This window comes from Balaenoptera physalus, assembly GCF_965194825.1.
Source record: "Balaenoptera physalus genome assembly, chromosome: 2".
NCBI lineage: Eukaryota > Metazoa > Chordata > Mammalia > Artiodactyla > Balaenopteridae > Balaenoptera > Balaenoptera physalus.
In genome coordinates, this window is record NC_138883.1 from 63442264 (window position 1) to 63508391 (window position 66128).

At 45.1% G+C, this 66128-nt stretch overlaps 1 protein-coding gene across 3 annotated transcripts; it reads right to left on the reverse strand.

Moving 5' to 3' along the window:
* Positions 1–39081: 39081 nt before the first annotated feature.
* On the reverse strand, positions 39082–60537 carry PSMA6 (proteasome 20S subunit alpha 6). 3 transcript variants are annotated; one of them, XM_082452274.1, is made up of 8 exons: positions 60363–60510; positions 58277–58336; positions 46689–46783; positions 46147–46228; positions 45262–45417; positions 42493–42671; positions 41125–41219; positions 39082–39306 (listed from the first exon to the last, which is right to left on the reverse strand). In XM_082452274.1, the coding sequence occupies exons 2-8, from the start codon at positions 58305–58307 to the stop codon at positions 39249–39251; spliced, it is 696 nt and encodes a 231-aa protein (XP_082308400.1). In that variant the 5' UTR covers positions 58308–58336; positions 60363–60510; the 3' UTR covers positions 39082–39248. The 3 variants fall into 3 exon arrangements, with proteins under 3 accessions (XP_082308400.1, XP_082308399.1, XP_082308401.1); XM_082452273.1 differs by lacking the exon at positions 58277–58336 and having other exon boundaries at positions 60363–60537; XM_082452275.1 differs by lacking the exons at positions 58277–58336; positions 60363–60510 and adding an exon at positions 60100–60239.
* Positions 60538–66128: the final 5591 nt, after the last annotated feature.

Genomic DNA, 66128 nt, shown 5'->3' on the forward strand with positions numbered 1-66128 from the left:
TGCACAGCAACGAAGACCCAGCACAGCCAAAAATAAATAAATAAATAAATATATTTTTAGAAAAATCTCTGGAGCCAATCAGGGTAGTTTAAATAAATAAATAAATAAACTGGGGGTTCTGGTAGTTCCAACCTATAGGGTTGAAAGAAGCAATCCAAATGTGTGATCATGGTAAGCTCTCAATAATATAATTATTAATATTAGTTGTAGGGTAGAGGGGAGAAGAGGAAGTCTTATCTGCCTTGCTTCAGAAAACAATCCCAATTAGCCCCTGTGAATCTGGCACCAACCTCCATCCCCATCCCCACCCCCATCCCTGTCTGGGCTGTAGAAGGCCCTGTCCCAGGTGGGGTGGCCTGGGCATCGGCACTCAGATCTTCTTTAATCCCAGTCCTTGGATTTCTGTGGTTTCTGTCCTAGGATGACTGTCCATCCAAATTCAACACACTCTCCTCAGGTTAGGTATGAAGGAGGATGGAAAGTGGCCTAGGAATCTGCGTACTGTGCAAGAAGAAGGAGCACTGACATTACCCTGGAAATGGGGGTTGACATAGGTGAATGTTAACTTACAGTCTACTCTGGGAGATCCCGAGAAACAGAGGATTTCAGAAAAGGGAACAAACACTCCAACAGGGGTCATCAGGAAGGGCTTCAGGAGGCAGCATTTACTTTCCTTAATATGCCAGGATCATTCTCTCCCCAGCTTCTGAACAACCAGTTTTCAACAAAGCGTCTTTGACCTGAGCCTCCAGGCCTTCGGCAAGAGGTTTAGAAAAACTGCTCAGAAAAAAACCTCAGTGCCAGAAAACAGGGCTGGATGCAAGGGTGCTGCTGGGAGCTGGCATTCCTGGTTTCCAGCTTGACTCTGCAATCCAGGTCCCTTCCTTGTCTGTGAAACTAGGGTGATTGGGGAGTTGGTCAGAAGTTTACCAATCCCTCCTCCCGCTTACAAAGTCTATGATCCTTTACTCTCCAATCCCTGCCCCACGGCCCCAGCCATACGTCTGTGCACCTGGGGGAGAAACCCCAGCAGGATTCAGCTGACTCGTATTACCGTAACAGGATGCGTTTTATATTGCTTTCTGGACCTGGAAAAAACTGAGAGTGCCAAGGCTAGACCAGCCTGTGAGCGTTTCCTGTTTCTCCGAAAGCTGACAGGCCGTCGGTCAGCATCCCGGGAGCAGCGCATGCCAAAGAGGACAGCATCTCCTGGAGTCCCCCCACCTCCCGGCCTCCCCTGTTTCTTGTAGCGCTGGGCGTGGCCTCCGCGCCGCTCACTGGTGGCTGACGTAGGAGCTGGGAGGCGTCATCCCCGTCCTCGCATTGGTAGACCTGGTGAGGGGAGAGAAGGGGCTAGTTCGAAGCCTGGAAGCTCCTGAAGGTCACGTGCGCTCTGCTGCCCGCAGCACAGGCTCTGACCAAGAGGAGGTCTCAGTTGGATCCGTGGGTGGCCGGACCGACCCCGGTGGCTCCCGCGGCTCTTTCGGGAGGATTGCGCTCCGCACAGCTGTCAGTTTCCTGCGGGACCTCCCCCCAGGATGTAACCAGGCTTCCAGACACCAGGCCCATCAGCTCCTTCACGTACAATGAGCTGGGATCTCCTGGGCTCTGGGCCCCTCAGAATGGAGGGCGGCGTTTGCGGAGGTCACTTTGACAGGATACAGTGGGAGTGAGGACTGGGTCCGAATATCTGTTGTGCACATCAGCACAGGCAGCAACCAGCTGTCACCGCGCAGTGGGTAATTGGAGAGAATTACATAAAGGGGCTGTTTAGAAAGGCGAGGGCCAGGGCCTGGGCCTCGCAGTAGCCTCCGTGTCCCCTGAGGCCTGGTGGGGCAGGAGGACGGGTGGGGTGGTGGGACCTGAGCCCAGAGAGCCTGCAGAGGGGCAAGGGAATAGGCCGGGCCTCGCTCTCTCCCGCCGTGCATCTCCACCGTGTCCCCCTAGGCTGAGCCCAGCCTTGACCTCAACAGAGAAGAGGGCACTGGTGAGAGGAACCACGGGGGCAAATTTCCGGTGCTACAGTTTAGAAATAACTGTTAAAAAGAGCTGCACCCAGATGTCTCAAGAGTCAAACATAGTTACCCTAAAATGCCTGGCCTCATGCTGGGCTTGCATGTCCTCCGGCCATTCACTGAGATCACAGCCCCAAGGTCACCACCGCCCACAGCCCAAGCAGGCCGGGCCCTGTGTCCAGAAAAGCCCTGGATCACGCGTTCCACCGAGACTGCTGCCTAGTCATTGCCCCTTCTCCAGGACACTCTGGTGCAGAGTCCCAGCTGGTGCAAAGCATCAGTGGCTGCAAATTACTGAAAAATGAAAACAAACATACTTATCCCAACAGCATACAATATTAAAAGGAATTTTGCTTTTACAGAATCCAGTAAACTACCCTCAGTTGTACCTGCCAAGCAGAAGTGCGCCTTTGTAAGCAGAGGAATGAGGAAAGAGATTAGGGACACCTGACCTGATGTTCAAGGCACAGCTTTAGGGACCAGTTTCATTTTCTGCCACAAGAGTCCATAGTCTAAAAAGAGCTGAAGGAAAGTGACAGTTATTGGATACTTCCTAGCTGTGTAACCTCAGACATGTTCCTTAACCTCTCTGTGCCTCCGTCCTTTTATCTGTAAAATGGGAATAATCAGACTGCCTTTTAGGGTTTTGTGAGGATTAAATGAGTCCATCTCTGGAAAGTATCTGAAACATGTGTGGGACACTGTAACATGGTCGTGTTACCTCAGTACCTGCTACGATCACGTGCCAGCCCAGAGGCCGTGCACAGTCTCTGTTTCCCACCCCAGAAGACCACAGCTTCCAGGCTTCCTCAACACCCAGAGCGAGCCAGCCATTTAGTGGACCCATGGATCGCCTGGTTTTTGTTCCCCGGGGAGAGATGTCCCAGAACGAGCCCTTCCTCCTCTAGCCCGCATGCCAGGCACCTGCCTCTGGGTACCTGGTGGTAGAAAGTGGCCCTGAGTTGGCATTCAGAAGACACCCAGAGTAGCAGCTGAACGACCTTAATCTCTGGGCCTCAGAGTTCCTATCTGTAAATTAGAGATAATGATTGTCCTCCCCGCGTACCCACATACAGGGTGTTTATAAAGATCAAATGTGGAATAACTACAAGTTTTTCCTCAATGTAAACACCCATGCTTCCAACCCCAAACTGCATTCTAATGCTCCGCTGAGGATGGAATGGATTAAAATAAACCAGCCTCAATGGGTGTGCAAAGGCCCTAGAGTTGCTCCCTAGCCACGTGGAGTCATGGGCTGCCCCCACCGCCAGGCTGCTGCAGGGAGGGGGCCATTAGCCCAAGAGAACCCTTGAACTGCTGGAGACCTGGGATGAAGGGAGATGTCCCATCCCAGTTAGTTCCCAGGTTCCAGGAGGAAACAGGGATTCTGCTGAGATACCCTGAGTGCAGCGCCTAGCTCTGGCCCGGCACATAGCAGGTGCACAATGAATTTGCTCCCCTTACACACGTGTGAGCACATACACAACCGCGTTCGGCCTCACCACCAGACTTTCTGCAAACGCCAAGCACCCACTATGTGCTGGGCACTGCACAAGGTTCAGGGGACCAGGCACAAGAGCTGGCCTCAGCCTCTGGGAGCTCCAAGGCTGGTGGTTGAGGCAGCCCTGAGCGCAGGAGAGAATTGGAGCCCTAACAGGCGTCCTGGGGAGGTGCTTCAGGGCCGGGCGTGTTGGTGGATGGGCCTCTGGGCTGATGGAAGAGGAGGCACAGCAGAAGGGGTCGGGAGCTCCAGGGTGGCTGTGGGAAGCAGGTTAGGAGGAGGCAGGGTCCTCGGGCAGCGTTTTCTTGTGCCACATCTGCTTGATTTATTCCTTTGGTACTTGCAGGAGAGACAAGACCTTGGCTGCCCACCCCTGCAGGTCTCCCCATAACTGGCACATGGTAATCCCAGCATGGGGCCCCTGTCATGGAAAGAGAGGGCAGTGCAGCCCTTGCCCCAGATGACAGCACAGGTGGGCTGGAAGAATCTATAAGAGAGTCCTGCCCTCTGAGTTCCAGGGGAACATTCTAACCCATCAGAGTCCTCATGGGGCTGAAGGTTCTTCCAGAGGTGGCTCCTAGGTCTAACTCCAGGTACGGGGCCTGGGGTGCCGCCCATCACTTCTTCCCTCCTGCTCTCCGGTCACCCTTCTCCTCCAGCTTTGGGGGCAGGCAGCCGGTCCCCCTCCACTCCAGAGCTCCCTGCACGATGGCCCTGGGGTGTCAGATCGGAGTGGACAAGGGGAGGGTGGAAAAGAACCCTCCTCAGTGGTCCGCGCATTAGGGGAGTGTCTCAAGCTAGGCCACCCCTTCACGTTGCCCAGAAGAATCAGCTCCTCACTGATGATGATGAAGCTTCAGTCTCCTCAGGAGCCACACATTTGCATGAAGAGTTGGGAGTCTGGATATGGGGGAGGGGTAGCTCTGAGAGTTGAGCCCTGGGGGTTGGTGCCAATTTGAATTTTGCCTCAGAGCAGGCTTAGAACAAGGAACGTCTATTAGAGCACCAGCTACATGCCTGGCACTGTGCCAGGCCCTTTGCATATATTCTCATCTAATCCTCACCACAACATTAAGAGGTAGGCATTCTAGACCCATTTCACAGATGAGGAAACTGAGATACAGCAAGTTTAGTTACCCAGAGTCACACAGCCACCTGAGGGGAGTGGCCTCTGGTTCTACTGGAGGAACTGTCCTTTTCTGATTGAGGGTCCCTCAGCAAGCTCCTGGGGCCAGTGTAGATTCTGGCTGAATGACTGAGGCTGGACTGGGAGCTGCCACCCCAAGAACTGTGTGTGGAAGGCTGGCTTGGGGAGTGTGGCAGCTCCGTCACAGATGGGCTGGGGCTGTGGGTGTCCCGCCGCCAGTGGGGAGCTATGGAAGGGGTTTGCACTGGCCACCTGATTCCCGTAGTCACCAGGACTAACCTGAAGTTAGTGGGGGTCCCCAAGCCTGAGCTCCCAGCGTGGGTGAAGGCTGCTTCCCAGTTGATGCACTTGGAAAAGCCCCTGCCTCTACCATGGCCACAGAGTGCTGTGTAATTTCCTCTGTGGGTCAGTCCGCCACCAGGCGCTGTGACAGGGCCATGAGTCAGGCTCAGCTTGTCACTGACAAGCCACCAGCTGCCTGGCTTCCAGCTGACTCGGTGAACACAAGCGGCTGCCCCCTGCTTTCTCCCATCTCTGTTCCATCCTGAAGAGGAGAGGCGGGGCCGCTCCAGGGATGGTCAGGCAGCCATCCACTGTGGGTCACACCAGACCCAGAGCATGTCAGGAGCTGGGAGCAGTTCTGGGCTGTGGCTGGCATGGCGGTGACTGAGGCAGACCATCACCAGCTCCCGAACAGGTCAGCCACGAGCTTCCGGGATCAGGAATCGAGGTGCCCCCAGCAAGCTATTTGAACTGGGCCTGATCGCCCCACTCAACTCCCAAGTAAGGACATTCTCTACCTTCCCCTCAAGTTCAGGAGTCACAGTGAGGAATTTACTCCTTTCAGAAAAAGGCACTTAGCCTAGGTAGTTAAAAAAAAATCAGTGCTTACTTCAGCTGCCTTCAAGGAATTCACCATGTCAGGACAAGGCCTTGAAACTCAACAGATGGCTTTTAGAAAACGAGAAGGATAATCTTTGGATCCCTTGTTCTGTGCTGACACTGGCCCAGCCCTTTGGGGTGAGGAGCACAGGCTGGGGTGCCAGTCATTCTCCTGCGTAATTTCAAGCCACGCGTTCTGTGTCACCAAGACTGTGATTCAACCTTGTGCTTGCCAAGGCTCATTCACAGAGGGTTGAAAATGCTCTGCAGGCACTTTTCAAAGTGAGGGCTCTCCGCCTCCTTGAGGGAAAACCAGGATGCACAGGAGGTGGGCCTTTCCAGCTGCCCAGGGGAGGGGCCCTCAGAGCCAGGACTGGGAGGTGTTCGTCTCTGTATCTGTTAGATGACTAAATGAAGAACACAGAAAAATGAGGCGAACCTGATACAAACCCTAAAGCCCATGCTTTCCCACGTAGGTACTCCCTGCTGTCTTGCTTCTTAGCAAAGAGGGGTGATGCCTGTGTGATACTCATGAGGACGCCTGGACCTCCGCAGAGGGATCTGATGGTCAGCCGGTGACAAAGAGGTCCATGCACCCCAGGGGCTTGCCCTCCCTCTGCCTCCTTCCAAGAAGGTAGGGGGTGGCCTGGAACCCTTTGAGGGAATAAGGTCACTCTGTATCTGGGCTATTTCTGGAATGATAAAGTTTATGTTGGCTGAGACCCTCAAAAGAGTTTGTTTGTTTATTTTTAATGCTTTTTTTTAACACCTTTATTGGAGTATAATTGCATTACAATGTTGTGTTAGTTTCTGCTTTATAATAAAGTGAATCAGCTATATGTATACATATAGCCCCATATCCCCTCCCTCTTGCGTCTCCCTCCCACCCCTCTAGGTGGTCACAAAGCACCGAGCTGATCTCCCTGTGCTATACAGCTGCTTCCCACTAGCTATCTTTTTTTTTTTTTAACATCTTTATTGGAATATAATTGCTTTACAATGGTGTGTTAGTTTCTGCTTTATAACAAAGTGAATCAGTTATATATATACATATGTTCCCATATCTCTTCCCTCTTGCGTCTCCCTCCCACCCTCCCTATCCCACCCCTCTAGGTGGTCACAAAGCACCGAGCTGATCTCCCTGTGCTATGCGGCTGCTTCCCACTAGCTATCTATTTTACATTTGGTAGTGTATATATGTCCAAGCCACTCTCTCACTTCGTCACAGCTTACCCTTCCCCCTCCCCATATCCTCAAGTCCATTCTCTAGTAGGTCTGCGTCTTTATTCCCTATTTTTAAATTATTGTGCTCTCTACAAAAAAACGAAAGCCTGCTGACAGGTGCTGAGAGCCCAGGCTAGACGAACATGGTCGTGCCGCCCCGACAGAGCGGGCAGGCGGCTCCCCACACTGCGGGCTCCACCAGAGCCATGGCACCCTCTCCACGGCTCAGAATCTCCACCTTCAGTTGGGCCTGTGGGTCGGAGAGCAGTTGCCGACACAGTTCTTCCCCACTGCAGAGAGAGGACCCAGGCATCATGGCTTGGTTGGCTTTTTTTTTTTTTTTTTTTTTTCCTTTCCTTTTCTCTTCCCTTTTCTTTTTTTGCCTTCTCCTTACTTAATCTAATTATCAGCCTGGCTGGTGGAGACCAGAAGCCAGAGAGGGTGCAGCACTGAACAGAGGCGTCCAATGGGGAGGAGGGCTCAGCAGCGAGGACTGGGCGAGGCCTGGCTCCTGGACCCGCCCACAACGCAGGCAGATCCCGCTTGTCTCCCTGGACACTTGGTTCCCGAGCATCCACCTGGGAGACACCTATAGGGCAGGAGAGAACAGAGGCAGAGGGGAGACACCAAGGGGTGGGTCCGTGAGAGAAAGGAGTAGCAAGAACACCAACAGTGTATTAGACTGACCACATTCACGGCTAAAACCCCAGAGTTTGGTGGATCAGAAATACAGCAGAGCATTGGTGCCCAGCTGGAGGATTCAAGCTTGCTCCGTGCTTGGGGCCAGGACGTCCCCATGGTGGGATTTTTTACTTGCTGGGACCTTCCACAGAAGTGCGTTTTTACCATTCTCTGCACCATAAACAAAAACTCTCATGGCAAACAGCTTTCAAAGACAGTTATCTTTAAAAGGAAATTGGGGCTTTATTTTCCCACAAGAAGTTCAAGGAATTGTGATTACTCAGAACTCCCTCTCGACATTCTTGTGAACATTTGAGAAATTCCCAGCGCCTCCTGTTGCCCCGAGTGCGGGAAGCCAGGGATATGCCGACTCACACACAGCTGCACAAGTGCTTTCGGGCTCACAGCAACTGCATAAACCATTGCATAACTGCAATTGTGTGTGTGTGTGTGTGTGTGTGTGTGTGTGTGTGTGTGTGTGTGTGTGTGTGTATTTACTTTGATAATGAGAGGAAATGCAAAGAAAAAAGTAATGACTTCTGGTAAAATTATACCTAGAAAATGACTTTCTATTCTCTATCCCTCCCATCCCCTCAGAAGTCCTCCTCTCAAGATCTCTCCTCCAGGAGCTTAGTTCCCAGAGCAGTTTTCCAGGATTGCTAAGGGACATGTGACAATCTATGTCATTAGCTCCATGAGACCTCTACTTTGGGGCTCAAAGTTTCCCTCAGGCCCAGAGATGCATGCAGGGACTCTCCAGGCTAGAAGAGCCTCTGGGCACCAGCCAACTTTCAATGCAAAGTGCAACTCCAGTCACGAAAAAGACCTGGGAAGTCTTGCCAAATACTGAAGACTCTGCCAGAAAAGAATAAAGGGTCTGCATAAACCTGCCCCCATCTCCCCACGGAGAGAGCCAGCTCACCTTGGTTACCTACAACCACGGAGGATGAGCTTGTGGGGGCTGGATGTGTCCAGGGGAGTCTAATGAGGGGTCCAGGAGCCTAAAGAAGGTGTCTGCTCACATGTTTGCTACAGCATGCAGGAGGGAACAGCCACTGGACAGCAGAGAATTCCCAGGATTTTCTGCTTAGGTGTATGTTGTAGGCAGGTAGACATATGTCTCAATTTCTTAAAAATGATCTGTTTTCAAAGAGAAAGGAAGGAAGAAAGAAAGAAAGAAAGAAAGAAAGAAAGAAAGAAAGAAAGAAAGAAAGAAAGAAAGAAAGAAAGAAAGAAAGAAAGAAAGAAAGAAAGAAAGAAAGAAAGAAAGAAAGAAAAAGAGAGAAAAGATAGAAAGAAAAGAATGGAAGGAAGGAAGGAAGAAAAGAATGGAAGGAAGGAAGAAAGGAAGGAAGGACCAGAGAAAGGGAGGGGAAGGGGGTGGGGAGGGGGAGGGAGGTAAGGAAGAAAGTGGGGGAAGGGATGGGAGAAGGAAAGAAAAGGAGACACATAAAAGTTCTAGATCTGTGCAGTTTGGTATGGTAACTTCTGCTCACATGTGACTATTGAGCACTTGACATATGGCTGATCCAAATTGAGATATGCTATAAGCTGGATTTCAAAGACTTAATATGAAAAAAGAGTGTAAAATTTTTTAAAAAATGATTTTGATCAATTACATGCTGAAATGATAATATTTTGGAGATTTTGGATTAAGCAAAATATATTAAAATTAACGTCACTTATTTTTTACTCTTTTTTAATGTGGCTCCTAGAACATTTACATCCGTGGCCTGCACTCCACTCAGTTGCTCCCAGGGGGAACCATCCAGCGCAGTGCGGCCACAGCCCCACTCCTAGTTCCCATCAAACTGTCCAGGTCCTTCGCTCCGCCCCTTTCCCGGGACTGAACGTAACTAGCGCAGGTGTGTGGTACCTTGATTCTGAGGTTTTCCAGGCGAGATCCAAGCATCTCCCTGGAAAATCCTTTCGTGTTTTAAGCAGCTGTTTTCTGACCTGCCTGACCTTTTAAAATCCTCTGCTTCATCTGAAGGCGCGCAGGGGCTTTCTCGCACTCTTGTTGGAGAGAGCCGGTAGGTGGCTGTGTGATAGTAATGGAAACTTTGAATAGAATGTGTGAGTCGTGGGTGGTTTTGGTTAGGCCTCAGTGGGGCTGAGGCATTGACAGACACTGTTCAAGTTAGAGTTCATGTTCACCAGTAAATATTTAGGAGAGTTTTTAAAGTGGTACTGGAGAACATCACAGCAATATTAACAAAACATTCTTCCAAAACAAAAACATTCTTCTCTATGCCTGGGAGCTCACTAGGTGAGGAATTCAGCTGGCTGCAGTCGGACCTGAAGGAGGAAGGAAAGGCTGGGTGAGTGATGCAAGTGGGAAGGGTCCAGGTGCCAGCCGTGCAGCTGCTCAGTTTCCCAGGCCTCCGGCCCATGTGTGTGTGCTTCTATAAAGTCATAATTACAGTGGTACAGTTACATGTTTTGCTTTTATACTTCTTTCTCATAAGTGCTCATAAGCATTTTCCATGTTTGTCCTCATATCATACTTTTTAGTAATTAAATAATAGTCCACCAAGTGACTATCATTTTGTAAACTGCTATGGAACATTTAAATAGTTTCAGGTTTGCTCATTTAAATAAGATAGCAGCAAAACTGCTTTTCTCGCTGGTTTTTCTCTTGGATTTATTTTCCTTGTGATTAATTCTCAGAAAAGAAGAAACTACCGCAAGGGTATGAATGTTTTTCTAGTTCTTGATAGATATTGCCAAGGTGCTGTCCAAAAAGCATGTATGAACTTATATTTCTCACAGGGATGGAGGCTTGTGCTAAAGTTTCTTGCAGCTTTGCCAGGATTGAAGTGTTACAGCACATGTATATTTTTTTCAGCATTTACATTTGTAAATGTATATATTATATACATACGTATATATATTTGCAAATGTAAATGCTGTAAAAATGGCACCTCCTTGAGAGTTTTGAAGCTCTTCTAAGCAAAATATTTATAGACAAGTAATATACATATATATATTTACCCCCCTAAAAATGCCAAAGCATTGTCTTCAGCATTTCTGGACTTTACATGCATTTCTGTTTTTAAATTGTTCTGCACAGAAGATACGTCTCTTATCCATTTATGAATTTATGAACTTATTTATTCAATCATTTATTTATATAAATATGGACTTGTTTTAGACTTTGGGTTATAGTCAATACTACTTTATTTATTGTACTGCTCAAAATTTTCCAGTTTAGCCATTGGGAACTCTTTCTGTTGGCTCCTATGCCCCTTTGACACTCCCCTATCCATGTGTTTGTGTTGTGAGCTCGTCCTTATTTTCCAGCACTACAAGATGCTCCAGCTTCATCTTGTACATTTCCCACCTCAGCCCTAGAATCAGACCATTCTCCAAGGAGCCCCGGTTCCTGTTATTAGAGAATGGTTCTAGAAACCAAGATCTGGGCGCTTGGTGTGCTCATTGCTACTAGGGTGTCGTGTCTCAGGTGACAGAGCAAAGACAAACATGTGTCTACTAGCCTGCCTGCCTGTATAGATACACATCTATAACTATTTCTATATGTAACCATCTGTGTCTATATTAAGTTAAACATGAGTTCTTACTGTTGCCTCCAACTCTAATCCAGTACCACATAGATCATTCTAGTCTTGCTTACCTTCCCACTCTGCCTCGGCATGCATTAATAAAGACCTCATTTCAGGGAGGGCTGATCACCCCTTTTGAAGAATTGCCTTTCCAGAAGTGTGCTGTCTGTGAAGGGGGAAAAAAAAGTCGTGCCTAATTTCTATCAACAGAGAGAGGAAAATATCATCAATTGACAAAAAGTTTTAATGTCCTTAAAGTTATCATTGGAATCTGCTGCTGATGGAAACTCAGCAGTCTGCATGGGTCTCCAAAGCACAAGGTCTACGCAAGTGGTTCCTGGTCCGAGGCCCAGCTGACTTTGCTCCCAGCATCTCGCTATCGGCACTGAGTACCAGTGGCTCCTGACCAGAACCCACAGGAGGATCCCAAACACAACTGTGCATCTTCCAAAGTCACGTGCTCCTCAGTGTCTCCCTAGAAGAGCTCATGGGTCTCAGACCAGATGGGCTCCCGCTGCTTTGCTCAGTGACACTGGTCCCCTCAAACTGCATCATGCCAGCATGATGTCCCACAGAAAGCACTGTCCACACCAGCCCGATGCTGCTCAGGGAGCAGGTCTTCTGTGCCTTCTTAGCTTGGCCTCCCGCCCTCCAGGTGAATCTCCTTTCAACACAAACATATACAGCAAGTTTGTCCCTCCCTTCTCAAGCCCTTGATTGGATAAGTTTGGCCTTGTTAGTGAGGGATTCTCCATCCAAGCAGGCACAGCCTACTTGTGAGACAAAGTTTATGTTTAATTACACAAGTAGTAATAGTCGGAACACTTCCCAAGGGTGGGGCTCTGTTCCAAGCATTTTGCTTCTATGAGTTTAATCCTTATAACAAGCCATTATTAGTCCTATTTTCCTTAAAAAAAAAAAAAAAAGTGAGGCTCACTGAGATTTAGTTATGTGCCTCTTATACTCTTACACAGCTAATAACTAATAAAGCCAGTGTCTACAATAACCATGGCCATACATACTGCAGCTAAGCAATCTATTAATGCAGGTTCATTGTCTAAAAATAAATAAATAAACAAAAATCCAAAAACACAGAAATGTCTGTAGTACAACTTATAGTCCCTCTTTGTCACCACCTTCCAATTCTCCTTTCTCAGAGGTAACCACTCTGTGTATGGTATGTGTACATCCTTCTAGATCTGTTTTCCTTCCCCCTTTGGCCACACTGCACAGCTTGTGGGATCTTAGTTCCCTGACCAGAGATCAAATCCCGGCCCCTTGCAGTGGAAGCTTGGAATTCTAACCAGTGGACCACCAGGGAATTCCCTAGACTTGTGTCTATGTATGATATGGTCTTAGGATTTGGGAAGGACTTTAAATACATAAATTACACTATATGTGCCATGCTTTTGACTTGTTAGTTTCACTTGTCAATATGCCTTAGAGGCCATGCCCTGTCAGTATATGTAAATCTGCTTCAGTCTTTCAAAGATTTTAAGGATTCCATGGTGTGGATGTACCATAAATTATTTATCTGGTCTCTGATTGATAGCCATTTAGGTTGTTTCTAACATTTTGCTTGAAAAACCATGGTGTGTTGAACATCCTTGTACATGCCTTTGTGAGAATGGCAGAGGGCAGAGTCCCAGAAGTGGAATTTCTAGATCAGGGTGAATCCACATTTAACTTGTTGCTACTGCCTAATTGTTCTCCAAAAAGATTGGGGTGATTTTCACTGCCCCCCGCAGTGGTGCTTGAGAGCCCCTGTTTTTCCACATCCCCACCAATGCTACTGAATAGTAGCAATCCTTAACATTTTTACTAATCTGATGGATGGAGAGTGAGATCTCCCTGTTTGAATTTGAATTGACTTTGCTTGAATTTATGTGTTTCTAGTTCCCTCATTGCTCATCTATTACTAGGCTTTGGATTTCTTTTACCTTGTGCAAGCAATTGCACCCTTCGCAATAACCGTCTAAAATGACTCTTTAAAACTCTTTGCTGATCTCACCTTTGAGCTTAGGTAGATTCTGCTAAGAATCCTTATCAGTCCTTCCCAGCCCTGCCTGGAGCCACTCCAGGGCTCCTTTCTCAAGGATAAACTGTTCTGGAACACGTCAGCAATGCCTGCCTTAGGAAGGTTGTGGACTTTTGTCACAGTTGTGACTCAGCCCCTGTCCCTGAAGTCTGAGGCCATCCATGTGGAAAACAATAATTCCCTACTCACAAACCCGCCGCCCACTCGGCCCTCAGCCAGCAGAAGGGCTTGCTCTGCCTTCTTCCCACCGCTCCTTTGCTTCTACCCGCCCCTTTACCTCATAATGCTGTTATAAAAATAAAACATCCACAGATGCTAAACCATTCAAACAGTACAAAATTATCCCATGAGAATATATGGATATTTGTTTAACCTTTGTGCCTCTTTAGAAATGTCTATGCATAAACATGCATATATTTGCATATAGATTCTTTTTTATTAATGCAACTGTAAGACAACTATACATAGTGTTCTGCACCTGGCTTTTTTTTTTTTTTTTTTTGATTAACAGTGTATCTCCAAGATTTTTCCATGTCAGCATACACAGATCTTTTTCATTTTGAATGGTCTCTTAGTATTTCATTGATGTGTCATGATTTGTTTATTTATCTAGTCCCCCATTAATAGACATTTGGGTTGTTTCCACTTTTTTGCCACTACAAACAACGTTACTGTGAACAACCTTGAACAAACATCCTCTTGGACATGTGAAGATGTACGTGCAAGGTAAATTCCTAGAACTGTAACTGCAGGGTCAAACAAAAGAAACGTGTACTTGAATTTTGATAGATTTGCCGTGCCAATTTACCCTCCCATCAAGAATCATGGAGAGAGGCTGTTTCCCTGTCCTCTCTCTCACTAGCATCAGGCTTTGTTAAGCTTATAAACCTTCTCCCATCTGATAGGTGAAAAATGGTATCTCATTATAATCTTAATTTGCATTTCTCTAATTATGACTTAGGAATATGTTTCAAATGTTAAGAAGTCATTTGTATTTCTTTTTCTGTAAACTGCCTATTTATACCCTTTATGAACTATCTTATTTGTTTATAGGAGTTCTTCATATATGAAGGAAATTAATATTTTTGTAATACATGGTGTAATAATTTCCCCCAGTTATTGTTTATCTTTTGTCTGTAGGCTTTTATTATATATAGGTTGCCCTTAGATTCTGGGTTTTCTGTCTTATAGCAGGTTAGAATTTCACTACACACATTTAGGTGTGCAAGGATTGATTGTTGTACTTCATCTTCAGTTCTACGTTTCAGTCCCCATTCCCCTGAGGTGGCAGACACTTCATCGTGACAATCCGGAGACTGGCTGGTCCCCTCATCCCCTCAAGGTTCCTGGGGTGGTCCTGAGTCCAGGTGGGCTTACACAGTGGGAGGAGCTCACTGGATCCTCCAGGCCCGCTGTCCATCTGGCATCCACTGGAATTGCCTGCCGGTCACGTCTTGTCCACAAGGCCCTTCCAAGGCTGTGCGCTCCTGCCCGGCCCTGCAGCACAGGCGGAGTGCACAGGACTCCTCTGCCACCCGCAGGGGTGCAGAGGCCCACCTGCCTGACACCCCACTCGGCCCTTCCTAACCTGGACCTTTGCCACCTCCTCTTGGCTCATGCCAGAAAACAGGGTCAGGGCCCCTTCCTCAGGATCCCACCAACATCTACGTACATCTCACGACACCCCAACTCTGCTCCCAAGCCCAGGGGCTCTGACAAGCCTCGCTATTCCTCCTCCAACAGCTCCCCAATCTATTCCTGTGCCTTCCATTCCTCTGAGGAGTTGCAATTCTGGACTTCAGAGATCAGGAAGACTTTTTATATATTTTTCTCCTCCTCTGTCATCACATCCCCAAAGCTCATCAGGAACTCCCAGGTGGAAAGCAGATGGGTGTTAAACCCTGTGCACTGCCCAGACCCGCACCCCTGGCTTCTCCAGACCTGTATCCTCTCAAGCCCCCAGCTGACACAGTCGGGGTTTCTGTGGTCTGTTTGCTGGCGGTGCCCCTTCTCTGGAAGCCCTTTGTGGGCGGGGGTGGCCCGTCTTACTCTCCTTGGTGTCATCCCGCCCCGTGGGCCTCACACACCTGGGCACTTGGTCAGGTGCGCGGCGCTGGGGCACAGTTGTAACAGGCCAGGCTGTTGTTGTCCTGGGGGTTCTCCAAAAAGGCCAGATGGGTGGGGCACCAGTGAGGGGGGGTACTTAGGGTGTACCCCCAGATGGCCTCCTCGGCTTCTGCTTTCTCCCAAAGGCTTTCCTCAGCTGAGCTCCAAGGAACCAGGGGAAACAGGTTTTCTCCAGAGAGCTCTGTCTGCGGATAAGGCCTCCCCACTCGTTTGTCTCCCCAGCCTCCATCCCTGCTATGTTGGGGTTTCTTCAGGCCAGGGGGCTGGACAGTGTAAAGTGACCTCAGACCTGGGGTCCTCAGGAAGGGCAGCTGTAGGGGCGGAGCTGTAGGGAAGGTACCAGGCACCGAGCTTCATTGAACACAATTGACTTCACTCCTCATAGGGTTTTCATCTCATCCCTACCGCACCCCCGGCACCACCTTTCTTTTGCCTCCAGCCAAATCAAAGCTCCATCTATAAGCCTTCTGGTCATAAGGGACAAGGTCCTTTCTGCAAGGTCCCACATTTCCTGAAAGTGGAGATTGCAATAAAATCCAACCACCTGCGCACGAGTGGGTCCTCCCCACCCAGGACCCCCTCTCGCTGCCCCTCCTTCTCTTTCCCGGGCAGGGCCGGCTCTCAGGACAGTGCAAACACGTCCTCAGTTGGTCTCCAGTCCTCGCACCATTTCTACTTGTTCCCTCCAGCATCCTCCATGAGCTCAGCTGCAACCTGACCTAGTTTTGCTGGCTCCCTTACGCCACCTCAGTGCCGGTTACCCACCGAGGCCGAGGTCTTGCTGCCTGTAGATCTTTTATGTTAATTAATCCTCCCCTCAGTAACATCTCTTTTTTTCTTTGGCTGCACCGCGCGGCATGTAGGATCTTAGTTCCCCGACCAGGGATCAAAGCTGCGGCCCCTGCAATGGAAGTGCAGAGTCTTAACCACTGGACCACCAGGGAAGTCCCTTGGTAGCATCTCTGAGCAGCACCATCCACCAGCATGCTTGTCTTAGGGCTGAAGGCCAAACTCAGAGGGAAATGCAGACATTAGTGGAGCCCCACCTCTGGAATTGACTGGATGGTCTCTTGACCTCCCTGGGCCTCTTTCTTCATCAGTAAAGTGGTGAAAAATACAGTACTTATCTCACAGGGTGGTGAGGGCTCCATGGGTGACACATGGGTGTTTATAAAACGCACGCTATTATTCATAGTATTTTGTGAAGAGCATTTTTCATTGTAAGTGATCTTGCCCCATCCATCTAGCATAAATCTTGAGTCATATTTTTTTTGGAGGGGAGGGGGGTTTTCTCTACATTTTCTTTTTCTTTTTCCTACAATTCTTTTTTAAAAATATTTATTTATTTATTTGGCTGCACAGGGTCTTAGTTGTGGCACGTGGGATCTTTGTTGTGGCATGCAGGATCTTTTACTTGCAGAGTGTGGGACCTTTTTTTTTTAGTTGCGGCATGCGGAATCTTTAGTTGCAGCATGTGAACACTTAGCTGCGGCCTGTGGGATCTAGTTCCCTGACCGGGAATGGAACCCGGGCCCCCTGCATTGGGAGTGCGGAGTCTTAGCCACTGGACCATGAGGGAAGTCCCCTACAACTCTTTATTTAATTAGAAGGTGGGGATAGTGGTGGCAGTGTTAGAGAGGAAACACAGTGTAGGGTATGTATGGAAAGATAAAAAGGCTATCGGGCAGCCTCGCCTCCCAAAGTAGATGCCAGCAAATTCAGCTGGGACTGAATAAAGTTTGGAAACCTAGTGCTGAGCTCCTGGCCTCTGAGGACATGGACACGAGCCAGGCCCCCAGCCCCGCAGTGCAGTGTGGGCACTCCCCAGGAGCCTGCAGTAGGAAGGCACCCCCATGGACGCCATGGGGCCATCCATGCCCTCTTCCATTACCTTATGTCCCTGGTTTGTCACATCTGGAAAACAGGCCACCAGGGAGGGTACTGGGCCGAGGAGACATGTGCTGGGGTCACGGCAGAGCCAGGGATGAAGGATCAGGTAGTCTCCTGAGAGGGGACAGCAAGTCGGAAGCCCAGAGGACTGGAAAGCCCTGAAGTCACAGTGGTGGTTGGTTTCCCCGTGGGGAAGCAGAGCAGGAGATGCGAGCTCATGAATTGGGAGAGGAAACGGGAGGTTAGAAGCAAACCATAGCTATCGGTACCTCAAAAGATTGAAAACATCCTCAGTTTCCATCAGTGTGGAGAGGGCTAAACCCACAGGGAATATCCGTACAAGGGAAGGCTGAGCAGAAAGATGAGAAATTGCATCATGTATCGATGGGAAATAATTTCCAAGATATATTATTAAGTGAAAAAAGCAAGATGCAGACAGTGTATAAAATAAGCTACCATTTGTGGTTTTATTTATATTATTTGCTTGACTATGCATAAAATGTCTCCGGAAGGAGTCACAAAAAAACATTTTAGGAAGTTTGTGTTTAATGGTGATGGGGTTCAGGGCAGGCCACCCCCAAATATGATACTTTGGCATATTGATTATTTTGAATTAAAGTTACTTAAGAAATAGTTGGTACAAGAAGGACAGGGGCTCTGACCTTCCTTTGTCCCTCTGAAAGCAGGAAAAAAAATCTCCCATTTTGGAGATTTTATGCCTACTTTGGTCATTTCTTTGGGTCTCATATCTTTGGGGCCCCAGTACGTACAAAATTAAATTAAAGTAGTTTTTCTCCTGTTAATCTCTCTTTCATTAAAGAAGTGTCTCAGGACTTCCCTTGTGGCACAGTGGTTAAGAACCCACCTGCCAATACAAGGGACATGGGTTCGAGCCCTGGTCCGGGAAGATCCCACATGCCGCGGAGCAACTAAGCCCATGCGCCGCAACGACTGAGCCTGTGCTCTAGAGCCCACGAGCCACAACTACTGAGCCTGCAAGCCACAACCACTGAAGCCCGCGAGCCTAGAGCCCGTGCTCCGCAGCAAGAGAAGCCCACGCACTGCAACAAAGAGTAGCCCCCACTCGCCGCAACTAGAGAAAGCCTGCGCGCAGCAACGATGACCCAATGCAGCCAAAAATAAATAAATTTTAAAAAAGAGGTGTCTCAGGCAAGAACCTGGAAGCATAGAGGAAAAAGTTATTTTCCTTCCTTACAATGGGTACAGAGTTTCAGATGCGGAAGATGAAAAAGTTCTGAAGATGCGTGGTGGTGATAATGTGAATGCACTTAATGCCACAGAACTCCAGTTTTAAGTGTACATACTTAAAAATGATTACAATGGTAAATTTTATATTACATTTAACCACAATTTTAAAAACCCCAAACATTTCATTATTTGCCTGTGGGGAGAACTGGAGTGTTCAAGAAAGAGAGGAAGGGAGACTTCACTGTACATCCTTTTGTAACCATAGAAATCTTTTCAAAAAATAAGTAAGAAAGGCACTTCCTTGGCGGTCCAGTGGTTAAGACTCCCCACGTCCACTGCAGGGGACACTGGTTCGATCCCTGGTCCGGGGACTAAGATCCTGCATGCTGCGCGGTGCGGCCAAAAAAAAAAAGAAGAAGAAGAAAAAAATTAAAAATAAAAGAAGCAGCAAACTGGTAGGGCCCAAGGGCAAGCTAAGCCTTGCAGGAGGACTGGCTGAGAGGCAGTGCAGGGTGGTAGCTTGTTCACTGACAACGGAGCTATTTACAAAGATGTAACGGGGGAAGGAGAGCACAGGGGGTGGAGCAGCCCCTGGACTCAATAGCAGTGGTGCTCGGCGCTCGTATTACTTACTGGAATCAAGGAGAAAATCGGTGGAAGAGGCTGCCTGACAGAGGCTGTGACCTTCCTTCCAGGGTCACAGCCAGCGTGGGTGACTTTGCAAGGAGGGCATCAGGGGAATTAATACAGATTTCTCTCTTCTCCCTCCCTTTGATCTCTCCTGGGCTCCCCACTGGCCAACACTGAAAGGCAGCCAGTGGGCAAGGGCGCTGGCCCGGGCAGGATTGGTCACAGGGGTCAGCCTCCTCCAGACACAGACCTGGGTGGAAAAGGGTGGGGAGAGCATCTGGAGGGACAAAGGGACAATCTCAGAGACAGCTTGCAAGCTGAGGAGCCAGCCTGCCTGGGCATGTAGCCCAGCTACGTCATTCACTACCTGGGCATCACGAGGTAATAATCGTAGCGATCCTAGAAGCTGCTATGAGAATTAAATTTGTTAATATTGACGTCAAGGGCTTAGAACAGTGCCGGGCACAGGGTAAGCACTGTACACATGAAGTGACTGTCACTTATTACAGCCTGCTGTGTGAGACCTAAAGCTTTCCCTGGCTCCTACCAAGGAAGGGTGCAATGGAGCAGGGCCGTTCTGGGGGGGCAGGAGGCGGAACCAGCAGTGAGTGTCCGGGTGAGGCCGGCCTCTGGGAGTCACAGTAATACTGATTCATTGAGCACCTCTAACTGTCAGCACTGTGCCGGGCCTGCTGTGTCCACTGTCATGAAACCCTCACCACACGTGCCAGCTGGGTGCCAGCTGGGTGGAATCGTTGCTCCTTACAAAGGGGGGAAACTAAAGCTTGGAGGGGAAGCCCCTGCCGAAGGGCTCACAGCTAATGAAAACCTTCCTCCCAGCTGGGCTCTCAGTGCTACACTCCTCCCAGCTGCTAAGTGTTCCTGTAGCAAATCAGTCCGTGAAAGATTTACAAGTTGTAATATCAGAATTTAGATCAGTGGGACTTCCCTGGCGGTCCAGTGGGTAAGACTCCACGCTCCCAGTGCAGGGGGCCTGGGTTCCATCCCTGGTTGGGGAACTAGATCCCTCATGCATGCCACAACTAGGAGTTTGCATGCCACAACGATGATCCTGCATGCTGCAACTAAGACCCAGCACAGCCAAAATAAATAAATAACTATTTAAAAAAAAAAAAAAAAGAATTTAGAACAGCCACTATTTCCAGAATCTCTCTGAGCTTACCAGGCACTTATACAAAGGGTAAATTCTCGTTCAAAAATATTATGGTCAATTAAAAGAGTCGATGAAAAGTGTCTGAAATGTCAAATTTGTTAACTTTAAAATGAAAATTTAAAGAGGATTACAGGCAAGTTTATGACAAATTAAAAATTATAAGCCCGTGTTGAAAGTAATGCATTTTTTCAGAAAACTACCAGTGGCATGGTATTTAGAGACAGATATAGTTAAAGTACAGGAACAATATTAAAGTGATGAAAGTACCAAGAATAATTTTTCTTTTGTTATTTTAAAATATTGGGATAACCAATATAAATAAGCTTTTTATTTGCTTGAATGTACATGTTATCTTTTAAAATAATTTTATTTTTGAAGTTTTAAAATACATTATTTTATAAAAACACACAAATATAATACACCCAATTTCTCAGTCAATACTTAACAAATTTTTAAAGTCCGAGGCCACCTCACATGTGGATGGGTGTGTGGGTCCCTCCTTGCTCCCTGTCTCCACCACTTCACAAGAGGAAAGATGATTTTCATCCCTGTTCTTGGTAAACATAAATGAACGAATGAGTGGAGGGAAGATTGATATATTTGAAGGACAAACAGACCTAGGTAGAGTGGTGATGAGGTTGGGAAGACAGTTTGGGTTACGTGGGAAAGGCTTTGACGGGAGGCTGAAGAGAGGATTTTACCCAAGAGGCAGTACAGAGGCAGAAAAGTGATGTGACGCCACCAGACTGCAAGGAAGATTTATCTCACAGAGGGATGAGGAGAAGTTAGAGAAGGAACTGGTTTCAGGGTCACTATTTGGGGGCTCGAGGTGACAGAGGCTTTATTTTTTGTTTTTTTTTTGTTTTTTTTGGTTTTTTTTGGCCACACCATGCGGCTGGTGGAATCTTAGTTCCCTGACCAGGGATAGAACCCAGGCCCTCGGCAGTGAGAGTGCAGAGTCCTAACCACTGGACCACCAGGGAATTCCCAACAGCATCTTTAGAAGGGCCTAGAAAGGGAGGCAAGGAAGCCTGAGAGGTGGTAAGAGGACTGACAGGATCTGGTGGGTGCCCAAGTTGGGGGCCTGGGAGAGGGAGGGGTTGGGGGTAAGCTGGCCCCCTTGGCAGTACCAGGGAAGTCAGGATGTGGGGAGGAAGCCTTTTCTCTCTGCATTTCCGTTAAGCCACCTGCTTCCTGAGGGAGGGGGGCGGGTTGCGATTCACCCTCAGGTCACGTCTGAGGCCGTCTGAGGCCTCACCCACGTCTGAGGCCGACGTCTCCCCACTGCCCAGAATGGGGGACACCAAGGCCACAGGACCATCACCTCCTCTGATCCTGGCCCTGTTTCCAGGGTGAGGTTCTGCCTCTCTTGAGATGGGGAGCAATTGAGCCCTTTCTTACAGTCCCAAGACTTCTCCCAAGCAGGCAGTCCCTGGCCAGAACATCCGTCCAGACGTGGTTCTGTGTCCATCAGTGTATTTCCAGGATACCCCGTGGATAACTTCTCAACCACCTGCGACCGTCCTGCTGTGCTGAATCCTCAGGGGCTGAGACAGCACTAGGAATCACCTAGAGATGATTCTAGATCATCTCGATCATCTCTCCCTTGCCCTCTCCAGTCCTGCCTTGAGTGTCAAAGTTCAAATAAAACTGGACATCAGGGAGAAGTAAGACAAACCATAGAGGAAGTGGCCGCCCCTCCCATTTGTGCACACGGAAGGCATGCTGGGAAAGAGGCCAAGGGACCGCACACCAGACACTTCTGTTTCTTGTCTGCAAGGCCAGTGCTGGGCAGATGGGATCTTTATCAGCAAGAATGTAGATCAAGTGGTCGGCAGCCCCTTCCAGCATCACGTGGATGATTTATGATACCTGTGAACATCAGGCTGCTCCTTAGGCCTCGGTAAGAGAAGGAAGGCCCAGGGGTCAAGCCCCTTGCCTGAGGCAGCCTCAGCAGAAATCTCAGGGAGCAGAACAGAAAAGGTCTCTGCCCTTCTGGAACTTACATTCCTGTGGTAGAAGATACATGGTAAACAAATATCTAAGATAATTTGAAACGGTGGTGTGTGCAATGACAGAAACGAAAAGCGTGCAAGGAGTCCTTAGAAATAATGGTCAAGGAGTTAATATTTCACCTGAAGGAGACGGAGGCATCCGCCGTGTAAGAAACTAGGGAAAGTCCTCCAGGCCGGGGGAACAGAGAGGGCAAAGGCCCTGAGGTGGGACGTAGCTTGGCTTGTTCGGGGACTATAACAGAGGCATTTGTGAACTGTGAGAAATACCTAGATTTCTAGCACCAAAGTTCCTAAATGAACCCTTGTAGGAAAGACCATTGTGTTAAGGGTTTATAAGAACATGGGGTCAAGAGTACCCAAAGCTCTGACCCTCCAAAGGGCCTTTGCTTTCAGGCTGGATGTTTGGGGAGGAGAAAGAAAATGGTGGTGGTTCCTCCTACCTCCTACCTGAAAACTCTGCCTGCGTGGGTTGTGGTGCCCTGGCTGTGGGTTAGGGGAGAACCAAGCCAGAACCAAGATGGACCCCGTGACCGCCCCCAGCTGCCCCAACAGCGAGAAGTGTTTGCTCCTCTTCCTTTCTGCATCAGCCCTGAAGTCACAAGCGAGGGGCCAGGGTTTCTCTAAGTAGGGCAGGGTCCTTGGGGGACGCGTGAGGAGACGGCGTACGTTGGGGGCCTCTAGAGGCTTGGGTCATTGCTGGGGAGTGACAGGTTGTTGCTGGAGGCTTGGGCCTCAGAGTAACCCCTGGCTCTGCCCACCTTCCAGAGTTTCGACAGAGCCTGGAATCACTCTAGGGGCAAGGGCCATGCATCTGCCAATGTCCGTCCAGCTCTCCTCGGCCACAGGAGCCCAGGACCAGCAGCGAGGAGGTGGGAGCCAGGGGTGGGGTGGGGAATGGGGCCGTGGCCAGTGGAGGCCTTGGGACATGCATGGGGCAGGGGAGGCCCTTGAAGTCCCGGGAGAAGGTTCCTCAAAAGCAAAACCACTTGAAACACACCAGCTGGGACAGCTGAGGACCCTGAGGCCAGCCCCCGACAGCCCCAGGGGCTTCTGCTGTAGAAACCCGTGGCCAGCGAGGGCAGCTGCCCACCCCTGCACAGGGCCCAGGATGGCTGAGGGCTTAGGGGTCGAGGGATGAGGGGGTGACTCGAGAGACAGCCACTCCAAGGCCTCCCCTGGGCTCTGGGACCAGCCCCGAGCTCAGACCTCCCCATCTGGGCTCTGTTTCCCTCTTCTCCTGTTCGCGGCTCTGACTTTGCCCCCGGGTGAAGGCAGGCCGGGAGGCTCGCCTGCCCTGAGTCGCGGCCAAGCTGTAGAAGGCAGGGCCTTGGCAAGCACACAGTGTCGCCGCTCTGGGAGCGGCGGGGCTAATTATACTCAGCTGGCGGCAGTGGCTTGGAGGTGGCCGGGAGTTTCCCAGCTCACTGGCTCGCCCGGCCTCCTGTGTGGTAAACACTGCAGGGGGGTGTGGGGACAGAGGGCGGGGAGGTGCGGGCAGCAGCCCGAGCCAGGCCTTGAAGGGGAGCCAGGTGGGGCAGCCCGACCAGTCGCTGGCTCCAGTTAGGAATCTCACTTAGAATCCGTGGCCGTGGGGCAGGTCCAGCCCTCTCCAGGGTCCCGGGCCCAAGGTCCTCCTGCGGGGTGGGTGGCCCAAGACCCAGCCGGCTGGGATATGGTGGAGCAAGATGGGATGGAATGCTTGGGGAAGGCCCGGAGAAGGGGCCTGATGGAGAAGGTACTGTCCGCCTTTCCTCTTCCTGCCAATCTTGGGGACTTTCCTGGGGTCAGGGCTGCTGTGTACAGCCATGCAGGTGTGGGCTGATCCAGCCCGTGTTAGCTGTGACCATCTGGACAATGGGTCACCTGTATCCGAAGCCCACAAGGGCCCTATGCAGGCCGGTACCTGGTGCCCACAGGCCAGGGTCAGAGGGGGGTCGAGCATCAGAGAGGAGCCCTGGGCACTGGGGCAGCTGCTGGCCTGGGAGCCCTTCCCCTGAGGCTAGGGTGACACTTTCAGGACTGCACATCTGGCCTGGTCATGAGCGCTTCAGGGGTGAGCTCTCAGCCCAGGAGGTGAGTAGCAGGCTGGCAGAGTAGTCTGAGGGCCCTGGCTGAGGAAGCCCAGACCCCTCGCCTATTCCCCAGGCTGTTTGCTTCCACGTCCTCCCGTGCCTGGGTACTAGCCTCTGCCCCTGTGGCAGGTCACATCCAAACCAATCATATTGCATCCCGAGTGGCCTGAGTCACATAGAATTGGAATGAGGGGTGAGCCTGTGGAAGTGAGATCAGAAGTCAGTGTGGTACCTGCATCTGACCTGAAAAATGTAGACCACGAGGCTAAATTACCTGTCAGATGAGTCCGCTGGGGCAGGACCAATGATTTTATGTCACACCTATCCTTACACAATTCACAAGCATGTTTAGATTTACAAACACGGATCTCGAAGCCCTATTCACTCAGTCAGCAAACATGTAGTGAACACTTCCTGGGTCTCACTCACCATCATGTCTGAAGACTCAGTAGGGAAGCAAATACACCCCGTCCTCACTCACATTCTAGACAAATCAGAAAACCAAGAAAGCAAGCAAAATAATTGCAGAGGGCAGTAAGCATCAGGGAGGAAATAGCCAAAGTGGAGGGCAGTGGGCCTACTTGAAGTGTTGAAGGTGTGACTGAGCTGGTCTTGCTTCACCTCTGAGATGAAATAATAGAAAACCCACCCAAATCCTGTCAGAGGAAAAACAAGCCTTGAACCACCTCCAGACCACAAGCCCAACTGAGAACCCCCTTCCCCGCACACCTACTCCCAGCTGCGGCTGCTCCCAGAGGCGAGGCCTGCAGGGCTGCTCTGCGGGCTGACGGGAGGCCCTGGGCGCGAGGGGCAGGAGGGTCGTGCCACCTCGCCACAGGAAGGGGACATCGGTGCTCCGTCGGGGTAGCACGACGATTCACGGAGAAGGTGAGGGAGCTGAGGCCGGTTTTGAAAGATGGATCCAAATTTTGCGGGCTGGCCAGAGGGAGGCCTCCCTGGCTCGGAGTGCAGAGGAGGAAGCAGGAGGAGGTGGGTGCAATGGGATGGGGCGCCGCGGAAGGGCAGCCCTAGGGGGGAAGGCACCCCCAGGGGAGGACGCGTGCCCAGCCCTCGGGGGCACCTCCCCTCCTCTGCAGCTCGCACGGGGCTTTCCCATGCCGTCAACCTGGCCAGAGGCCCACGGGGCAGGGTCCAGGCAGGGCTGTGAGCGTGGAAGTCTCTGCAGAGGGGCCCCTGCGAGGACAGGCTGCTTCTCGGGCCTGGCCACTCGTTCCTCTGCGGAGAGCTCCAGGAGAAATGCTGCTCTTCCTGAATATCTGGTCGTTAACACAGCCGTCCAGGGGCGGGGAGCTGCTGGGGAAGAGGAAACGGACTCTCTGTACGGAGCCACCCCCGGTCTGGCTCGGCCTGAGCACATAAGGAGATGGTTCCTAAATTGAGGGACAAGAGTCATCTGGGGCAGGGGGGCCTGTTAGCCACACTCCCTTGTCCTTCTTCCTCTCCTAGAACGTCTAGGGTTGGACCCAGGATCGTGCAATTTTAACAAGCACCCAGGCGATTCTGGTGCAGGCAGCCGGTGGGTCCAGAGCCCTGGAAGTTGGGCCTACATGGCACGGCAGCCAGGAGGAGGCTGGGATCCGGTGGCTTGCTGTGGGCCTGGCAGCTCCTGAGACCGCAGGACTTTTCCTTTGATCCATATCAGTTCCACACGCCGCTCTGCCACCAGGTCTCATCTTCTCCCTGGGATCCCCACCGGCCCCATCTGTGCTCCAACAGACAAACAAAGGCTACTCTAGTCTCGAGAGCCCCCCTCCCCCATACTCTCAGTAACGTTTTTTTCCACCAGGAAAAATGCCCCAACAGAGCACACATGAGGATCTGTGGTTCCCTCCGGTCTGAGAAGCCAAGGCTGAAATGCATTTTGCCTACACGTAAGTCCTCGGCCTCTCGGCACTCACAGCTGATGGAGATGTTGTCAGGACAAAGCTGAACATTCCAGAAGACAGGCTTGAAACCACCAGGCAACAGAGAAGGCACACAGCTGCTGAGAATCTGGAGGCATCAGGGCTTAACGCCTCTGCCCACCCCCATATTAGGCCACAGAGACGGCAGGCAGGGGTGAGTGGCACAGGTGGTGAGAAAAGTCAGAAGAGGATGGAGCGGTCCCAAGGGGGACCTCGGGCAGGTCAAGGATGTTGCCTTCAACCAGCCACCCTCTCCAGGGTCAGAGGCATGCAGCTCTTGTCTGGAGGCAGATGCGCCTCCTTTCACAAGCTTTCAGGCCTCAATTAAGATTCATCCCCTCCTGTGGCCTGTCTCCTAGGTCGTGACCTGAAGCCCAGGGGTGGTCTGGGGTATGGGTGTCCCTTCTGTGGGGCTGCCCCAAGGCCCTCACTGAGGGGCTGGGCAGACGAGGCCTGTGTTAGGACTTGCCAAACTGCACCAGTATCTCAGCATCCTTTGTGGGAGACAGAGATTTTGCCCTGATAATTCCCTCCCCTTTCCAGCCCCAGTCCTAGCCCTGGCCTGTAGCCTTCCATCCCCTAAGAGCTGCTGTGGGGAGAGAGGAGGGACCGCACTTCTGAAGGGAGACAGGCCTATGGGCTCAGCCCCAGAGCCCTAAATCCTTCCCTGCTCCCTGGTTGGTGAGAGCCACAGAATGGGCCACATGAGTAAATGTAGCTGGATAATACCACCCAAAATGAGGCCAATTCTTCCTTGCAATCATAAGGCAAAGTTACTTCGGCTTGCCTTCTCATTAGGCCTTATACCTCATTTGGTCTGTGTCCTAATATGGAGGCTTAATGTGAAAACGGGACAGCTTCACCTGCTCTATTATTCTTTTTTTAATGTTTTTGGCCACAACGTGCGGCTTGTGGCATCTTAGTTCTCCGACAAGGGACCGAACCCAGGCCCTCGGCAGTGAGAGCCCTGAGTCTTAACCACTGGACCGCTAGGGAATTCCCACGGCTCTATTATTCTTATCCAGTCAGTCCCAGGCCAATCCAAAAAGCTGAGCTTTCAAAGACCTGTGGTTTCTAGGGGCCTCAAGGGAGTCTCTGGGCTCCCATTTATAGGTGCAAAGACGCTATGGGACTTGGAGTTCGGCGCTGAGTGAGAATGTGGATGTACCGGCTTTCTCAAGGCGAGGGCTGTGTATCCTGGTTGACAGCAGCCCCGTAAATGCGAAAGACCCCACAGCCATTGAATTCCAAACACACCTGGCTTTGAATCACCACCTACCACTTGTGTGACCTCGGGAATCCCTCTGAGCCTCCATTCCTCTCCCGGGCAATCACGGCCCCATCACGGAGGCAGCGGCCGCAAGAGAGGAGGAGAGCCGGGGACGGGTCACGTTCTCCTCAGCCCCTCAGCCCCGGGACCCTGCGTGATGGTGAGGAGAGGGGTGGGGAGAGCTGAGAGGTTTCTGTCGTCACTCCAGCCTGCCTCGGACACTTCACACTGCCCTACCCCACCCCATTCTCCTCTGGAGGTGGCAGCCCTCACCCCAGCCTCCTGCCCTATGCCACTGGGGGTGCAGGGCATCAGGCCGCTGTGACTGAGGGGCGTAGGTCAGGGCCCAGCTCCCAGACGCCGTACAGCCAGGATCAGCTGCCCTCCTCTGTCCCTGCATTCATCACTCCCCAGGACTGTGGGCCTTGGAGGTGTTTGTCCCTGTGTCCTCCCTTTCTGTTCCAGACAGGGCAAGGAGTTTGAATTAGATAAACAGAGATAAACAAATGCTGAACACGAACACAAACTTTATCCAAACCATTTTTATATATTAAACACACACACACACACACACACACACAAAAAGGGTCTGGGAGTGTCTGAGGGTCTTGTGTGGTCTTTCTCCGTGTTGAACTTGGTTCCCTTAGACGACGTGCCAAGGCTTTGTCTGGCCCCGAGGCCCTGCTGTGGCTGCGGCCTGTTGTTGTCGGCTGGAGAGGGGGCACCGAGGGGCGCTGGCTGCCTCTTCCTTCCTCCCCAGGTCTCTGGGAGACAGAGATCGCTGCTGCTCGGGCGGGCAGCCGCAGGAGCACATTTGCATTATTTTGTGGCAACAAGCAAATTTCCTGGAGGGGGTTTTTGGAAGAGCTGGGAGCCGCCCAGAGGGAAAGCTGAAGGAAACAGGAGAGCAGGAGGCCAGGAGGAAACAGGCCTGGGCAGAGGCAGAATCTGAGGCTGCAGGCAGCCGGCGAAAACAAGGCCTTGGCCTGAGGTTGGGCTGAGGGGTATCTGGGGCCCTGACCCCCTCCTCTGTCCTTGCTAGCTGCAGAGGGGAAGCCCGGCCTGAGCACGTCCAGGCAGGGGTGCTACTGCCCGCGTTGACCTGCAGGAAAGCTTGCCCAGCCCAGCAAGCTTGTCGGTGGCAGGATAATGATCTGAGGAGGGGCCAAGCAGGCTGCATAGTCAGATGGAAAATTCCCACAGCGCTCCTGCACCTGAGCTGCAGCCGGGGTAGAGGCACCAGGCACAAGCTCCAGGCAGGCCCCGACTGCATGACGGTTGGCAGGGCAGGCGCTGGGGGCAACGGCAGCTGAACAACTTCAGGGGAGGGGAATGGAGACTCGGTCTCTGACCTCTCTCTTTATTCTTGCATCTTGGGAACTGGCCTGACTATGGGCTTGGTTGGTGTGTTTATTGGGTAGGGATGCGGAGGCCATTAGGAAACGAAAGAAGACAGACCTGCTTTCTGCATATAAAGGAGGTCCCACAACCCTCCAAAATTGGCTGAGAATCGGAAAAAATGGGCCGTGTTTGTTTAAACAAATCAAGCAGCATTCCACAAGCATATCCAGATTTTAAACTTAAGTCACTATTAAAGCTCAGGTGCAAACACTCTCAGGTTGGATTAATACTGATGAATATAAGCCTTTGCTGGGCCCGGGGCCTTGAGGAAGAACGTCCATGGGCGCCTACTGTGGGCTGGCGCCTTCACATAGAGTCTCTTGTTTAGTCCTTGTTGGGAAGAGCCCCGCCAGCAGGACATACTTGATGCGGTACGAAGCCAGACTGTAACATTCCTAACCAGTGTTCTCCCCCAGCTTCTCCCAGAAAGCCAGGCTAGAGCAGGCTGTTTCGAGGCCCTGGAGATGCAGGTGTTTCCCACTTAGTCTCCAGAGAAGGCGCCTCACATTCCCTGTGTCCCAGGAAGATGAGAAGGACCCAGGTGGCAGGAAGGGTATCCTCTGGACACGTGGCTGGGAGCCCAGCAGCCAGGGTGCCAGGTCCAGGAAGACCTCCCCACCCCTGTGGGGCCCAGTCAGAAGGAGGAAGGAAGGAAGCCATGCAAGATAGGATTTCCCCACCCCAGGCCTGCAGTCTTCCTGGCTCCAATCTCCTGATAAGCAAGCTCGTTTGTTAGTTGACCTGTGTCGTTTTCCACAGGTGACAAAAGCCACCGGCAAGTTGCAAAATTCTCCGGCACAGGTAGGTTTCAAGAGGCCACGGTTTTCCAACGAGGATATAAAGAGAAGGTGGAAGAGCCCTGGACGTTCTGTCGGAGCAACTTTCTTCAGGGTCCCCGACTGGGCCCAGAGCTACAGAGAGGAACTGGGCAGCGCAGGTTTCCATCTCTCCACCCCTTTCTGCTGCCCCAGGGCTCCTCCACGTCTGCCCCTCCCTCCCAGCTAGCCTTGACTCACGCTCCCTGGGTGCAGCACCTGCCCGCTGGCTCCCCTCCGTTGACCCCGTCCCGGTCCCCAGGACACCCCGGCTGAGGAGCCTGGGGGAGGGCATGCTCCGGGGGCAGGCCAGGGGCCTCACAGCTCCGTGCCGCAGGGGTGGAGACAGGGTGGTGCAGCCCAGCTGAACCAGAGCACTAGGGCTCTGAGGGCTCTGCAGGCCCCAGGAGGAGAGGGGAGTGGGAGCCCACCCGAGCCCAGGTTCCCCTCAGAGCTCCAGGAGGCTGTTTTGGTTCATGGCAGGGTCAGAAGCGGCTTACTGTCCGATGCCATCTTCTCCAGCAAGAGAAGGCTTGAGCCAGGGCAGCCCTTGTCCTGAAGGCCAGGGACCCCCACGAGGAAAGTTTGCAGCCTGTGTGCGTCATGGGCAAACGAGCAGTGGAGGGCCCAGGAAGGAACCTCTTCACCCAGAGAGAAGCAGGAATTTGGCTCGCAGGCTGAACCGCAAATTTGGTTTTGCAGGTTACCCAAGGCCACACCTGCTCAGCTCTGGCTGAGGAGAGAGGTTTTTTACCTGCAGGCTGGCTTCTGCCTTGCTGACCCCATTACTTGGGTGAAAATATTCTCAGGAAGTCATATTTTGGAAGGTCAGGGTGCTTTCAAAACTTGAAAGCGTTTAAGAGCCATTCTGAAAGAGCTCACCAGCTCCTGCTGAGAGACAGTAATACTGTTCTTTTCTGCACTTTAAATGTGTTATGTCATTTAATTCTCACTGCATCTCTTTGAGATGAATCCTATGATTATATCATTTTACAGAAGAGAAAACTGAGGCTGTAAAGTACTCAGCTGTGGATTGAGAATTGAGAAGAGGCTCTTTGTTGGAGAGTTGAAGTCCCTGGCACTTGAATCAGGGATGGAAGCCTGGGGATGCAGGTGGCCCTTTCCCCACCTCTCTAGTCAATGTCTCTGTCACCTGGGTCTCCTTGAGGCCCAGTCTGAAATGGAGCAAACGCAGAGTTGGGACTCTGGTGCTGGTGTGCAGCCTTTGGGAGCCGTTGGCCGTGACCTTCTCAGCAGGAATATCCCCAATCCTAGTTTTGCTGTATTGTCCAGTGTCCAAGCGCCTGGACAGAGGTTCATGTGACTATTTCTCTCTCTCCCTGGAAGGCCCCTCCCTCCAAGGCCATCAGCCCCGCCCCCTCCCCCCCTACTTTGTGTGTTGGGACTGGGGTTTTTCAGAAATGGGAAATTAGCAGTGAGCACCTGGAGCCCTTCCTGCTTTAGAAGAAGCTGCATTATACCCTGTTTTACAGTGACATTTTGTTTTTTAAGAACACGGAGAAGAAAAGAAAAGAGCAAAGAAAAGAAAAAACCAGAAAGGAACCGCCACGTAGTTTGTGGAAGGAAAGGAGCATACGACATATATTAGAGTTTGGAGCTGTTACAGGCATCCTCTCACTAGTCCTGGGCAGGTGGCTGCCCGTCCCTGGGGGTGCCCCTAACAGAGCTTGTCTGGAAGGAGGCCTGGAGGCTGGTTTTGCACAAGAGGCCTTCATGCCCAATCTGCTTCTGTGAAGGGGCAAACCCTCACCCTGCTGGATGCAGACAGGATGCAAAGCTGCCACAAATCTCTCTCAGCTCACTTGGAGGAGATACTCTGCAAGAGATGCAAAGGCCAAAATTCTTAGTCCCCGGAGAGACTTAGCCCGTGTTGCCTTGTTCATCACTGTGTCCCCAGGCCCCAAGGCAGGGTGTGACTTGTAGGCGGCCCCAAATTTTTGCTGATCAGTCAGAGCTAAGAGGACTTTCCCTACATTGACAGGAGATGGTACAATCACATGGCCCTTGCACAACAGCACTCCTCCCTGAGTCCCTCTTGAAGCACATTTTCTCAGGTGGCTGCTGGACACAGAGGCGCAGAGAAGCTGGTGGCCTCCTCCAGGTCACCCTGCAACAGTGAGTCTCTACAGCCATTCTATCAGGATCAATGAGCTACTTTTTTGGAGGAGGGTGATTTTGTCTGATGTTGTGTTCATTCAAAACTTAGAGCTTGGGCTTCCCTGGTGGTGCAGTGGTTGGGAATCCGCCTGTCAATGCAGGGGACACGGGTTCGAGCCCTGGTCCGGGAAGATCCCACATGCCGCGGAGCAACTAAGCCCGAGCGCCACAACTACTGAGCCTGCGCTCTAGAGCCTGCAGGCCACAACTACTGAAGCCCATGCACCTAGATCCTGTGCTCCGCAACAAGAGAAGCCACCGCAATGAGAAGCCCGCGCACCACAACTAAGAGTAGCCCCTGCTTGCTGCAACTAAAGCCCGCACGCACCAACGAAGACCCAACACAGCCAAAAATTAATTAATTAATTAATTAATTGATTTTTTTTGAAAAAAAGAGTTTGACCCGTATCACTTAAGAGACACCAGCATGGCCATCTTCACAGAATTTTTTTTCCCTTTGGTCTTAGTGGGAACTTATGTAAGCTCCCAGAAACAAGTGTCCACCAGGCCCCTGGAGGCTGACTAAGGATTATGGCCCCAGTTATATGACCTAGGCAAACCCGGCTCTGATGGGAGTTATCAACTAACCAGCTAGATCCAGTTGATAAGCGAGGTGCTGTTCTCAGCCTTATCCCTGGAAAACCCCAGCTTGGGCGGGCACTCTGAGGCTGTTAGCTGGGGCTCCCCCCAGTTCATCCCTACTCTGCCCAGGGAAACCAGATCTTTCCTGTTCTTCTTCTGCTTCTCCTTTTCACCCTCATTCCAGTGGCCAGTGGAGGTTTTATCACTACAATTCTCGGTAAAACCTATATGACTGGGTTAACTCCGAGGTTTGCATGTCGACTCCTGAATAAGTTTAGATGTTGATGTCTGTAATGCAGACTATCTTCTTGTGGTAACTGCTCAAAAGAGGCATCAATAGCTTCAGCAAAGTTTCTGCAACACCATTTGCCATCTGGGACAATGGCACGTTCCCTTCTACGTGCACATTCCCCTGTGTTCCCTCCATGTCCCTCTGGATCTGGAGGAGCGCTCACATTGACGGGGGGCGGGGGGTGGTCTGCAGAAAGCCCTGATGGAGCAGCATCAAGCCTTTGCAAGGGGCCCCCAGGATGAGGTTGCTACAAGCTGGGCTGCCGAGAGATGTTAATTATTGTTGGACATTTGCATTTTTTTGTCCCCTGGACTGGCTTTTGGAGTCAAAGATGAGGTCAGCAAAGACACAGATGCCGAGAACCCAATGCATGGGGGTCAGTTCCTGGAAACCTGCTTGACTCCTCAGCACACTGGAAGCTGCCCACTGACAAAATGAGGGGTAGAGGTGGGATGAGAGCCTCAAATACCCTTGACTATGACCATGCCACCTGCAGTTACCTCTTACAGCAGCGGTCCCCAACCTTTTTGGCACCAGGGATGGGTTTTGTGGAAGACAATTTTTCCACGGACACGGTGGGGTGGGGGGGTGGGGAGGGATGGTTCAGGCGGTAATGCCAGCGATGGGCAGCGACAGATGAAGCTTCACCGGCTAGCCCGCCACTCACCTCCTGCTGTGCGGCTGGGTTCCTAACAGGCTGTGGACCAGTATCCGTCCGAGGCCCCCGGGTTTGGGACCCCTGTCTTACAGTGTTTCCTAAGGAGCAGCAAACACCAGACCTGACTGGGGAGCGCCCTCAAAATACACATGCCCAAAGCAGCATCCTGGGAGCCTGTGATGTGATAGATCAAGGCAGGGGCCCAGGACTCTACACTTGGGAAAAGTTCCCCTGGTGGCTCTGATGTGAATCCCTGGCTAAGAACTGCCAATCTAGCACATTTCAGTTTAAAATTCTTCACTGCTTACCCTCATGGGATGTGGGCATAGGAAAGTGGTATTACAGAGATTTCAAACCACACCGATCTCGGTGATTTCCTTCTTGCGTAGAGGGGTCATGGGGCAAATCATGCATATTGTTCCCCAGGAAGCTCTTTTTGAGTCAGAAGCAAACACCAACACCTGATGGTGTGCTTTCATTTAAGGTCAAGAGAGGCGGGTTCCTAGGGCTAGAGGGGGGGCCGCTAAAATCTGAGGTCAGTCAGAAGGATAACAGGTGAGTAGGGTGAGATTGTGCAGCCAGGGAACTTTGGAGGCAGCTTTCCCCCTGCGGGGGCACCCTCGCTGTGGGTAGAGCCCACGGCTCTGCCCCGGTAAATGGGAACGCACTTCACGCATGCGCAGAGTTTGGGCCACCTGGGTAGCGCTTCTCTGTGGTCTGGAACTGAGGAAAGCGAGGCTCACGCGTAGGGTTTGCACGAGGAGGCTTGACCAGCACGTGACCAGCTGAGCAAGGCTCCTCTCCAGGTAATGCTAGGATGTGTGAACACTTCAAAAATGGGTAAGAATACCCGTACCTTCACTTCTGGTATTTTATTGGGAAAATTTGGGCCTGTTTCTCTTAAAAGGACTGAAAACTTTAATCAGGTTTAAAAAAAAATTCGTGCTTTTCAGTGTAGTTTTTTAGAATTCAGGGCTTAATTTTTGCCTGATTCTATGATTAATAACTGATCTATCGAAAAACACTTTGAAAATACATTTAAAAATAAGAAATGAGAAATTATTCATAACCAGTATGAACATTTTGCATTTAAAAAATTAATAGGCATTTTTTTTTAGAATAGTTTCAGATTTACAGAAAAATCTAGCAGTAATTGTACTGAGGTCCCATTAACACCCACCTCCCCACACACACGTTTTCCCTATTATCAGTATCTTGCATTAGTGTGGTACATTTGTTACAGTTAATGAATATTGATACACTAGTATGAACTAAAGTCCACAGTTTGTTCTAGGGTTCACCATTTGTGTTGTACCTTTCTTTTCTTTTTTTTTGGTCGGGCCGCGCAGGTTTTGACAAATGCATAATGCCCTGTATCCACCGTTACAGTATCAAATAATAGTTTCACTGCCCTAAACCTGTGCTCCACTGGTCATCGCTCCCCACTCTCCCTCAGTCCCCTTCCAAACTCCTGCCAACCACTGGTCTTTTTACTGTCTCTATAGTTTTGCCTTTTTCAGGATGTCTTATAGTTGGAATCATACAGTATGTAGCCTTTCCAGACTGGCTTCTTTCACTTACAAGATGCATTTAAGTTTCCTCCATGTCTTCTGTGGCTTGATAGCTCATTTCTTTTTAGCACTGAATAATATTCCATTGCCTGGGTGTACCACAGTTTGTTTTTCGTTCACTTATTGAAGAATATCTTGGTTGCTTCCAGTTTGGGGCATCTATGGATAAAGCTGCTATAAACATTTGTGTGCAAGTTTTTGTGTGGGCATAGCTGGATCTTACGGTAAGAGTGTGTTTACCTTTGTAAGAAACTGCCAAACTGTCTTCCAAAGTTGTTGCATTTTGCATTCTCACCAGTTGCTGCTGCTCTGAAGCATCACCAACATTTGCTATTGTTGATTTCAAAAAAAATTATCCATTCTAATAGATGTGTAGTGTGGTATCTCATTGTTTTAATGTGCAATTTATGAGGACATATGATGTTGGACGTTCTTTTCATACACTTATTTGCCATCTGTATATCTTCTTTGGTGAGCTGTTACGATCTTTTGCCCATTTTTAAATTGGGTGTTTCTTTATTGTTGAATTTTGAGAATTCTTTATAGCTAATATGCACACAAAGAATTCTTTATATATTGATATTTTGGATACTAGTCCTTGGTATCCTTTGGATACCAAACACATATGTTTGCAAATATTTCCTCCCAGTCTGTGGCTTGCCTTTTTATTCTCTTACATGTCTTCACAGAGCAGAAGTTTTCAATTTTAATAAAATCTACTTTATCGATTTTTTCTTTCATGGATTGTGCTTTAGGTGTTGTATCTAAAAGCTCATTGCCAAACCCAAGATTACCTAGATGTTCTCTTATGTTATTGTCTAGAAGTCTTATAGTTTGGTGTTTTGCATTAAGTCTGTGATCCAATTTAAGTTACTCTTTGTGACAGGTGAAGATCTGTGTCTAGATTCATGTTTTTGCTTGTGGATATAGAGTTGTCACAGCGCCATTTGTCGAAAGACTATTCTTTCTCCAGCGAATTGCTATTTTTCCTTTTATCAAAGATTAGTTCATTATATGTGTGTGGGTCTACTTCTGGGATCTCTATTGTTTTATTTATCTATTCTTTCAGCAATACCATACTGTCTTTACTGTAGGTTTGTAGCAAGTCTTGAAATCAGATAGTATCAGTCCTCTAAGTTTGTTCGTCTTCTTTAGTACTGTGTTGGCTATTCTGGGTCTTTTGCCTTTCCATATAAACCTTAGAATCAGCTTATCAATATCCACAAAGTAACTTGCTGCGATTTTAATTGGGATTGTGTGGAAGCTATAGATTAAGTTGGTAAGAATTATTATCTTGACAATATTGACTCTTCCTACCCATGAATATGAACTCTCTCTCCATTCATTTAGATCTTTGATTTCTTACAGCAGTTTAATTAGAGTTTTCCTCATTGAGATATAGTACACATTTTGTTAGATTTATATCTAAGTATTTCTTTTTCCTTTTTTGAGTACTAACGTTAAGTGGTATTGTTGTGTTTTATTTTCAAATTCCAATTGTTCATTGCTGGTATGTGGCAAAGCAATTGACTTGTGTATTAACCTGTATCCTGCAACCTTCCTATAAACACTTAGTATTCCAGGAGCTTTTTTCTCCACGTATTGTTTACATTGTTGAGGTCATAGACTTCGTAAACAATCTTATATCCTGTTTTTTCTCAATTATGTCATAAGCCTTTTCAGTATCATTTAAAATTCTTTTAAAACATTTTTTTAGGGAATTTCTTGGTGGTCCAGTGGTTAGGACTCTGCACATTCACTGCCTAGGGCCTGGGTTCAATCCCTGGTCAGGGAACTAAAATCCCACAAGCCGTGCAGTGAGGCCAAAAAACAATTTTTTTTTTTAATGGCAGCAAAACATTCTATTGAGCTCTTAGTTAACACGTTAGCACATCCATCTTTACCGTCTTCATGCATATTCCTTATTGAAAATACAGAAGTGTATAAAGAAAAAAATTAAATATGCTCAAAACTCCACCATAAATAACCAAAATAATTTCTACAAGAAATAATCACTGTTCACATTCTACTGTTTTCATTCTACTGCTTCCTTTCTGCCAGTGGTTATTGGGAAATAGACTTCTTTGAATATCTGATGAAAGCTACGGGTCTCTCCCAGAAAATTAAGACATGCACTAATCTTTGAAGTTTCAGAGTTTTTAGGGGCCTCTATGGGCCATCCCAGAAATGCCCCACAAGAGGCTGGGACATTTATCCACCAGCTTTGGTTGACATTATTTACACCACACTTTCAGGTGCGTTAGGCTTGCACAGACTGAGCAGGCTTTCCTGGCTTTAGAGAAGGCCTGGGACTTCAGAGAAGCAGAGAAATCTACGAATTAGTTGGATATCCCAGAATGTAAAATAAATGGAGGTTAACAGTCATCTGGGATCGCTCCTTGTTTCAGTGGAAGTGCCATTATGATGTTAGCTGTTAAGACTTGTTTCTTATATTTTGGAAATGTAATAGATGATTGGAACATATTTAACCTTAGCATTTCTGACTCTTTAAGGGAGACCGTGAAGATCCTTAATGTAATAATTTGGTTGTGGTAAAATCTGAAAGTTGGATTTGGGGCTAGTGAGGGAGCTGAGTACCTGGTTTGTTGTTCACATATAATCTAAATGGTACAAAGCTGTTTCTTCATGTGGGTACCAAGAGAAGGAGAGCCATGTGTCTACCCACAGGGCTTCACATTCACGAATGTCTCAACATATCCCTCTGAATGTCAGTATTCAACTGTGTATTTCTTACTAGGAGTTTATCAAAATGCCCTTTGGGTAAAGATATTTAAATTTTTACGATATTTTTCTTAGCATTTGTATAAGATTTCCATGTTAACTCTGTTAGCGATCCCAGACTGTGTTAAAAACAGAATTAGAGCATTTAGTGTTCGCATACTTAAATGGATCTCTTCTATTTCTTCCAGTTCTTTTAAGCATAACCAATTTAATATACTTACTCAAAACCCTTAATTCAGCTAGATTTTGCTTTATAATGTAAAAACTTATTTTCCTAACAAATGAGAAAATTTTCATTTTCTATCAATCACTCGAAGATATTTTCTTATAGAAAAATCCAGGTGTTTGCTAGTCTCTCACCCATGATTCCAGAAGGATGAAGACAGACAGTCAAGGCCCTAAGGGTATAGGAGTGCAGAGTCTATTCAGGGGAGCAGCCCTTCATGCAGACCCCCCTTTCAAAATGAGAGCAGCACCTTTATAGAGCCTAGTGGATTTGGATGGGTAATCCCAGGGCAGCAGCCCCTGAATCGGAAGAACGCTGCTTCCCTTTTAGGACACTTTACAACTCATGACTCAGCTCTGAAGAGGATGTGGTCGGTGAAGTTTCCTGCTTCTCGTGGTCCAAAGTTCACACGGCCTCCCCTTCTGCGGGCCTGGCGGCTACAGAAACCAGGACAACAGACTCCAGGGACTGGTATCAGACCAGCAGCCATGCTCACCTGCATGAGGTTAACACCAACAGCACCAGTCTCACCCAGTGCAAATGAAATGTATTGGCCTTAGACATTCCAAGATTTTTGGATCCTCTATAACAATTAGTGGCTGAGGTCACCAGGGAACTACTCTGGGAAGTTTAAAACCTTAATTCTACACATTAAAAAAAAAAAAAGATTACTCAGAATATAGTTTGCTCTTCTTTTTCCCCTAAGGTTGTTTATGGTGGTATCTCTACTTTACTATAGGCCAATTCCTTAAAGTCTGCTTTAAATAGTTAATCTCAAGGCAGCACAGAAAATACACATATTCTACAACTTTTCTAACCCTATTGTTTCCCAAAGGTAACTACAATTTCTGCTCTTAAAAATATTGGTTCTTATTGAGTATAGATTAAATGTGTATCTCAACTACTGAAGATCAATAATGCTAACCATTTTACTATAGTTAAAACCTCCAATGCAACTTGGAGTCCAGGTTCAGGAATGAATGAGGAATTGTAAAATAAAGGCCTTGCCTCACATGCCCACTTACTATAGTCAGAGCAAGTTTTGAAACCAGAGTTTTAGTTCGCAATTTATTAATTATGCCATATAGCTATAGTTTAAATTTCTGGCTAGTAAGTTCCTTAAGCCAAAGAAACTTGGATCTCTCAACAAAATGAATAAAGCTACAATGTGAAGATGGTGAACATTTATTTAACTGTCTGCATGTACCAAAGACTTAATAGTTAAAACTGGAGGTAAAAAAGACAGGATGCGATTATTTCCAAAAGCACTGTTTTTATTTATACAGAGTCCTAACCACTTCAGTGGCAGGAGGAGTGGGAGAGGTTCCTTTTTCAATTCAGGGGCCCACATAACGCTGGTCTGTTGTTACGAAACACACAGGCAAGTGGCGTCATGGACTTGGTAAACTAACTACAATGTTTAGTCTCTCTCTGCTAGAGCAACAAGGTGAACATCAATCTCTGCTTCTGTAAGAATCCTGGAAGGCAAAGGGAAAAAACCCCCACAACTATTTACTTTTTGAAAACTTTTTTTATGCAAAATTCAAAAAACACACAAAAGTAGGATAGTAATGAACTCCTGTGTACCTATCACCCAATTTCAACAATTATCAATTTATAGCTAATCTTTTAAAAATCAATACACCCACCACTCATCCCTTCAGATTATTTTGAAGGAATTCCCAGACATCATATCAACTTCATCTATACACACTAATGTTTACCTCTTTGACATCAGATCTAGAATTAGGTCTTTTGAAAGAAAAACCCTTTTGGTTGCAATTATGATAGCAAATATTTAAATTAAATATAAAACTAAACTATACATAATGTATTCTATCTTAGCTCCTATGTCAAAATGCTTTTATACCTACTATAACTCAAGTTTGTATCAGCCTAGAGACAAGAAGGCACTCCATGTTGAACATGTTATTTTCTAAATGATGTTTGCCCCAAAGAAATAAAAATTGCTTGGCAATCTTTAATGTGACCCATTACTGGTGAACTTTTAAAAGTGAAATTTGTCAAAGTGACATTTTTTAGTGCAAACTGGGGCAATGTAAGTAGTTTATACAGTTGTGTATGCTTATGTCATATATTCTAGTTATTATTTAAGGATACTTACTATCACAGTATTTATAAATGATACAAGAGTTTTTCTGAAGACATACGATATTTGGTTTCTTACTTATTTAACTAGTAGATGGATATAAAGATTTTAAAGGTTATAGGAGGGTCTCAGAATAGAAAACAAGAACTATTTGTAGATCCTTTAGAGAGATTGTTCCTGCTGGAATTTTACTGCTTTAAGAAAATTTTTTTTAAAAAGGCAACCTTTTCCTATGGGGGACAGAAGGGAATTCATTTCTGTTTTTTAAAAAAATTCTATAAATTTTTCTTAAATCTTTCATGTTTACATCACTTGCCTGCAAGCAACAAAAAGAACAAATTAGAGAAGAAAAATGTACTAACAAAACTCTTCAAGGTCTGGTTAAGCTTAGTTTACTACCTTTTTTTCCCATCCCTAACAATGACCATGTGTCTTTATAACTGTGACCTAAAGAGTAAATACACATAGTAGTCAACATGCGTTCCAGCAGGTTCCCAGAATCTGTGGATTTAACTGAAGCATTTTTTACTATTCACAAGAGTATTCAGGTTCATGGTAAAAGTCAATCACCACACAGGGTTGCTGGGAGGATTAAGTGAACTGATGTATGTTAAGCACCCAGTATAGATTTGACTCATGGAAGCTGTGAAGTTGATATGTGGGAGTTAGTCACTTAGTAAGAACAGACAAGGATCCAGCATCTGCAATTCAATTAGCTGTATGCAAAATTCAGGGGTTTCAAAGATATCCAAATAGGGTCTGAGGTACATCAGTATTTCATACTGCTCTTCAAAGCTCCGCTTAAATAACCATTAAATAATCAAAGCTCCATCTGAAAACTACTAGTTTGGGAGCTGAATTTCTATTGGCCTTAAGCTAAAAAAAACACACAAACACTTATGCTTAGTTTACTTCTCAGATAAAGGAGGTTATTTTACATCATCTCTGGTATTAGATATAAAATAAATGAAATGAGAAGAAAAGCAGTTTATGTCTGTCTTAAGGAGACACCCAATAAGTTTCAAAACAGATCTCTCAGGTGCTGGAAAAAAAAAACCTAACTCTAGTTGAAAAAAGTGTTTTCCTCAAGTTACAGGACAAATGAACCAACACACCTCCACCTTTCTAGACTAGAATTTATCACTTGGCAAACTTCTTTAAGTACCTGGCCGACAATATAACTCACCTGAATTTAGGATTTTCAACTGTAACTACTCCAACTTCTATTTCTGAAGGTTTGAAATCAATTGATAGAACAGTAGACAGGCATGTAATTGCAGTCTGAAAAAAAGTATCAACATTAAAGTAATATAGTAGTTTTCAGAGATTCCAAGATTTTTCTCATTCCAAACTTACTCAAGTCATGAGTTAACCACAAGCTATTCATTTTTGCTCCATGTTTGAGGTGATGTAGTTCTACAGCCACACAGATTGCTTAATTCTAACATGTTGCCTGCCAATGACAAGAAACTTGTTTATACCCAGTCGAACTATAAACTAAAGGGCTCCAACAACAAAAATAGGGTGATTTACACAAAACAGTCTGTTTGCCTGGTGATTACTACATGCCAGGCAATATGCTTATTAGCACTTGGAGTGAGATGGGGAGAGGATAAAGATGAATGATAGTCTTCTTTCAAGGAATTTACAGTAATAACAATTTAAGAATGTTTTAAGTGGCTTGGTACCTGATGTGATTAATTACTTATGTAACTATGAATTGCAATTTAAAAAAAAAACCTTTAAGAAACATTTGAACAGTGCCTCCCAGATGAGAACTAGCTTATTTCCTGTTAGTGTATGATAATACTGCCAACCAAACACAAAGGTATTAGATGGTAATTTTTCCTTTCTCGTTTATCAGAATCATGTTGTTAGTCTTTAGAATTGCTGTATCCCAGACCCTCTTTTCCACAATCCACTAAAATTTTGTTTTTAACTTCTTGGCAGTAAATAAGAAACTTCTTTAGTCTAAGGTTACTAAATATTTGTGTAAGAATTTTGTCTTGTCCTGTCAATTTAAAACTTCCCAATCATAATGAACAATCCCCTCAAGAACCCTGAATAAAACAGCTCTACTTCTGTGTCCCAGATATAATTTCTCTGCCAAGTCATCCTGTGAGCATATTCTTTTACTGTGAAGATGTCTGCTTCCTTGAAAATTTGGTGTGTGGCTGCTTTTCCTTTAGGACCGTAAGAGCAGCATTACTGACTCAACTGTTTCACTTCTGCTTCCAGTTGGCATAAGCCTAATCTGAATCACAACCATGCAGGTCTTTGGACCTGGTCTTGACTCCTATCCTTAGTTATAGTTTCCCATTTTATATGTGTTTTGTTGAAAGCAGTTTCAAATACATTATGAAATGAGATAGGGAATTAGATGAATAAAAACAGTCCTCACTGTTCCCATGTGACATCAATTTTACTATTAACCTGACAAACTTGGATATCATGACATAACCCAGGAATAGCCTATACAGATTGTCAATTCTGCAATGATCCTCATTATTCTATATAGCATAAAAAAAAGGTCAGTTCCTTTCAGCTAACTTACTTCCACTGTCTGTTCAAATGTCCAATCAAATTTCTTCTTCACTTTTTTTTCAAGGAAGCTGGTTGACTCGGTTTGTTTAACTCCTGCTGCAGTGGCTTTAAACCCACAGTAGTAACCTGCAGGATCACACTTGTACACCTGAGGGCCTTGTTCTTCATCTATACCGATTAAAATCATACCTAAACAGAAAGAAAGACCCTCATTAAATATCTTATGCCTTTATACAACAAGATTTCTTCTCTCTTGGTATTGCCACATAGCTGTTGTTAATCATTACTCTGGCCGTCTATTTTAGGATTTTTTTTTTTTTCCCCCTGAGAACAGGTTTTTTAATGTGTGACAGTAAATGCTCAATAAATGTGGAAATTAAATGATGTTACAGAAAAGACAACTCATGAAAGCAAAGAAAATCAGGTTAGCCAATTTCACCGTTCTTTTAAAAGTTTTTTTTTTTTTTTAAGTATTTGTTTATTTATTTATTTATGGCTGTTGGGTCTTCGTTTCTGTGCTAGGGCTTTCTCTAGTTGTGGCAAGCGGGGGCCACTCTTCATCACGGTGCGTGGGCCTCTCACTATCGCGGCCTCTCTTGTTGCGGAGCCCAGGCTCCAGACATGCAGGCTCAGTAATTGTGGCTCACGGGCCCAGCTGCTCCGCAGCACGTGGGATCTTCGCAGACCAGGGCTCGAACCCGTGTCCCCTGCATTGGCAGGCAGATTCTTAACCACTGTGCCACCAGGGAAGCCCTAAAAGTATTTTTTAAAGGATGTGTTTTGTTTTAAGAAAACTAATAACAAAACATAGGTTATCACCACAGATAAATTAGGTTAACAAATTTCTATTTTCCAAAAGGTTTTATCACGGATTTTTAAAAGGTTTTAATGATCACAAATGTAATTTACAATTCTCTAATCCTTGCTATTACCCAAAGCATGTTCCTTTGAACCCTAATCCCTCAAGACGTTAACTGGTCAAATAAATTTGGAAAATATACTTTTCACATACTTCTTTTAGAAAAAATAATATACAAAAGCATATTAAATGTTCTAAAATCTTCTGTAGGTTGACCTACTTTAGCTCAGTAGTTCTTCAGTTTATTTGGCCAAGAAATACTTTTTCTTGTATAATTATGTTATTGTAATGACATACAATTAAAATAAACAACCACCACCAAACTTCTTTCTACTCAGCAGAGCAGGTAACAAAGTATTTAAAGAATAGCTTAACCCCATTTGAACCTTTTTTATATAGTGTCTTCTTACAAGATTTGGTATTATTCAATGACTTCATTCACATTTATAGATGTTTTACAGAGTCTAGTAATGAGGAATTTTGAACCTTATTTTATTGACAAACACTATGACAGTGATCAGCTATCCATTTTATTCTAAAGTTATGTTACCCTGTAGTTTTCTTTACATTTTATACTTGAGCTGTGATACAAAGTACAAGGGCACCACAAAAGAGAGATCCACTTACTTCTTTGGGGGGAAAAAAGAAACACTTCTTTACTTCAGGGTCTTGCAAAATGAGCAGGTTTAACAGATGATAAGGAAATCAAGGCAAAAGGAACATGCACAAAGGCACACGAAAGGTCAGGGCACACCCAGGGAATGACAAAAGATCCATGTATTACAGGAGCTTCAGGCGAAAGAGAAATGCAGAGCTTCAGGTCCAAGAGGCAACTTGGGAGTAAACTGTAAGGGGCCTTACACATCATATTAACAACAAAACAACAAAATTTGATTTTAGAATGATAACTCATGTAGGAATATGGAACAGACTAGGAAAGAGTAAGGAGGAAGAAAGGCAGTAAATTAGGTGGCAGAGGCAAGAGACAATGAAAAAGTGACAGAGGAGATGGAAGGGACAGATATTCTAAGGTAAAGCTTGATGACTAAACAGATGACCAGGGAAGGTGAGATGGGGGTAGAACAGAAGTTGAGGATGAGAGTAGGAAAATAGCAATGATTTCAAGTTTGAAGTATCTGTGGGACATGAAGGAAGAGACTGGACTAAAGCTAATGAGGGAGTGACTGGCATATAGGTAGTAAACAAAGCCATCAAAGTGGATGAGATCACCAAGAAGAACAAAGAGGAGAGAAGGACCAAGGAGAGAAACCCGATGAGCAACAACATTTAAGGGACCAGTAGAAGAGGATGAGCTGAGGAAACAGGAGGAGAAGAATATCATTGAAGAAATCAAGGGAGAATTTTTAAGTGACAGGTCAAAAATAGGGTCAGATGCTAAAGAAAAATCATTACACTGACTGCTTTAATTCTCATAAATGAATGACACAATGTCAGAAACAAACATGTTGAATTTTTCAGGCTAATTTATTACATTAAATCTCAGATCAGTAAAGCTTATTCCTCTCCCAATAAAATTTTACTTGTTTTTTAAAGAAATTTATTCTAAATATATGAATCACAGGCATATATGTGTGAGCCTGATTGTTTAGCGTGGTCCAAAGAAACTACATTGTTAAGATGCCTAATTTAGGCATTTCCATCGAACTAGTAATCTGGAATTGCAGTAGAATCTCCATTACAAAAGCCTAATAGCATCTAAAGTTTAAAGGTAGTGCCTAAAATACTGTTGTGAAACCTATCCTTCCATCACTGATTTATTATAAAGATTTCTTCTCCTTTTATAACTTCCAAACCACATGTTCCAAACCCAAGTGTTACTGAAATAACTTTCTTTATGCATGTTAGCTAAAAAGAAATCATAATTCATCAATTATTTGGGAGACTTCTTTGCATACTCACAACAACCAAGAGGCCTCATTTCAGCATTCTGTGTGTAGACCTGAGAAATATCAGCAATTCTTTTACACAGCATGTCCACAGGAATCTCGTAACCATACTTGTATTTCCAATTAGCTGCTTCATAGCGTGCCCTCTGTACCTGGGATCTGCTGTCAGCTTAGAGCATAAAAAACAAAGGTTTACTTCTTTAGAAGGAAAGAATGAACCTCAATTCAGATAATTTCCCCAATATATACATATATCTCCATTATAACTTAAGGAAAACAGAAGTGGTCCACTATGGCTTTTTCTCCCACCAACGTATAATGTATGACTCAGCAATAAGTATGTGACAAAAAAGGAAAAAAGTTTAAAAAATGAAGTTCTATATCCAGCACTGCTCTTTTATGCTGAGCCCTTCATCAGCTGTCAAAATAGTTTCTAAAAGTATCTAATAACTCCCCAAAGAACAGGTTTTAAGGAAAGAAAATAATGTTTCTCTCAATCTTTTTTTTGTGGGCTTGAATTTTCCCTTGATTTCAGAAAATAAAAACCCAATGTTATTTTTATAATTCTCACCTACTTCTAACCAGTGTCACTATCACCAGGTTTGAGATATACTGACTTATGTCCCCTTAAATTACTAACCATATCTGAAATAAATCATCTATGAGAGGGGCCTCAGCTCAGTCTCCCTGACTGTAGCATAGAGATCTAATTCTATTATACTTACGGTTTCAAAAAAGCTCACAATACTCTCAAGATATCGATACTAGCCTTGGAAGACTGCAAATCTACTCATATCACCTGAAAATACGACACTAAAGGAAGCCTTTTAAAATTAATACAAAACTCAAAAATAATCTGAAGAAAATAACAAATCTAAGTAGGTATTAAGTCAATCACCTGTCATTCCTGTCATCACGCAGCCGATGTTTTCGGTTATCTTGAATAAGTGAGTCACTGTGCTGGAATCCAATAATTTGTCCTAAAGAAAAAAATAAATCAAGATAATTTAAAAAATCACAGGTCTCTGTGTAGTGACAAAAAAATATTATGGAATGATAACAATGAACTATATAATAAATGTCTTCTGCTCATTTTACAGTTAAAACCAATAAAAAATGGGGGCAGGGGCACAACTCTGTTTTCCTTTTTCAGATGATATGTTTCCTGTGGGCAAGAATTATAGCTCACCAAAGTGTGTTTTGAGGTCCCTGAAGACAAAAGACCTAGAAATCCCATTGTGCTTATAATCATACCACAAAGTTCAACATGTCAATTCTGTCTACTCAGTTAAATTGTCAATAAATTCTTCTTGGATGACAGACAGGAAAGCAGGGTCAAAGCAAAAATAATGTTAACATATATAATAATATACCCTTGTACAAACTCATGAAACATTCTTGCATTCTGCAACAACTGGCTATCTTGGCAGTACTACTTACAGGTACTTTCTTCTGTGTGACAATTACTGCACAGTCTTTCCCTCTGACAGCTACTGATGTAAGGCCACCCTGGTTAATAGCCTTAAAAGCATATTCTGGAAAATAGAAGTTTTTTTAAAGAGGTGAAATAAATGATCATAGATTCATACAATGGAATAATACACAGTTATTAAAAATAAAGAGCTTTATGAACTAACATGGAATGCCATCCAATACATGCAAAGTCAAAATAATAATGATAATAATAAATCGTAATTAAACCAACTCCACTTCTTTCCATTTTGATCATTTTCATCAGGTACAAATACCAAATTTCCAATAAACATTTAATTAATTTTTATTATAGCAAATCTTTATCAATTATGTTTTATCATTTAAAAAGTTTGTTTTGTAGCCATTATTTCTACCAAGTCTGGTTTCCCTGGGTCAAATTTTGATGATCTAAATTTTCTCAAGATTTACTATTTCTGTTAACTTTTGGTCAATAACTAATTGACCGTATGCAGTTTTAACTGCTGTTAGATTACTTTGCCTTTTTATCCCCCCTCTACCAAGTTGAAATTTTCTGGATCATGTTTTTTGCAATTTTCATGTTACCTACACTATAGGATTCTTTAGTTTATCTATAACAAACTTCAGCTTGTGCACTTCTCTAGCTGCTGTCAAATCATTCCCATGTTAAAACAGCCGAATCAAAGTGACTTATAAAAACAAACTACTTTGGCACCATGTGGTTTAGCTGATAATGACTGCCTGTGGAGAGTAGAATTACAGATGAGACTAACCCTTTCTAGATTGTATATTTCTGTAATATTTAAACAATATAAACATATATTTTGTAATTAGGAAAAGACCAACAAAAATTAATATATGCTCACTGTAGAAAATATAAAGGATAATGTAAAAGAAAAAAATTACTCACTACTCCAACTGTTATCTACATTTGATGCATAATAGATGCTTTTACTCTGTGCACCAGGTCTGAGGCCTGGTCTTATTTGGTTCAAAAAGCCACTGGTGATGAAGATCATCTGAGGAAGATACTACCTATGACACCAAAGAATTTCCTTTAATAGGAGCTGTGATAAAAATCCTTTGTCAAATATTTATAAATGGCCATATATTGAAGAGAACAAAAGAGTAAAAAGACTCTAGAAAAATCACCTCAAAGAAAATCCTCAGATCTAACTTACATTTAACTAGCTAATTACAACAGCTTGTTTTTACGATCCCATTACACCACAAACAACTTCTAAAATATAATGTTTCATAATGCTTCTCAGTTCTGTTTCTCATATGGTCAATAAAGCCTCTACCAGATCAACCCTCCATAGGTAAACTATAAACTCTAGACAAAACTACCCAAAGACACCAGAAAGAGGCCAAAAGAGGCATATTCCAGAGAGGGAGGCAATGCTTGAAGATGGCAATGGACTGGGGTGAGCTCCCCATTTTCATGACTTAAGCTTGCATGCCAGGCCCCAGTCAAGGGTAAACACCCACAGTAAACTCTGTCCTTTTGGCCTGAAGAGCTAGAGAACAGCTTGGGGGAGTAACCACAGCTGCTGGAAAATGAGGGAGAGAAAGGAGAGAGCCAGAGAGGGAGAGCCCCAACTCCTATGTTGCCCAAATCCCTAGCTGATTCCATAACCACACACGCAAAAGACAGACTCCAAGCAGCCTAGCTAGGATAAAAGAATTGAGATTTAAGCTGCCACCCAAATTAACCACCTGCTAGAACAAATTAACGCTCTTTGGAGGAATATAACAGAATCCAGTCTTCACAACCTAACATTCACAAATGCCCAGGATATAAACCAGAATTACTCAACATAGCAAAAAAGAAAACAAACCAAACCAAACATAGTTAAACATGATCTACTTACAAGAGACCAACCCTGAGATGACCCAGATGTTGTATTAGCAGGCAAAGTTATTAAAACTATGTTCAATGACATAATGAAAAATATTAAAGATGAAATAAGAAATCTCAGTAAAGTACAAAAGAACCAAATAGAAATTACAGAACTGAAAAATACAATATCTGAAATTTAAAAATTCACCAAGTGAACTTAACTGCAGAAAGGAGATATCTGAAAATGAATCAAACTATCCCCTTTTTTTTTTTTTGGCCTTGCTGCACGGCATGCAGGATTTTAGTTCCCAGACCAGGGATCGAACCCAAGCCCCCTGCAGTAGAAGCACGGAGTCCTAACCACTGGACCACCAGGGAATTCCCTATCCAATTTTAAACAAGAGAAAACAGATTTAACAAAACAAGTCTGTGGGTCAACATCAAAAGGTATAATGTGTGTAACTGGAGTCCCATATGGAGAGGAAAGCACAAGACCAAAAAAAATCTTTAGAAATAATGGCTAAAATGCCCCAAATTTGGCAAAAGACATAAAATTTCATACTGAAGAACCAGCAAACTCCAAGCAGGATAAATACAAAGAAAACCACACCTGTGCTCATTATAGTCAAATTCCTGAAAACCAAAAGCAGAGAAAATTTTGAAATCAGAGAAAAAGAACAGATTATACACAAGAGAACAATGATTTGAATTCCATGATTGCACCTGAAGACAGTGGAACATCCTTAATGTGTGGAAAGAAAAATCATCAATTCAGAATTCTATATCCAACAAAAACATCCTTCAAGAATGAAAGTAAAATAAAGATACTTTCAGACTTGCAACAAAAATGCTAAAAGAAGTTCTTTGGGCTGAAGTAAATGATACCAAAAGAAAACTCCAATCTTTAGAAATGAGGAACATCAAAATATGGTAAATAGTTGGATAAATATAAAAGATTATTTTATTCTCTTTAATTCTTTAAAAATACCTAACAAGGGCTTCCCTGGTGGCGCAGTGGTTAAGAATCCACCTGCCAATGCAGGAGACACGGTTCGAGCCCTGGTCCGGGAAGATCCCACATGCTGCGGAGCAACTAAGCCCATGCGCCACAACTACTGAGCCTGCGCTCTAGAGCCCACAAGCCACAACTACTGAGCCTGCATGCCACAACTACTGAAGCCCATGTGCCTAGAGCCCATGCTCTGCAACAAGAGAAACCACCTCAATGAGAAGCCCACGCACTGCAATGAAGAGTAGCCCCTGCATGCCCCAACTAGAGAAAAGCCCTCACGCAGCAATGAAGAACCAACATAGCCATAAATAAATAAATAAATAAATACACAGATAGATAGATAGATTTTATATATATATATATATAAAATACCTAACAAAAGTTACAACGTTTGTGGAGTTTATATGTACATGTATTACTTATAAAAAAGAAAGGGAGTAAATGGACTTTCAATGTTTCAAGGCTTGCACATTTTATGTGAAAAGAGAAATATTAACTCTAAGACTGGAAGAAGTTAAGCATGTATATTATAATCCTTAGAACAACACTAAAGGATGCTAAGAAGTAGCCAAAAGGCTAACAGATTAAAATGAAATTCTAAAAACTGCTCAAAAAATTGAAAAGGCGGCAAGGGAGGAGGTACTGGGGAACAAATAAACAAACAAACAAAACAAAGACAAACAGAAATAAATAAAATAGTAAGTTTAAATCTAACCATGTCAACAACTGCACTAAATGCTAATGGATGAGGGGACTTTCCTGGTGGCGCAGTGGTTAAGAATCTGCCTGCCAATGCAGGGGACACAGGTTCAAGCCCTGGTCTGGGAAGATCCCACATGCCGTGGAGCAACTAAGCCCATGTGCCACAACTACTGAGCCCACGTGCCACAACTACTGAAGCCCGTGCGCCTAGAGTCCATGCTCCGCAACAAGAAAAGCCACCACAATGAGAAGCCTGCACACCACAATGATGAATAGCCCCCACTCACCCCAACTAGAGAAAGCCCGCGCGCAGCAACGAAGACCCAATGCAGCCAAAAATAAATAAGTAAATAAATTTTTTAAAAATGCTAATGGATGAAATACTCCAATTAAAAGAAACTGACAGATGTAGAGAACAAATGCATGGACACCAAGCGGGAAAAGCAGAGGGGGGGAGTGGTGGTGGTGGGATGAATTGGGAGATTGGGATTGACATACATATACTATTATGTATAAAATAGATAGCTAATAAGAACCTGCTGTATAAAAAATAAATACATAAAATTCAAATTAAAAAAATTTTAATTAAGATTAAAAAAAAAAGCAGAAACCGTCAGAATGGATAGAAAAGCAAGACTCAAATATATGCTGCCTACTGGAGACACACTTTAACAAATGGATGAAAAAACGTATACCATATAAAAGTAAGCATCAGAAAGTTGGAGGGACTATATTAATACCAGATAAAGTAGACTTCAAGACAAAGAGTATTATCAGAAATAAAGAGAAACATTTCAAAATGACAGAAGAAACAATTCATAAGAAAACATAACACTCATAAATGTATACACACCTTTTAAGACTACTTCAAAATACATGAAAGGAAGACTGACCAAGTTAAAAAAAGAAATGGACAATCACACCCAGTTAAAGATTTTAACATTGCCACTCAGCAACCGCTAGAAATAGACAAACACCAAACAAGTAGACATACATGATATGAACTACACCATCAACCACCCTGACCTAGGTGGTATCTGTAGAATACTATTGGCAATAACTGAAAAATATACAGGCACATGGTATTAACAGTACATGGTACATTTACCAAGACAGACCATATGTTAGGCCGCAAAACAAGTCTCAATTTTTAAAGTGCTGAAATCCCTATACTTAGGGAAAATTTTAAATGTGAAAATTTAAAACCACACTTCTAAATAATCCATACGTCAAAGAAGTAATCACCAGGGAAATTTTTAAATATTTTGAACTGAATGGTAATAAAAATGTATCAAACTTGTAGGATGCAGCTAAAAGCGTTCAGAAGGAATTTTACTGCTATGGTGGACAGATCCTAAGGTGGCCTCCCCTCCACAATACATGCCTCCTGGTGTTCACATCTTTGTGTAATCCCCTCCCCTGAGTGTGGGCAAGATTTCTTAACTTCCTTCTAACAAACTAAATATGGCAAAGGTGATGGGATGGCACTCTACTGATTACATTATATAAGACTCCACCTTGCTAGCAGACTCACTCTTAAGATTCTTCTTGCTGGCTTGATAAGTAGCTATGCGGCAAGAACCACCGGTGGCCTCTGGTAAACAGACAGAAGGTAGTTGGGGCCCTCAGTCCTACACTGCAAACCTAAGTTTCCACTTTAAGAAGCTAGAAGAGGGCAAAGTAAACCCAGATTAGAAGAAAAGAAATAATAATGATCAGAAATCAATGAAAAAGACAAAAAAGAGAACACGAGCAAAGTCAAAAATTGATTCTTTGAACAAAAAACAATAAACCAATGGGACTTCCCTGGCAGTCCAGTGGTTAAGACTCTGCGCTCCCAATGCAGGGGCATGGGTTCAATCCCTGGTCAGGGAACTAAGATCTCACATACCGCAAGGCACAGCCAAACAAAAAACCAAAAAAAAACCCAAAATTATAAACCTTTTGGTATGTTGAAAAACGGTCCCCAAATGATATCCATGTCCTAATCCCTGGAACCTGCAAATACTACCATATATAGCCAAAAAAAAGAGAGAGAGAGAGAGAAATCTTTGCACATGTGATTAAGTTAATCTTGAGACGGGGAGATTATCCTGGTGGGCCCTAAATGCATTCCTATTAAGAGACAAAGGGAAACTTTATACACACAGAGGAGAAGGTGCTATGAAGAGGGAGCAGACAGATTTGAAAATGCTGGTCTTGAAGATTAGAGTGATGCAGCCACAAGCCAAGAAATGCTGGCAGCCTCTTGAAGTGGACGAGACAAGGAATGCATTCTTCCCTAGAGCCTCCAGAGAGAGCATGGCCCTGCTCGACAGCTAGATGTTGGTCCGGTGATACAGATTTCAGACTTCAGGCCTCCAGAACTGTGAGAGAATAAATTCTGTTGTGTTAAGCCTCCAAGTTTGTGGTGATTTGTTACAGCAGCCACAGGAAACTCATACAAACCTCTAGCCAGACTAAGAAAATAAGAGAATACAAATGACCAGTTATCAGGAATAAAAGAAGAGTTATCACTATACATATTATAGAGATAAAGAAACATTAGGGACAATCAATTCTATACAGATATATATCTGGGTCACCATCCTTGATCTCACCTAATTTCAGTTCCACATTTTCAACTGCTTGCTGTCTGTTATTACCTGATTGTTCAGAACACAATTCTGGCCTAAAAAGTATTCCATCTATGGCTATACAGGGCTATTAGTTTGCAATTTTTACCATCTCTCCTCTTACACTGTACTTTTTGCTTAGAGACCTTGACCCTTCCCACACCCATGTCTTTGCTGCTTCAAGTCCTCTCTGGACTGCCCTATCACTCTTATTTCCACCTAGCCAAAGCCTGCCCTTCCCCTCAAGCCTCTTCCATTTCCCATGGACACTTTCTCTGATTGTCCTAGAAGGGACTCTTCAACCCTTTCTCTGAATTCCCATAGTATTTCCTACCTCACCAGTAATTTTAGCATTTTCAAATGTGTATTTCCCCCTCCACCACCAAAATGGATAGTCAAAGAAAGTAGGAACCAAGGAACTTTAAAATTACACTTGCAACCGGTAGACACTAAGTCAAAGGTTGGCCATGGACCCAATCCAGCTTACTCAAACTGGTTTAGAATTCATAGTTTTCTAGAAAGATTTTAATTAACTAAAAGTCTGATAAAATAAAATCAGGGTTTCGTTTTTCTTAGAAAAAAAAATTCTGGTATCTTTTGACCTTCATTCCCACATAGCAACTGTCCTGCAGAGGAAAAATCATCTAGGACTGGCATGTGTTTTGCTGTTTTTCACAGTTCCCATCATTCCTCCTCCTATCACACCAGTCGGTTTCACTCATGTGAATTACTTATCTGGTCTGCTTAAATAATGCAAAAGATAAAAGGCCACACAAGAAAGAGCTACAGCCCTCACCAGATAATAACATTTTGTCCCACAAAATATAAAAAAAATATTTTTTACACATAGAAAATGTTTCTCAATAGACAATGTGCCTATGAATTAGCCAGAATTCATTAAAGGAGTCCTAGTCCTCTCTCCCTCTCTGTATAGAGTAGTGCTGTCCAACAGAACTTTCTGTGACGATGGCAGTGTTCTATATTTGCACCGTCCAATATAATAGCCTTTAGCCACATGTGGCTACTGAGCACTTGAAATATGGCTAGTGCAATGAAGGAACTGAATTTTTAATTTAATTTAAAGTTCTAGTTAAGAATATCATTCCTGGGACTTCCCTGGTGGTGCAGTGGTTAATCCACCTGCCAATGCAGGGGACACAGGTTCGAGCCCTGGTCCAGGAAGATCCCACGTGCCGCAGAGCAACTAAGCCCATGCGCCACAACTACTGAGCCTACGTTCTGGAGCCCGTGAACCACAACTACTGAGCCTGCATGCTGCAACTACTGAAGCCCACGTGGCCGAGAGCCTGTGCTCTGCAACAAGAGAAGCTACCGCACTGAGTAGCCCGCGCACTGCAATGAAGACCCAACACAGCCAAAAAAATAAATAAATAAAAAATAATTAAAAAAAAAAAAGAATATCATTCCTGGACCTCCCTGGTGGCCAGTGGTTGAGACTCCACGCTTCCACCGCAGGGGGCACAGGGTCCATCCCTGGTGGGGAACTAGGATGCCACATGCCGCGTGGCGCGGCCAATATATATATATATCATTCCTGCTCTTCATCTCCTACTTTCCAGTCTCCTTCACGGCTTCCATCTCTTCAGCTGACTCCTTAAATACTGGTATCCCCCAGAATTCTATCATTTCTCCCTATCACTGGATGATTTTATCCTATATAATCACCACTAACTATGTCATCTTTAGCTCTGAACCCACATTTGCAAATGCCTATTTCTCCCACAGGCATGTCTGAAATTAAACTCCTCTTCTCTATAAACCTCCTTCTTTTTTTATAGTCCTTATCTCAAATTACTAACCACTCAAGTTTTCAAGCTGGGTACCATTCTTGACTCTTCACTTCTCTCTCATCAGAGAAATGTCCACTCGTATCTAGGATTTGCTTTAAAATACTCCAGCAGAGAGGGGAAAAGTATATGGGAAAACAAGATTGATAAAATGCTGACAACCGCTGAAGCTGGATTATGGATACATGTGGGTCATTGTATTATTCTACCTACTTTGGTTTGAAATTTTCCATAATAAAATCTTTGAAAATAAAACTCAAGAATCTCCCCTTCTCCAGCCTTTCTCTCTCAATACCTTAGTTCACTCATTAGGGCTTATATGACCAAAGTGGTCTTCCTGTCATCTGTCCCTTTCTACTCTAATTCTATACTCAACTCTTCTATTTTACTTAATAATTTTGTTGTTCTTAAAGATTTCTGCCGGCTATGTCCAAAACCTATGAGACAAAGTCCAAACTCTAGCATGGCATCCAAATCTTTTCAAAATTTTGCTACAGTCTACTCTTCCAGTTATCACTGTCTGCTCCAACCACACTGACTGACCAATACACTGGTCTCCCTGAATTTCCTTATCTAATCTCCATGTAGATCAATTTATCTTCTCTGAGGAAACTTTCCTGGCTCTTCCTGTGAGTGTCACTTCCTAAAGTACTCTTTTTTGCACAGATATTTTAGTAGTTACCATGGTGCACTGTACTGTAATTTTCAATAAAATTTTGTGTAAATGAATCCCCATTATAACACTACCACCAGCATAAAATGAATAAGCTACAAAGACACATATTGTACAGCACAGGGAATATAGCCAATATTTTATAGTAACTATAAATGGGGTATAACCTTTAAAAATTGTGAATTACTATGCTGTACACCTGAAACTTATATAATATTGTTCACCAACTATACCTCAATTAAAAAAATTTTTTAATTAAAAAAAATTTAATTTAAATAACAATACCACCATAAAATATATATGTTACAGTAATTTCCACAAAAATGGAAACTGCCAAGTAAAGAATCTAGAGACAATAACCAAAAACTATCTTCTAAAGGAACACTGGTAGAGTAAAAAGTAATGTCACAGTTTATAGCAGAGGTGAGCATGAAGCCCAATTAAGAGAAAATAGTTTATAGGCAGCATTTAAAAGGCATGTTTAGTTTTTAAAAGTCAGAATTCACATGTCAGAAATAGTAATTAAACACTTTATCTCCATCACTAAAGATCTGGTTTTTTGGATAAAATTTCAGAAACTTACAAAACTAGCAAACACTGTTATGTTAATCTCAGTAATCAGTTATTGAATGTCCAAGATTATGCAGGAAAATGATAGCCCATTTCTCATTTTTTAAATGGGAAAAATCATAATGGATTTATTATTTTAAATGGGAAAGATTATAATGGATTTAAGTTACATATTAAATTTCTTAATTAGTAACTTAAATACGTAGTAAATTACCTATTATATATGTATTAGATTGAACCACACGAAAGAGCTATTTTTATAGGTAAAAACCAGTCAAACACCAGCAGTTTCACAAGGTTCAACCTAACAACAAACAGGTTAGAATGAAAACTGCTTCCTTGATTACAAATAAAATGGTTAATAAACAGTTGTTTGTATATAGAGACCTCTTTTCCACAGTAGTCTCTTATACACTCTGCTTCCTCCTCTACAATTTTCCTCAACACTCCCAACTTTTCCAGGACTCATTCGTATAACACTAGGAAAAAACAGGGGCTAGATAATATAAAAGGTACTGTGACACAATGTTCAGGACAAGCACACAGTGCCCAGCAATGGCTCACGGTATGAGCTGCTCAGTGTGACGCTAGCGACGGCAGCGATGCACGTCCCATTTACGGACGCTCATTTTGAAGCATCTACAGGTGATTCTGAAAGTCTGCCAACTACGGGAATGTAACTCAAGATTTATCCCACCCATAATTTTGTCTAAAATGCTGTACTGAGATGGAAACTAAATTTTTGGTGGTCAGCATGATGTAGGGTATACAGAAATAGAAACAGATATGTTGTACACATGAAACTTACATAATGTTATAAGCCAATGTTACCCCAATAAAACACAAATCTAAAACTAAAAAAAATAAAAGAGAGAATGCAGCCCTAATGACACCTTAATTTTCAGCCTGTGTGACCCTAAGCCTACCAGACTTCTAACTTACAAGACTGGGAAAAAATAAATAGACGTTTAAAAACAAAAACCTGTACTGAATTTTGGAAAACATGATTTTTTCCCATATAAACATGGGCTGGAAAAATAATGTATGGTCCATACATTCTTCGAAGTTTGGTTATCAAAAAAATAAGAGATGTTCTACTGGGGCAAGGCAGGTATTCTCCAGGATATGTCTACATTCAATTTGAATGCTGTACGACTAAAAACTTTTTGTTAAGATTTTTTAAAACTGCCATTCTGTCTTTCCCTAACCTTATAACTTAAGCAGGAAGTGTGTCTCATTTCACAGTGCCTCCAAATATTACACTCCTTAAAATGGTGATGTTCAAGCAGGTGGGGTCATTAGAAATCTTGGCGTTTGTGTGTGTGTCGGGGGGGGGATATGAGGTTGAAAACACAGCAGTGTTTGATCCCATTATTTTTGTGTAGTTTTAATATGTATGTATTTATGAATATATACACGTATGTATACATATACACATTTAATTTCAAATCAGATTCAAGAGGGCATGAGAAGTCTGGGTTGAGAAACACTACTTTAAAACAAGAATTTGTTTTTAACAGCAAAAGAGGCAAACAGTAAGTACTTCTCAGTCCATTTATTTGTGAAACTCCTGATTCCATTTTTATCAGCCACTTGTTTCTTCCTGACAGCATCCCTCACAGAAACATTTACTGAGCATGTCACTTACTATGTGACAGACACTCAGTACTTTACATCTATTAACTCATTAAATCGTTAGAGACCTATAAGGTAAGTGGAATCATTATCTCTATTTTACATATGTAGAAAGTTCTCCTAGTTGGTGTGGCGCAAGGACTCCCCAGGAATCCTGGCTTCAGTACACAGTACCACTTCTAGATTAGAAAACTGTCCTCTCCAGTCTGTCTCTACCAGACCATTTCTTTCCTTTCCTTATCAGCACGCTCCCTTCTTAGAAGCAACCAGGCAGTGCTCACTTTCATCTGGGAGGCAAATTCAAGTGATTGCTCCTACCTCCCTTGCCAGGCATATCCAGCAAAAGACCTGCAAGCAGAAGAGAGGCCTGAAAGAAGTCAGGCTTATGGGCCTTCATTTCCCCACTGATAAGTGCTCTGTATATAGCGCTACAGTTTTTCTACACACACACACACACACACACACACACACACACACACACACACACACACACACACCCTACCCCTTGAATACATTCACTGAGAGAAAATTTTCAAGGTACAGGTAACAATCAAAAATCTTTCTCTCTACTCCTTGGGAACAAACACTGCCAACAATTTGTTTATGATTATAGTTAGCATTGTAACTTTAAATTTATACCTCTATTTTTTTAATTTACCAACTTTAGACTACATTTATCTTTTGAATCTCAACTATGGAAGATGAGGAACATACTTGCCTTTCCATTCATCTTTCCATTCCTTTGTCATCTCTCCATTTTTCTTGTATTATTTTTCCACTGTTATGGTTAACAATTTGCACTTTATAATTCTTATACGTTTTGTCTTTGGCAGATTCTAAAGTTTATAAACTAATAAACAGTATTTACAACATTATGACAATGTACATATATTTCACTAGAGAATCAAGCATGGATGGACAATGAAAGAAGAAAATAGAGCTACTAATTTAATAGACCAAAAATAAAATAAGCCAAAGAATCAAACAAAAAATAACATTTACTGAGGACTTAAGACTGTGCTAAGCACTCTACATATATCATTTTATTTAATCCTCAAAACAACCATATAAGGAAGGAATTATTAGGCCAACTTTGCAAACAGAAACTAAGGCTAAAGTTACATCACTTGCCCAGGTAAGCTAGTATGGAGGAGAGCAGGAATTTGAATCCAGGTATGGCTCCAGGGCCTGAACTCTTCACCACTATACTGCTTGCTCATACTAACTATTCTTTCACTTTCCTTTTCCTAGCAATGTCTAATTAGTGCCCTGAGTAGCAGAGGGAATGTGTTATACAACAAGACAGAGCTTAAAATTATTCTGCCTAGATATTTAACTTGTTTTGAACTATATGTTCTATTCTGAATCTTTTAAAACTATTAAAATGACACTATATTCAGCCTCTCTACTCACCAAATCTGGGAAGCGTTAAAGCCTATGCTTTATGGCTAGATTTCAAAATATAGTATACAAAAGCAAAGTGTAGGTCTAAGTGACTTTTCCTGTTCGCATATTAAAAACCATGAAATAAAACATTCAAAGCATAGTCTAATATAGAAAAAGTCTTTAAAACTCAAGAATGAAACTTTAAAAATGAAACTTCCTTGAAGATACAATTATAATCTCTCTGTTCTACCTTAGGTCATATTTTTCAATTGGGGATGAGTTAAGGGGTTACTGAATTACCCAATATGATGTTGTTTCTTGCTACGTTATATCCAGTATGTAGCCATATAGTAGACTGCTTTCATTCCAAGTTATCTTTATTTCTAAAATTTACAGGTGAAGAGAACTTCATTTATAGGCCAACTCTCTCCTTATGATTTCCAAGCACAGATGATTTTATCACTGTCCTCGCCAAGGCACTGAGGTGCTAAATTCACTCAAAAATGAAACCATCTCCGGCCAGCTGTAAATCAGGTTCTCCTGATACTGAATTCTCCAGGAAAAGGGGTTAAGGGTCCGGGGTTATAATCATACCCTAAACCCTGACACTTTTTCGATCCAACAAAATATATTACTATACTGAATAACTGTAATTACTTTAGGGTTTATTTCCGTTGAAGCTGTTCAGGAAACAGCTAGTTCACCATACCTCACCTACAATTCAGAACCAGCTTTTAAACTATAGCAGCATTCAAACACATGTGGGTTAAGATGCTAGTTTCAAGAGCAGCTCTAGAACTGACAGCCACTCATCCTGTCCACCAGTTTTTCAAAGATGTCCTGAACTCTGTAGGTATTTGTAATTTGGCGCTTTTTATTTTTCTTTTTATCCGTTTGTTTACGTATCTGTCACTCCCTTTAAACTGTGAGCTTCAGTATAGGTGAGGGTGTGACATCTTTGCATCCCCCAGGACCAGCACAGCGTCTGGCACACACAAGGCTCTGAATGCCTACGCGGAATTAACCACAGGACCAAGAAGTCCAGGCTGCAAACAAAGGAAAACGGAGGGGGGACGTTTTAATTGCAAGGTCAAGGAACCAATTTCCCACTAGAGGATTACAGACGTTGGGCCCACTCACGTCAAACAGCCCTACCTTCCTTAACGCTTTACAGTGTCCAGGCAGTGCGGCCGCTTGCCCTGGAGAGCCCGAGGCCTTCAGCCTTCGGGCTCCCATCCCTGCCTGCAGATATCGGTGGGAACATCACGGGACTCGACCTGGCCTCGGACCTCCTCCCATCCCAGCTCCGGCCATGCTTCACTTCAGCCCGGGACTAAACTCCGGCCGCGGCTTCCTGCTCCAGGCCGTACCATGACAGAGCAATTCGAGTGGACCAAAGGCAAACCCAGTTCACTCACCTACTTGGTAGAGCCGGCCCTCGGGGGAAAAAATGGTAATGTGGCGGTCAAAACCAGCGCTGGAGCCACGGGACATGGTGTACCACTACTCCAAGCACAGTCCCGGGGCCCCGTAGCTCCCGCACCAGGTGTACAAGCCCCTCCGGAAGTTGCAGCGACTGCTTCCGGGGCACTGGCGGGCTTCATCCGCTCTTGCGCCCCGAAGTCACGACTCTAGCGTCAGTTCCCGCGCGCCTGAGAACTCCAAGGCCCCGCCCCTGGTGGAGGGTGGGGAGAGCGGACCAAAGGTTTTCGATGTGCGCATGCGCTAGCTCCATGTGTGGGCGGCTTTAAGATGGCTGGTGAAGTTCTCGTTGAGGTGGCTTACAGAGCTTTCATTTAGAACAAAAAAGCTTTCCGGGGCCATGAGTAGTGAGTTGCCTGTCTGTGGGATCGCGTATTTAACAAGTCTCTCGTTAGTTTTGGCACCTGTATATCCAGCCTGGCTCTGGCTTGCTGGCGTTCTTCTAACCTCTTTACCCAACCACTTTGCTTCCTGCTACTGGAGGGAGAAATAAATGGATTGCAGCTGCTCCCGCAGCAGCCGTTAATTTCAGGTACAGAAGGGAGCGGGTTCTGCTAGCCACTCCAGAGCAGAATTTTCTTCTGGCCAGGCAAGATCTTCCTTTGGCCAACAGCCTCCGACAGTTTTGTCTTAAAAGTGGAACTGGGGTTGAAATATAGGTATAATACAGGAATCAGTAGCCTTGATTGATAATGAACAAGAACCGAAGGGAAAGGCTCATAGCAGGCCGGCGTTAGATGAACTAATGAGAATAATTCCCAAGCAGACAAGGTAGCTCCGGGAGAACAGCAGGTGGCTTTTGGAACTGTAAAATGTGCCTATTTTGACCTACCTCAAGGCACGCTCCTATTTAGTGAATATAAAATGCAAAACAGATGTTAAGCTAGTATCGCCCGCCCCCTCTGCCCAATAGTTCGTGCGCCAGGAAGGCCAGCTATACCAAGATTTCTGGCACTTCAATACCAGCTGTAATGAATACTGAAGTAGGGATTCTTACCTCTTTAATGTATTTTCTCTTAAACTCACTTTCCATTTAAAAGAAAAAAATTTTGTAAGAGCCTCCGAAGGAGTTTCTTATGGAAGTTCCAATTTCTCAAGAGTGTTTATTAAAAAATAAACTTCTATTTCACTACTGAAAAAGAAAATTCAAAACTGAAACTCAATTAAGAAAATACTAAGTGCAGACATCATCTCTGGCACACAGGGTACTTTCCAGCTCTGTCTGATTCCCAAATGTACTGATAAAAGTTGTCCCTTGCTTCTGGTTTAGGTCCCTATCCTCAGCACCAACTCCTCCTGACCTTTTTTTTTTTTTTTTTAAATTAATTTTATGACAATACTTCGTATATATATATTTTTTTTTAATTATTTATTTATTTATTTATTGCTGTGTTAGGTCTTCGTTTCTGTGCGAGGGCTTTCTCTAGTTGCGGCAAGCGGGGGCCACTCCTCATCGCGGTGCGCGGGCCTCTCACTATCGCGGCCTCTCTTGTTGCGGAGCACAGGCTCCAGACGCACAGGCTCAGTAATTGTGGCTCACGAGCCTAGTTGCTCCGCGGCATGTGGGATCTTCCCAGACCAGGGCTCGAACCCGTGTCCCCTGCAGGCAGATTATCAACCACTGCGCCACCAGGGAAGCCCTCCTCCTGACCTTTTGAGTACTTTTTTTTTTTCTCAGACACTGAGCAAGCCTCCTAAACTGTAATTCCTACAGTTTACCTGAAGAGTCATAGATAAAATGAGTTCTCTGTAAGGCTGCTAGGAGGGTGAACTCATTCAACAGCCCCCTCTATGCTGATATTTCCTCAAAACTAGGTCTCTAGCTGGATCCTTCTCTGGTGCTGAGTCTTCTCTAATCGCATATATGACATTTTTCACATTGAGACACATGGTACCTCAAAACCCAGCATGTTTAAAACAGAACACCTGGGGCTTCCCTGGTGGCGCAGTGGTTAAGAATCCACCTGTCTGTGCAGGGGACACGGGTTTGAGCCCTGGTCTGGGAAGATCCCACGTGCCGCAGAGCATCTAAGCCCGTTCGCCACAACTGCTGAAGCTCGCGCGCCTAGAGACCGAGCTCCGCAACAAGAGAAGCCACCGCAATGAGAAGCCTGTGCACCACAACGAAGAGTAGCCCCCGCTCACCGCAACTAGAGAAAGCCCGCGCACAGCAACGAAGACCCAACTCAGCCAAAAATCAATCAATCAATAAAATAAAACAGAACACCTCATTCCATCTCTTTTCTCCCAAGCCAGTTCCTGTCCCTCATACCACACTTTCCAAGTCCTCAGAGCCAAAACCTTGCAGCAGCCTTCAGTTCCCCAAAACTTCCTATTCTGTCCCCATGTAGTCTTTTTTTTAACACAAGCTTTTTAAAAATTATTATTATTATTATTATTATTATTTGTGTTTTTTTTGGCTGCCTTGGGTCTTCGTTGCTGTGCGCGAGCTTTCTCTAGTTGTGGCGAGCGGGGGCTACTCTTCGTTGCGGTGCACGGGCTTCTCATTGCGGTGGCTTTTCTTGTTGCGGAGCACAGGCTCTAGGTGCTCTAGGTGCTTCAGTAGTTGTGGCACGAGGGCTCAGTAGTTGTGGCTTGCGGGCTCTAGAGCTCAGGCTCAGTAGTTGTGGCACATGGGCTTATTTGCTCTGCGGCATGTGGGATCTTCCCGGACCAGGGCTCGAACCCATGTCCCCTGCATTGCCAGGCAGATTCTTAACCACTGCGCCACCAGGGAAGCCCCCTCATGTAGTCTTGATCCTTCTTATTCTGCTCTCCTCTTTTCTGTTGTATAATTCATAATTTTGTTCACTGTTTATTGTCTCTCCTCCCCCAACCCAAGTTCCATGAGGGCAAGAATCTTTGTTTTGTTCACTGGTATAGCTCAGGCAGCTTGAACAATACCTAGCATGTATTAAGTGCTCAATAAATATTAGTAGAATGAATGAATCCCTTACAGCATAGGGATTAGGAGTGCATCCCTTTCTATTTAAACCTGAATTTAAATCCCATTTGTGACAGTTACCAGATATGTGATCTTATGCAACCTCCCTAAGTCTGGATTTCCTTATCTGTTAAATTTGGGTAAGATCCACTTTATGGGGGCTGTTGTGAGGATTAAATGAGAGAAGGCAAGAAAGTGAGGTGTTAAACAAAATACCTAGCACATAATAAGCACTCATTAAACGGCTGTGATTTTTGCCTTTCTGTCTGGTCAGTCACCAAATCCTCTTGATTATTACTATGGGGTAACTCCATCTGCTTTTCACTCCCACTGCCCCTGTCTGGATTAAGACCCCTTTTCCAGTTTGCCTGGTCTGGCACCGTAGCATCTCTTCTTGTTGATCCACATTCTTGGATTCATTTTCTTGAGCAAGATCTCAGTGGGTTGCTTCTCTGCCCAGATTTCTTTGAGCTCCTGAATCAAATTCAGCCTTGAGCTTAGCTGACCTTGTACCTATCTTTTCAGCCTTGTCTTCCACTTCATCCTCCTATTTCCATTGCAGGGCTACATTCCACAGCACACCTCTGAGAAGTACCACCCGACCCTCCTCAGGCTCTCCCCTTCCCCCACACTCCTGTTCCTCCTGTAAGGACACTCATTCCCATCTCGTCATCTAAGAAGCTCAGATCCACCAATCTGCCTCTTTTCCCCTATATGCCTAGTGCATACAACTTGATTCTTTTATTAGCCTGAACCAAGTGAAATGACCATTTCTGTTGGTCAAAAGCGTCAAGTATTGGTAATCATATGGTTTACCTTAAAGAGTTGTGTGTAGGGGCTTCACTAAAGACTGGCAGGGCAGAGCCTGAATACTTCTTATCTCTGTATTCTCTACCACCCCTGGCATGGGGCTTGGCTCATGAAAGTTCAGTAAATGACTGTCAAGTTGAGCTAAAAACTGTAGAAAGACAGGGAACAATTGAGAAATGCTTTCATAGCTGCCTTTCCTTCCCACATAGACACGACCCGCTGTGAAGCACCCCTGGGTGTTCCCTGCCATGCAATGACGGGATATTTAAAATCACACACACTTCAGGCTGTGAAAATTATTTCACACATTCAAACAAATTCTGATCTTCTGTTGAGGTTGCATTTAAGCCGGGCCCTAAAAGAGGCATAGGATTTTGGATGGCATATACATATTAATACCCTAAAGGATACTTCCTGGAAGGAATCGACCTCATTTTCAATACAACACAAACTGAAAGCTAGAATTAGAACATCAGCCTCCTTGAGGGCAGTGGCCACATCTGTTTTGCTCCCTGGTGTATCCTCAGTGCCAAACAGTACCTAGCATGAAGGAGGCGCTCTGATCATTCACTGAATATGCATTCTCACTGTTTGGGTTTTCTACTATGTTGAACTGTTTTTATTTGAAGAGATTTGTGAATAAATGAAAAATCCAAATCTCGAAAACCTAAAAGCCCAGAGATTTTATATTAGAATTTGAGAGTTTTCCACAAGGCCAATGGATTCCTCTGGGAAATCTTTCAGAAAGACGAACCCCTTGCTGATTCCATTGCTAAGGGAAATCCCCAGGAAGCAGACTTCACGAATATGTGCCTTGGGTACCAAGCAGCAGCTAATCTACTCACCCAGGTGGACTTCCCCCTGGGTTGGGGAGCTTTCACAGAAGTCTGGGGACCAGTGTTCCTGCAGCTTTAACACAAGCCTATGGGGGCAGACTTGCTGTGTCTGTATGGAAAATTTGACCCTCTTCTCTGTTGGGCCACCAAGTTAGACTTTCTGAAATGACTTTCTGGTTTTTTGAAAACTTTTAGAGATGACTTGACATCTCGTGAGTCTTGGAAAATCTCCTGGGGGCCTCCATTTGACAAGGCCCACATTCTCCCCTGGGGGTGGAGGTAGGTGGAAGGTAGGGGTTACCCACAAGGCAAAGGTAAAAACTGGCCGCGTAGATTCCCAGTGACTGCAGACATGCTGAATCACATGGTGTTTAAAGGCAAGATAAGAATTTAGCCCTTAGCTTAAGACGCTCTGCTGGTGGTTTCAGTGAGCCAGGGAATATAAAAATGAAGCTTATCTGTGTTTCCATGTGATATTAGCAGGTGCTGAAACATTGGTAATAGAGTATCTTAGGAGAGTTAGGATTCCCTGATGTTAAGGGGCCCCAGAGGTCAACTGTGGCCACAACAGAGCTAGGGATGTGGCAGCCCTGTGTGGACAGTAGAAGGGAGGTAGCTCCCTGGTCAGACTTTGAGCCATCAGGTGCCTCCTCAGGGGACTGAGGGTAAGAACCTAGTTCCATTCGTATTTCTCCCTATCTGTATCTTTCGCATACCAATAGAAACCCTAAAGCTCTTCCCGTACCCCAGTAGCTATGGTTGGCTACCTAGGAGTTGTCAATCTGTTTGAGTCTTGGGGAAAAAGAAAAGGGTGATTTCTTTGTACTCCAGTTCTATAATTTATGGGCAAAGGAGAGGGACAAATGGGGCATCAAACGTGGTGTGGGAAGTGCTACCGTGACTTATATGAGGCACTTGGTTATGCTTCTACTCAAAAGCCCTTCAAACCATATTCCAATAAGGCAACACTCCCCAGCGCTCTCCCCCATAACACCTAGTGTGGTTCTCTCACCCTCCAATACCAATGGTGGGTTCAACATAGCAGTCATACAGCTATCATTTCCCTGCTACTCCATCCTTTCCTTTCCAGTCAATATAATTCTGCATCTGGC

Excerpts from the sequence above, each read along its gene's own strand:
- PSMA6 (XM_082452273.1), bottom strand. The coding sequence starts at position 60,438 with ATGTCCCGTGGCTCCAGCGCTGGTTTTGACCGCCACATTACCATTTTT. Across the intron at positions 46,229-46,688 it reads TCACACAGAAGAAAGTACCT|GACAAATTATTGGATTCCAG; the intron begins GTAAGTAGTACT and ends TTTTTTCTTTAG. Across the intron at positions 45,418-46,146 it reads CGTGATGACAGGAATGACAG|CTGACAGCAGATCCCAGGTA; the intron begins GTGATTGACTTA and ends TTATGCTCTAAG.